Source organism: Arachis hypogaea, chromosome 11, assembly GCF_003086295.3.
Source record: "Arachis hypogaea cultivar Tifrunner chromosome 11, arahy.Tifrunner.gnm2.J5K5, whole genome shotgun sequence".
Taxonomy (NCBI): Eukaryota; Viridiplantae; Streptophyta; class Magnoliopsida; order Fabales; family Fabaceae; genus Arachis; species Arachis hypogaea.
In genome coordinates this window covers 47,941,477-48,013,565 of record NC_092046.1, presented here as the reverse complement: position 1 = coordinate 48,013,565, position 72,089 = coordinate 47,941,477, and the positions used below count along the sequence as shown (strand labels likewise).

General features: G+C 35.3%; 3 protein-coding genes across 5 annotated transcripts; all 3 read left to right on the top strand.

Moving 5' to 3' along the window:
* Positions 1-23,335: 23,335 nt before the first annotated feature.
* LOC112720814 (uncharacterized) lies at positions 23,336-27,654 on the top strand. The gene is made up of 7 exons (XM_025771906.3): positions 23,336-23,813; positions 25,289-25,395; positions 25,558-25,599; positions 25,729-25,816; positions 26,789-26,888; positions 27,140-27,240; positions 27,347-27,654. The coding sequence occupies exons 1-7, from the start codon at positions 23,683-23,685 to the stop codon at positions 27,468-27,470; spliced, it is 693 nt and encodes a 230-aa protein (XP_025627691.1). The 5' UTR covers positions 23,336-23,682; the 3' UTR covers positions 27,471-27,654.
* Positions 27,655-31,057: 3,403 nt separating this feature from the next.
* LOC112721333 (uncharacterized) lies at positions 31,058-33,568 on the top strand. The gene is made up of 4 exons (XM_025772403.1): positions 31,058-31,489; positions 31,763-32,074; positions 32,222-32,496; positions 32,632-33,568. Exons 1-4 carry the CDS (start codon positions 31,058-31,060, stop codon positions 33,566-33,568), a joined length of 1,956 nt encoding a protein of 651 aa, XP_025628188.1.
* A 22,108-nt stretch (positions 33,569-55,676) lies between these two features.
* On the top strand, positions 55,677-59,153 carry LOC140176527 (uncharacterized). 3 transcript variants are annotated; one of them, XR_011868139.1, is made up of 4 exons: positions 55,677-56,098; positions 58,400-58,517; positions 58,608-58,747; positions 58,832-59,153. XR_011868139.1 is itself a non-coding variant. In XM_072208060.1 (4 exons), the coding sequence occupies exons 2-4, from the start codon at positions 58,360-58,362 to the stop codon at positions 58,987-58,989; spliced, it is 456 nt and encodes a 151-aa protein (XP_072064161.1). In that variant the 5' UTR covers positions 55,692-56,098; positions 56,536-58,359; the 3' UTR covers positions 58,990-59,153. The 3 variants fall into 3 exon arrangements, 2 of the variants coding, with proteins under 2 accessions (XP_072064161.1, XP_072064160.1); XM_072208060.1 differs by having other exon boundaries at positions 55,692-56,098; positions 56,536-58,517; XM_072208059.1 differs by lacking the exons at positions 58,608-58,747; positions 58,832-59,153 and having other exon boundaries at positions 55,692-56,098; positions 56,536-58,517.
* Positions 59,154-72,089: the final 12,936 nt, after the last annotated feature.

Sequence of the window (72,089 nt, the reverse complement as noted above, 5' to 3'; positions counted from 1 at the left end):
TGGTGGCAGTTGACTACGTATCAAAATGGGTAGAGGCCATTGCCACACCCACCAATGATACTAAAACAGTGCTGAAGTTCCTCCAGAAATATATCTTCAGCAGGTTTGGGGTCCCTAGAGTACTAATCAGTGATGAGGGCACTCACTTTTGCAACAAACAGCTTTACTCTGCCATGGTCCGGTATGGGATTCGCCACAAGGTGGCAACTCCATATCATCCACAAACTAATGGGCAAGTTGAAGTCTCTAACAGAGAGCTAAAAAGAATCCTAGAACGGACTGTAAATACCTGTAGAAAGGATTGGGCAAGAAGCTTGGATGATGCTCTGTGGGCATACAGAACAGCATTCAAGACTCCTATAGGGATCTCTCCATACCAACTTGTATATGGTAAGGCATGTCACCTGCCCGTGGAACTGGACATAAAGCCTACTGGGCAACCAGATTCCTGAACTTTGATGCCAAATTAGTTGGAGAAAAAAGATTGCTTCAGCTAAATGAGCTAGAGGAATTCAGATTCACTGCTTTCGAAAATGCCAAGCTTTATAAAGAGAAACAAAAAAAATGGCATGACAGAAAGCTGTCATCTAGAATCTTTGAACCAGGACAGAAGGTTCTGTTGTTTAACTCTAGACTCAGGCTATTCCCCGGGAAACTGAAATCCCGGTGGAGGGGACCATATGTGATTACAAGTGTATCACCATATGGTTATGTGGAACTTCAAGATATTGATTCTGATAAGAAGTTCATTATTAATTGACAGAGAATCAAGCATTATCTTGAAGGCAATATTGAGCAAGAGTGCTCAAGACTGAAGCTAGATTAAAAGCTCAGCAAGGTACAGCTAAAGACAATAAAGAAGCGCTTGCTGGGAGGCAACCCAGCCATGGGGCATCACTTCCTCTAAGCATTTTGCCCTATTCTTGATTTTATTTGTTTATATAAAGTTCACTGATACTAAGGTAAAGAGTCAATTGTATAAGTTCACAGGGTTACAGAAGGATTCTGCACACAAAACAAAGAAAAATAGCTCACTGGCAAGAAAACACCAGTAATAGTCTGTTTTGGGCATTCAACGCCCAAAAGAAGCATCCACTGGGCGTTGAACGCCAGTAAGGATAGCCATCTGGGCGTTAAACGCCAGAAAGAAGCATCGTCTGGGCATTTAACGCCAGATTTACAGCATCCTGGGCGTTCAGAAAAACGCCCAGTGACAAAGGAGTTCCTGGCGTTCAACGCCAGAAAGAAGCAACAGCTGGGCGTTGAACGCCCAGGAGAAGCAGCAGTTGGGCGTTGAACGCCCAAAACATGCAGCGTTTGGGCGTTCAAACGCCAGGATGGTGGGGAGGAGGTAAATTCGTTTTTTCTTCATATTTTTCATTTTAATCTTAATTTTCATGTTTCAATTCATGATTTCTTGCATAAACATGTTACAAATCCTGATTTCTAAAATCCCTAATTTCTAAAAACCCTTCTTTAAAAATATTAAATGTATCTTAATCCATAAGCAATCCTTTTTTTCAATCCAATTCAACTCTTTTTCAAAATTTTCAAAACAAATCTATCTCTTTTCATTCAAAAATCTTTTCAACTAATCAATATCTTTTTCAAATCTCCATATTATCTTTTTCAAAAATCCAATTTTATCTTTTTCAAATATCTTTCATATCTTTTCAATTTTAAATTATATATTTTCTTATCATACTTATTTTTTTTAAAATCATATCTTCTATCTTATCTTTCCCCTATTTTCGAAAACCCCCCTCCCTTTTAAAAACCCATTCGCCCTCCTTCCTCTCATCCACCATCCTACACTAGCTCCCCTTCTATCCCTCTCCTTTCTTTTCTTTTGCTTGAGGACAAGCAAACCTCTAAATTTGGTGTGTTTATCCGTGATCACTAAACCATACCCACTAAGATCATGGCTCCTAAAGGAAAATAACCCACTCCAAGAGGCAAGAAAGAGAGTGTTCCAAAACCACTTTGGAATCAAGGAAAGTTCTTAACTAAAGAACATTCAGACCATTATTACAAAATAATGGGTCTAAGATCAGTGATCCCGGAAGTTAGATTCAATCTGAAAGAAGACGAATATCCGGAGATCTAGGAGCAAATTCGAATCAGGAACTGGGAGATCCTAGCTAATCCTGAAACGAAAGTGGGAAGGAATATGGTCCAGGAGTTCTATGCTAATATGTGGCAAACAGACAAGCAAAGACTATTTGGATCTGCTTTCTATGACTATCGGACCTTGGTCAGAGGAAAGATTGTTCATACCCACCCTGACAAGATCATGGAGATCTTAAAGCTACCTCAGCTGAAAGATGATCCAGACTCCTTCAATAGGAGAATGATGAGAACAGACAAGGGCCTGGATAAGATTCTAGAGGATATATGTATTCCTGGAGCCAGGTGGACCACCAGCACGAAGGGTGTCCCAAATCAACTCAAAAGAGAAGATCTCAAACCAGTCGCCAGAGGATGGCTGGACTTCATTGGGCATTCTCTGCTGCCCACTAGCAACCGTTCTGAAGTCACTATTAGAAGAGCAGTGATGATCCATTGCATCATGATGGGAAAAGAAGTGGAAGTTCATCAACTGATTTCAACTGAATTTTACAAAATTGCAAACAAAAATTCCAAAGATGCCAGGTTGGCTTATCCAAGCTTGATTTCTATACTCTGCAAGGACGCTGGAGTAAGGATGGGAATAACTGAGTATATCTCAGTTGAGCGATCAATCACCAAAGCATCAATGGAAAAACAACAAGCACAGGATGACCCCATCAAGAAGAGAACACAGGAATTTCTCCCAGAAATCCCTCAATCTGAATACTGGGAGTATCTTGAAATATCTATTACCAAGATGCAAGAAGCTATGGAACAAATAAAGAAAGAACAGAAGGAACAAAGTAGCATTCTTTGCTATTTGCTTAAAGAACAGGAGGAGCAAGGGCGTGATTTAAGGGAATTGAAGCGCCAGAAATTATCTCTTGAAGGACCAAGCACCCCGCAGATTAGAGGAACATCCAGTTCCCAGAACAAAGGTTGTTAAATTCCAATCTTAGCCTTAACTCTGTGATAACTGTTTTTATTTTAGTTTTACCTTAGGAGTCATATAGTAGTAATTAGTATCTATATTTTTGATTTTATCTCCAATTAAGCTATAATTTAATTTTATCATCATCATTAAACATGAATAAAATAGAAGAATTTCTTTAGAATAAGAGGCAATATTTTTCGAGTTTTTAATAAGATAAATTCTTATTATTTACATGTGGTGGCAATGCTTTCTGTCTTCTGAATGAATGCTTGAACAGTGCATATGTCTTTTGAATTTGATGTTTAAGACTGTTAAATATGTTGGCTCTTGAAAGAATGATGAACATGAGACATGTTATTGATAATCTGAAAAATCATAAAAATGATTCTTGAAGCAAAAAAAAGCAGTGAATACAAAAGCTTGCAGAAAAAAAAATAGAGAAAGAAAAAGAAAAAGCAAGCAGAAAAAGCCAAAGCTCTTAAAACTAAAAGGCAAGAGCAAAAAGCCAATAGCCCTTAAAACCAAAAGGCAAGGGTAATAAAAAGGACCCCAAGGCTTTGAGCATCAGTGGATAGGAGGGCCTAAAGGAATAAAATCGTGGCCTAAGCGGCTAAACCAAGCTGTCCCTAACCATGTGCTTGTGGCGTGAAGGTGTCAAGTGAAAACTTGAGACTGAGCGGTTAAAGTCAAGGTCCAAAGCAAAAAGAAGAGTGTGCTTAAGAACCCTGGACACCTCTAATTGGGGACTTTAGCAAAGCTGAGTCACAATCTGAAAAGGTTCACCCAATTATGTGTCTGTGGCATTTATGTATCCTATGGTAATACTGGAAAACAAAGTGCTTAGGGCCACGACCAAGACTCATAAAGTAGCTGTGTTCAAGAATCAACACACTGAACTAGGAGAATCAATATCACTATGTAAATTCTGAGTTCCTATAGATGCCAATCACTCTGAGCTTCAATGGATAAAGTGAGATGCCAAAACTGTTCAGAAGCAAAAAGCTACTAGTCCCACTCATCTAATTAGAATCTGAGCTTCACTCAAAAACTCTGAGATATTATTGCTTCTTAAATTATTTGTATTCTATTTTATTTATCTAGTTGCTTGAGGACAAGCAACAGTTTAAGTTTGGTGTTGTGATGAGCGGATATTTTATACGCTTTTTGGGGTTAATTTCATATAGTTTCTAGTGTGTTTTAGTTAGTTTTTAGTTTATTTTCAGTAGTTTCTAGGCAAAATTCATATTTCTGGACTTTACTATGAGTTTGTATGTTTTTCTATAATTTCAGGTATTTTCTGGCTGAAATTGAGGGAGCTGAGCAAAAATCTGATTCAGGCTGAAAAAGGACTGCTGATGCTGTTGGATTCTGACCTCCCTGCACTCGGAATGGATTCTCTAGAGCTACAGAACTCCAAATGGTGCGCTTCCAATTGCGTTGGAAAGTAGACATCCAGAGATTTTCAGCAATATATAATAGTATATACTTTGCTCAAGGATAGATGACATAAACTGGCGTTCAACGCCAGTTCCATGTTGCAGTCTGGCGTCCAGCACCAGAAACAAGTTACAAGTTGGAGTTCAACGCCAGAAAAGGGTCCAAAGCTGGCGTTGAACGCCCAAAACAGCCCTATGCATGTGATTAGCTTAAGTCTCAGCCCCAGCACACACCAAGTGGGCCCCAGAAGTGGATTTCTGCACCATCTATCACAGTTTACTCATTTTCTGTAAACCTAGTTTACTAGTCTAGTATTTAAACAACTTTTAGAGATTTATTTTGTATCTCATGACATTTTAGATCTGAACTTTGTACCTTTTGATGGCATGAGTCTTTAAACTCCATTGTTGGGGGTGAAGAGCTCTGCTGTGTCTCGATGAATTAATGCAAGTATTTCTGTTTTCCATTCAAACATGCGTGTTCCTATCTAAGATATCCATTCGCACTTCAATATGAATGTGATGAATGTGACAATCATCATCATTCCTCCACACACGCGTGCCTGACAACCACTTACATTCCACCGTAGAATGAATGAATATCTCTTAGATCTCTTAATCAGAATCTTCGTGGTGTAAGCTAGATTGATGGCAGCATTCAAGAGAATCCGGAAAGTCTAAACCTTGTCTGTGGTATTCCGAGTAGGATTCAGGGATTGAATGAATGTGACGAGCTTCAAACTCACGAGTGCTGGGCGTAGTGACAGACGCAAAAGGATAGTAAATCCTATTCCGGTACGATTGAAAACCTGCAGATGATTAGCCGTGCGGTGACAGCGCATCTGGACCCTTTTCACTGGAAGGATGGATGGTAGCCATTGACAATGGTGATCCACCAACACACAGCTTGCCATAGGAGGACGTGCGTGTGTGAATCAGAAAATAAAGGAAAGCAGAATTTCAGAAGACAAAGCATCTCCAAAACTCCAACATATTCTCCATCATTGCATACAAGTATAATTTGTGTTCTGCCTTTTTTTCCTTGCAATCAAAATTGATAAGTGAATTATTTTATTGTTTTCCTGACTAAGAGTTACAAGATAACCATAGATTGCTTCAAGCCAACAATCTCCGTGGGATCGACCCTTACTCACGTAAGGTATTACTTGGACGACCCAGTGCACTTGCTGGTTAGTGGTACGAGTTGTAAAAAGTGTGATTTACAATTCGTGCACCACCCCGCGTAGAGCCAGAGCCCGTTCAGCAGCAGCAACATCTGGGCCATCATCTTCTTCAGCTGCAGCCGGACCCACTGCACCATCTACAGCTGCCAGGTAGCCACCACCATCATCAGAGCCCCAGCTGACTTACCGACTCGTCCAGCACCTTATTGAGCGCATGGACCGGAGTGAACGTCGCAACCAGCGATGCTACCAGCGCTTGAGTCAGATGTTAGCATCGTTGGGAGCCGTCATACCCCTGATTCTGACACTTCCGACCATTCCGAGGAGGAGGCGGATCATGAGGAGGAGGCTAGGCAGGCAGAGGCACCTCCAGAGATTCAGGCTTCTACACAGCCACAGCCCCAGCCCCAGCCCCAGCCAGATGCAGGTGACGATCCTTCTCACCCAGCTTGACTGAGAGCATCAAGGACGATGCTGTGATTTAAGTGTGGGGAGGTCGCCGTCTCCGGCGAATTATATTTTGGTGAACTATTTCAGACTTTTGTTTTATTTTGCTTTATTTTGTTTTATTTTTAGTACTTGCAAATTTTTATTTTATTGTACTTTTGTTTATTTTTATTTTTTTGCATTTTGCACTTTGGGCTTGTATATATCTTAGATATTTAGCTTGAATTGTACTTTTAGTTTATTAGTTGTGATTTGGAAAAATGTAGATTATTGAGCTTAGTTTACCCTTTTGCATATGAGAATTTGGTTTGATTGAAAATAGGGAGTAAACTAAAAACTTTTAGCTTTTCATAGTCACAACATTTCATTTAGTATATATACAATAATAAATGTTGGTCAATTTGTTGAAAATTTCAAGAAATACATTTTTCTTAGAACGGAAATTTAAGATTCACATTGATTTGAGTTAAAACTTTTTGTAACTTGCATGATATATATATATATATAATTGGAATATGGTTTTTGAGCTAAGAACACACAACCTGTGAGATTTTGAGCTTAATTGCCTGGTTACATTATTTAACCATGATTTTTATTCTTCTGTGTTTTCTTCTCTATGATTGCGATCTTTGGTTTGTTCCATTCTATATGTCCATTGTTTAGTGTATATTCATGCATATATGTGATTCAGGCCATCATTTGATATTAGCTCACTTATCCCAAATAGCCTACCATTCCATTTACCTTTGTTTGCCACTTTGAGCTTTTTTAACCCCATTTGTTCTTTATATTACCACATCACTAGCCTTAAGTGAAAAAATAATTAATTACCCTATTTAAATCTTTGGTTAGCTTAAGATAGATATTGTGTGTTAACTAAGTGTGGGAAAATGTGGGAACTATGGTTGATGAGAAATTGTTGTATTTTTACTAACAAATATTGGGAATTTGGGTGCTTACTCATGTGAAATTAGAAAAAGCATATGCATTGATATATGTTAGGTGAGAACTTAGGTTAGTCAAAGATTCATATGATAGCTCACTTGGCCATACATATATCCTCACCCTTACCTTAGCCCCACTACAACCTTGAAAAGTCCTCATGATATTTGCATTTGTACACTTGATAATTATTGATTGGTTAGATGAAGAACAAAGTTTTAGAAAGCATGATTAGAGGAGATTTGAGTGGTTTAACCCCAAACACTTGAGTGATTAGAGTGCATATACAAATCCAGTGAGGGTTCAATTGCTCATTTTCATATGTCCATATTTGATCATTGATTATCTTGCAAGTTTGTTAACTCTTTTGATCAACTCAACTCAATTGTGAATGTGCTTTGACATGATTAATTTAGTCCTTGATTGTACATATATGATTTCTTGTAAATTTGACTCACTTTGACCACACACACACACACACACACACACACACACACACACACACACACACACACACACACACATATATATATAGTAATTAGAATAGCATGATGCATGTAGGTAGCTTACATCTAGATAGGTTGCATTGCATAAGTTCTACCATTTTGCCTTCACTCTTTTGGTTCTCTTGAGCTTAGCATGAGGACATGCTAATATTTAAGTGTGGGGAGATTGATAAACCCTATTTTTAGAGTTTATCTTGTGCTTAATTTAGTAGATTTTATCCATTATTCTCACACTTATTCATATAATTCGCATGTTTTATATTTTCCTTCCAAATTTTGTACTATGATTGAAAACATGCTTCTTTGGCCTTAAATTTGCTAATTTAATCCCCTCTTATTACCATTCGATGTTTTGATATGTTTGTTGAGTGTTTTCAGGGTTATAGGGCAGGAATGGCCTAGAAGATGGAAAGGAAGCATGCAAAAGTGGAAGGAACGCAAGAAAGTGATGTTTTGAGAAGCTAGCAGTGACGCGTACGCGTGGGCGACACGTACGCGTGACTGGCATAGAAGACGAACGACGCGTACGCGTGAGCCACGCGTACGCATGACTAGGATTTTTGCCAAGTGACGCGTACGCGTGAGTGATGCGTACGCATGACAGAGTGTCACGTACTGCATTACATAGAAGACGCTGGAGGCAATTTCTGGGCTCCTTTTGGCCCAGTTCTAAACCCAAAAACACTACTTAGAGGCTGCAGAGTGGGGGAATCAGGAGGACACGTCTCATTATTCACACATTAGGTTCTAGATGTAGTTTTCTAGAGAGAGAGAAAGGCTCTCTCCTCTCTCTAGGTTTTAGGGTTCTTAGCCTTAGTTCTTCTCTAATTCAAATTTTTACTTTACTTTAATTTAGCTTCTCTTCTACTCTTAATTATTCTAGCACTTTAGTTTCTCTTCTCTTGTTTATTTATTTATTTTCCAATTTAGTTTATGAACTTTTGATGTTAGATTTAATTTTCTATTTAATGTAATTTGAGATATTTCATAATTATTGTTCCTTTCTTTGTTTGTTATTATTGATGTTTGCAATTGGTTGTTTAGATTTAATATTCCTTGTTAGTTTTCTATGTTTTTATGTTGTGCCTTCCAAGTGTTTGATAAAATTCTTGGGAGGGTTTTAAGTTAGATTTTTATATTCTTAGCTTGAATTGATTAATTAGAGACTCTTGAATCATCATAAGTCTCTTGTTGGTTGGTGATTGAAACTTGCTAGTTGGCTTGAACTTCACTAACTCTAGTCTTTGATTAGGACTTGTGAATTCAAGTTGATTTTCTCACTTGACTTACCTTCAATTGTTAGAGGTTAACTAAGTGAGAGCAAAAGGCAATAACTATCATAAGTGACTATGATAATGGGGATAGGACTTCCAATTATCAATCCTTGCTAGAACTTTTCTTAATTGTTATTTTAATTCCTTGTAATTTTACTTTCTTGTTCCTTATTTCAAAACCCAAAAAGATACAATCTTATAACCAATTATAAGTACACTTTCCTGCAATTCCTTGAGAGACGACCCGGGATTTAATACTTCGGTTAATTTTATTGGGTTTACTTAAGTGACAAATAAATTAAATTTGATTGAGGTTTGATTGTCGGTTTAGAACTATACTTGCAACGTGATTATTTTTGTGAAATTCTTCACCGATGATTTCTCCTCCATCAAGAGTTCTCCATCGATGCCTTTCCTATATAAATCATCAGCCATCAACACGAAATTCATCGCTTTCTGCTTTACTTTCATGTTAACTCGAATGTTAGAATCTTTTAAATATTCAGCAATTGGCTTTCTCCAATCATCATCTTCCCATTCATCCAAAAGTAAGGCCTCTCTTTCATCAACAGGCACTAAAATCTGACGAACCCTTCCCAATTTTCCTAACATCTTTGGGAATACTCTGTATCTTGATGCAATTTGGGCTAATTCATTAGAAATTTCGTTCCAAATCCTTGGAATATAAACCAATGACACTTTTCGAAAAGATGCAAACAGTTCCCATGCCATCAGTAGATAATTTTGTAACTTCTCATTATTGCACTTGAATTCTTTTAATAACTGCTTCAAAACTAACTGAGAATCCCAAAAATTTGAATATCTATAGCCCATTTTTCAATAAAAAAGAAACTCTGATGGAACACCTTTCGGTGAAATAATTAAAATTTCCACTCCAACACCATCTTTATGTTTCTAACCATCAAAATATAAATTCCAATAATCAACTAATACATCGATTACGTTTGCCCCCTGATTTTTAAGATTATTCGAATAGTCTACTAGAAAATCTGTAATAACCTGACCTTTCACAGCTTTGGCTAGAACGTATTGCAAATCGAATTCTGTGAAGGCTAACATCCATTTTCCTAACCGTCCTCTGAGCATCGGATAAGACAACATATACTTAACTAAGTCAGTCTGGGCGACAACTTTCACAAGTTTAGCAACCATATAACACTTTAGCTTCGTGCAAGCATAATAGAAAGATAAACACAACTTTTCAATAGGTGAGTACCTTGTCTCGATATCAATTAACACTCGACTAAGATAGTAGATAGCCCGTTCATTTCCATCTTCATCATCCTGGGCCAACATACACCCAATTGTATCCATGGATGCTGTAATATAAAACTTTAAAGGCTCATGAGAATGAACACTTGCCATTACTGGGGTTTTCGACAAATAAACTTTGATTCACTCAAAAGCTTTTTGATGTTCTTTTGTCCATTTGAACTATGTTTCGTTCTTAAGATTCACCAAAGGTGTAAAGACTCGAGTTCGACCTGAAAGGTTCGATATAAACCTTCTGAGGTAATTCACCTTACCAAGAAATGATTGTACCTCTTTTTTAGACTTTGGTGGGGACAACTCTAATATTGCATTAGCCTTGTTTTTATCAATAGCAATTTGCTTTTTGTGAACCACCAATCCCAAGAAATTTCCTGCGGACACCCCAAATGCACACTTTAAAGGTTTTATTTTTAACCATTTTTTCCACATTGTATTAAACGCCTTCCTCAGATGGTCAATATGTTGGTTTGCTGAATTCAACTTAACCATTACGTCATCAATATATACTTCCATACAATTGCCAATATATTCATGAAAAATAGCATTTATGGCACGTTGATATGTAGCACCAGCATTTTTTAAGCCGAACGGCATAACCACCCACTCATATGTCCCTAATGCTCCAAGGCATCGGAAATCAGTCTTGGATACATCATCTTCTACAATAAAGATTTGATTATATCTCGAATAACTGTCCATGAAACTTAACATTTTATTGCCTGTAGTAGAATCGATTAACATATTTACTATGGGCATAAAGTACTCATCCTTTGGAGTAGCATTATTCAAATCTTAAAAATCAATGCATACTCTTAATTTTCGATTTTTATTCATCACAGGGATAATATTCGAAACCCACTCCACATATCATGCAGTTCGAATAAATTTTGCTTTAATCAAACGTTCAATCTCCTCTTTAATCTTTTGATTAATTTCAGGAGCAAATCGCCGAGGCATTTGCTTTACTGGTCGAGCACCTGCTTTTAAAGCTAATCGATGTTCTACAAGAGAACGATCAAGACCAGGCATATCATGATAATCCCAAGCAAAACAATCCTTGAATTCTTGTAAAAGGTTAAATAATTCTGTTCGAAATGGATTTGCAAGATCTTTACATATGTAAGTAATTCAAACGTCGTCAACAGATCCCAAATTAATTTCTTCTAAAGGATCTTGTGATTCAAAGCCTTTTGCAAATTCATCATCTCTTACCGAATATTTTAAAAATCTAAAGGTTCTAAATCATAGATGCAATCAAAAGATAAATCAACAGATTCATTGGAATTAAGATGCAGTTGATTATCCATCGCATTAATAGTAACCTTGTTTTCAATTCAATGTACTTCCGCTATATCAACGGCAGTTTGATTGATAACATTATTAAAATTACGAAAACAAAAAGGATTTAAACCATGACTAAATTCGTTCGACTGAATCGAATCTGTACTACCAACTGAAGAAGAAGAAACTACGTTCTTAACTGATTCGACTTTATCAGAAGAATCACTTTTATTTTCAATTAAAGAAAAACTACTTAAATACTTATTTAAAGTTACCAGGTAATTTGAGATGCCTTGTTCATCTGCCATGGAAGAATCGTCTTCAAACTACCACTTACTCCGAACAATCCCACCCAATTAGAGGAAAACCAAGTTGCGGATGGCGAAGCTTCACATTTAATCCTTCCAAAGTCAAATAACAACCCTCACAGTTGAAAGAATTAAGCACCCTATCGACCTGCAAAGGCTTCAATTTAAGACTATATACTCTGAAATCAACATGTAATTGTTCAACATAAAACTTGAATCAGCCCTAATTATTTCAGATTTTCCCTCCTCTGTCCACAAAAGAACACTTTGGTGCACAATAGATGGAACTGCCCCAACTCCATGAATCCAATCATGTCCCAACAAGGCATTATAACTGGCCTTCGAAGACACCACAACAAAAAACAGTGTTTCTATCAGACGATCCAACTTTCACCTCAAGCGTTACTAGACCTTTTGCAGGAGTTAAAACTCCACTGTAATCTGTCACAGAGATGTTGGTGGAGATTAAGTCATCAGGATATTTGCCTACCTTCATCAACATCCTTTCTGGCAAAATGCTTATTGCTGCTCCTCCATCAATCAAAACTTTATTTATCTTGATCCCACTCATGACTGCTGTAATGTGTAACGGGCGCAAATGAGACTTCTGCTTTTCAGAAGGCCTTTAAAAGTATCCAAGTTCATCCTCATATCGAATGAGCGAAAAGGCTTCTTCATCATCAACATCATAATCTTCCATTGGATTACCTTCATATTCCCCCAAATACTGAGTTGGGATTATCGAAATAGTAGTGACCATCTCGTCTTCACCTTCTTCGAAGTACTCCTCATCCAGATTAGCAACCTTGTCTTTATCATTCTTGGATGTGACAACCATAGCTTTACCCTTATCCAGCTTTACTGGAGAAGGAATACCTTTTGAACAAGTCTCCTCATCGATTGGAAACACTACTCGAGAATGCACAGAAGGGTTGCCCCCTTAGTCTTGTCATCTTGAGAATTCTTGGACATTTGGCGTCCTCTTCTTCCTCTACCCCTTTGGTACCCCCTGGCTCGGCCAAGAAAGTAAGGATATCGACCTCAAGGAGGACCCCTATGGCCCCATTATGGATTACGCTTGTAATAAGGATCCCTATTCTGAAACTCTTGACAATTGCGAATCCATTGTACACCCAGAGCTTGAGAGCGACTCATAGGCACAACAACATTCCTCTGAGGGCCACTAGAACTTTGTCCCTCTGTTCGTCAAATAGGATGTTTTTGGTGGGCTTGCTCTTCTTTAAGTGCCAATTCCTTCTTCATCCTTTCCTTCTCGAAAATGGCAGCAGCTTCAGCATAAAAAATTGCATTGCATCGAGGACACAGAGATACGTCCCGATCCTTCAGTTTTTGCTGAACTAAAAAAATCTAACATCCCATCTCCTGCCCCAAGGTAAAGAGATCGAACACCTGATTCAAAGTTTTCCAGGGCCACATCGAAGTCATAAGACATCCCAACCATATTCACGCCAAAATATGGCTCAACAAAACTGGCTTCACTATCAAAGGGGATCAGAATCGACCTTCATTTCTATCTTTCCATCATCGAATTTCAATCGCCCTTCTATGATAGTTTCTTGTATCAAATCCCTGAAACGGACACAGTTATTAGTCGAATGACTAGTTGCTTGATGAAACTTACAATAAGGTTTCCCTTTTAACTCTTTTACCGAAAGCAAAGTTCTGCCTTCAGGTAAAATTAACTGTTTATCTTTAAGCAACACATAAAAAATCTGATATGATTTCGAAATATCAAAATTATATCTCTTTCTACTTTTCTGTTTTGCATCACTCGACTTTTTACTTTTTGGAATTTTCTTAAGTAAGGAACAAACATAGGGTGGGCCTTTCCTAAGTTCAGCCAAATCAACTTCTGCCTCTAAATTGAACTCCTTATCGGAGGACTCCATTGCCACATAAGAGACTTTCTCTTTTCGAGAGAAAGATTTACTCTTTAACTTCCTTTCATCATTCTTATATTTCTCTTTCTCTTTTTTAGAATTTCAACCTGACGAACTCTTTCAGCCAAATGAGCCAAGTCAGGTATATGAACATTAAGCAACTTTCGACGCATATATAATCTGAATCCCATAATTGCTATCTTTACCACTTTGCTTTCACGAAGAGATACATAGCACCGACTCCTAGCGTTTTTGAAACGAATCATGTAATCATCGATGGTCTCACCATCTTCACGTTTCAAAGCCACTAAATCAGTAAAATTGGGCATGAAAATCATTCTCTAACTGATCCCATGTTATTATCGAATTTGGTCTAAGATTCGAAAATCAAGTGAAAGCATTTTTATTAATGATGAAGGAAAAATTTCATTTTCAAATTTTTATTATTAGCCAAATTTTCAATCTCAACCAAATATCGAGCAACGTGTTCAGTAGTAGACTCCCCAACTTCTGCAGCAAACTTTGTAACTATCTTGGGATTTTTCACCCCTCTTGGCACTTCAGCCATTTGAACATTATGAGGGAAGGCTGACACAAAATGGGGTCGATTCACAAATCCTATATTAATTCCAACCCTATTGAGGACATCTTCTACAATTCTTGTGACCTGATAACGTTCACCGACTTGATTAGCACTTAATCGAGCCAATACGTCATCAGCATTTTGGCCACGAGGAATTAACTGAGGATTTTCTCTTCCCTTAAGATCATTTTCATTTTGAAACAAATTTTCAAAATCTTCATTGGTTCCTCCTGCATTCTAACTTTCTCCTTCATCATAATCCACAATTCGTGCAATCTGTTCGACTTGCCTCGCAAGACGATCGAACTTCATTTCATGATCAGGCATCATGGGATTTAAAATTGTGGTCATTTGTGGGGTCAATAGTTTGACCAAATCATGATAACTTTCTTCTACATGTTGATGAAATGCTACCACCGAATTGGAAGCATTCGATATCAAACCCACATTAACATCTCGAGAAAACTCGGGAAGTTGTTGTGACATTTGAACAGTATTCACTCCACTTGCACTTCCAAATCGAATCGGAGGGCCAAAGCCACTTACTGGTGGCGTATAACTTGGAGGAAAACCATAAGGTGGCCAACCAATGGTTACTTGAGGTTGCGTTGGTATTGGATTACCATATGGACGAGTGTTACGTCCATTGTTCACACCCTGCACATTTATAACTGCCACACTTTCGCTTACTACCACACTTTCCGAACGTGAAGTGACGTCTGAAGTTTGTGCAACTACTGGTGCACTATCATTTTTTGATGAGCCACCGTTAGCATTCGAAATTTTATCTGCATGTGTATAACCCTTCCACTTCTTAATTGCATACACTATGACCACACTAAAATCATTTGACACACTTAATTTTAAAATTGTCCCACCGGACGTGCCAATTTGTTTTGTCGATTTTTAGCAAATCGATGGTGGTTCGATATCTAATAGTTTGGGAGCAAAATCTACTCCTCTTTGCGAGTACTTTTTTTTAAAGTGCATCAAAAACCTTTCGATCGGACATAAATTTAAGAAAATCTAAAAATAATAAACAAAGACTTTGAACATAAATCGACTGAATTTGAAATGATTTGCATTAAATTTAAACAAAGCAGTAAAATGCCTTCGATTATATCAAAGGACTTTGAATTCGAAAAATAAAAGTACCGGGAATATAAATTGGACAAGAATGTTAAATGTTGTTTGAAAGATAAATTTGTAAGAAAAATAAAATTTGCAGAAAAATGTGAATGAAAAGTAAAACAAATGGAAGGAACATTACAGAAATTCGATTCGAAACAGACTTAGAAATTCGCTGGGATGTGAGTGTGCATGAGTAATTTCTGAAGCAAAGTTCTAACCCTTATGTTTTCGAGCCTTCTCCTATTTATAGCCATCTCCAGCCAATCAAGTTAAAATGTAACTCCTACGTTGATGAAAACATGTGAAACTGTTCCTGTTTCTCTTGCTTTATAATATAACGTCCAAAAAGCAATCTTCGAACCTTAAGGTCTTCAATTTCTTTCATCGATCAACTCACCGACCAACTATAATAATCAGACTTCAACTCAATATCAAAATGCTTTTTCGATGTAAGCTTTCCTCTGAGAATACATGCTCACTGACTCTCAAATAACTCCCTTCTTCGAAATTAATTATTTTCGACTAACAATTTATTCGACTTAATTATTTTTATGAGGGATCCGAGTCGCAGCTTGTTTTGACTGTTCTCAATTGCCATATATTTTTAGAGAAAATTATATGGTACAGATCTAAATCTGTACAGATTTAAAGATTTGCTTACTTAAACCACACTTTCTAAAGCCACACTTTTCACTTAAAACCGTAGCTCTTCACAAAGAAAAGCGTCACCTAATGGAAAAAAGTAAAATAGAAGATTTAAGAGAAGAAATAATTAAGTTATCAAAATTAATAGATCAAAAATTAATGATTTTAACTAATGTTAACTGTAATGACACCGAATTCTTAAAATCAATACAAAATGATTTTTCTCAAAATCTTTATTTTACTATAAGCTTTATTGAAGGACTTCAAAAACCTGAAAAAACTTATTTTTCACACGGAATTTCTAAGAAATGTTATCATGGAAATGATTCCCCACATCTTTATCATACTTTTAACCCACAATTAAAGTCTATAGTAGATATGCTTGAAGAAATACTAGTATCCATAAAATTTCAAAGAAATAAGGAAAAAGAAAATCCAAAAGAAGAAAAATTTCAAAATATAATCAACATAACAGATTTAAAAGTAAAACCACCACTAAAATTATGAATATTGAAGAAAAATTAGAAGAAGTTACAATGCTTTTTAAACAATTAAAAATGGCTCAAGAAAATAATATTATGGAACAGGGATTTCAGATAGAAGAAGAAATAGTAAATTCTGAAAATATAGAAAATGAAGAACACATCCTAGATTATTCAAGTGACGAAGAACCAGCAATTCCAATACAAGTAAAAAATGAAGCTGGAACATCTAGGGATAATCAATCTCAATTTAAATGGGAAACAGGTTTTGATAATTATGCTTTTAAAAAAGGGTTTATAAATAAAGATTCAAAATATACAAAAATACCATCAAAATACGTTCCTAAAATCCAGGAAATGGAAGGAGAAAGAATGCTCGATTTAGACTGTAAAACGAATGAAAAAGAAATTTTCGAAAACTGGTTGAATTCCTTCTTATTAGAAGCTTTTACTAATCCAAAACTTAATGAATTATCTGGAAGAGACATTTGGAATTACATAGGGTTTCATACTAAAGGAGCTATAAGAGATTATATGACATCAATAGAAAACCAAATAATAGAAGAATTAGCAACAAAAATAACAGCTTATGATAAGATATTATATATAATGATGATTCTATATAAAGAATTTTTTGGAAAAAATATTATAGATCATAAACAAGAAGTCTATAATAAAGAATATCAAGAAGCAAAAAACCATTTAGCTAACATTCACATATATGATCTATGTAATGTGGAGTCTTATATATGTGAATATAGAATACATTATTACAAATTAAAAGAAGAAGATAAAAATCATTATCTTAGTATGTATATAACAAAACTTCCATATCCTGCTAACGAATTTATTATGGGAAGATTTATAAGAGAAATAAATAGAGGAACAATTGAAAATAATTTTGGTGGAGCAACCTCTGCAATAAGAGAGGAAATAAAAGAACGTTGTATGCAAGAAGCAACTCAAAAAAGATTTGCAAATATAATTAGAATTTCCTGTCAGGATAATGAAGAGATACCTCAAAAATATGGTCTTAATAAAAATTTTCAAAGAAAAATAAAATATCAATTTAGAAAAAGAAAATACTATCCAAACTGGAGAAAAAAGAGGTATTTTAGAAAAATAAATAACAATAAAAATAAGAAACAAAAAAGTGATTATTGCCCAAATAAAAAAGAAAATTGTAAGTGTTGGTATTGCCAAGAAGAAGGACACTATGCAAATGAATGTCCGAAAAAGAAGGATAAAAAGGATCTTACTAAACAAATAGAAATTGCTAAGTCTTGTTTCATGGAACCTTTAGAAGAATCTGATGATAACTTAGACTATATTTTTGAATATGTCTCGGAAACAGACTCAGAGACTGAGTAATAATGCTACATTTATTACTATAAAAATAACAGAAAAATTTATAAATGCTTTCATAGATTCTGGAGCAACACAATGCTTTGCTAGTTCAAATATAAAGCTTGATTGGAAAAAATTAAAGAAACCATTAAGAGTTAGAATAGCTGACAAATCAATACATAAAATTGACCAAAAAGCAGAGATGGTTGAAATTTTTATTCAAAATTATAGGTTCATTGTTCCATCTATATACATGTTAGATTCTGGAATGGATTTTATCATAGGAAATAACTTTTTAAAGCTATATCATCCATTCATTCAAGAACTAACATATATAGTTTTAAAAGCTCCACACGATTCTTCAATAAATCAAAAATCAAAACGTATAAAAATACCGACTACTACTATAGATAAGATCTTAAAATTTAAAATATTTTCTATATTAGAGACATGTTATTTAAATTTATACTTTCAAATAAATATCCCAAAAAATAATCTTGAAATAAAGATAGAAGAACTTTTGGATGAAATTTGTGCTGAAAATCCTTTAGATATTAAAAATACAAATAACGAATTAGTAAGCATTAAATTAAAAGATCCGACAAAAGAGATAAATGCTCCAAATAAAATCCCTTATTCCGCAAGAGATAGAGAAGAGTTTTCATTAGAATGTAGAGATCTTTTGGAAAAAAGAATCATAAGATTAAGTAAAAGTCCTCATGCGGCTCCAGCCTTTTATGTCGAAAACAATAATGAAATTAAAAGGGAAAAACGAAGAATGGTTATTAATTATAAGAAGATGAATGAAGCAACTATTGGTGATGCTCATAAACTTCCAAGAAAAGATTCTATTTTAGAAAAAATCAAAGGAGCAACTTGCTTTTCATCTCTTGATGCAAAATCAGGATATTGGCAACTTCGTTTAGACGAAGAAACAAAGAAATTAACTGCTTTTACTTGTCCAACAAAAGAATCAACAAGTGTGTTGCTCTATGAATGGAATGTATTGCCATTCGGATTAAAACAAGCTCCAGGTATTTATCAAATATTTATGGAAGAAAATCTAAAAGAGTTAAATGAATTTGTTTTAGTGTACATTGATGATATACTAATTTTTACAAAACAGGATAGAGAAGATCATCTTCAAAAATTATTAATAGTTTTAGAAAGATGTAAAGAAAAAGGATTAGTTCTTAGCAAAAAGAAAGCAAGAATGGCAAAACAAGAAATAGAGTTTCTTGGATTAATTCTATCCACTCAAGGAAAGCTAAAACTTCAGCCAAATGTCCTAGAAAAGGTAAATTTATTTCCTAATAAAATAGAAGATAGAAAACAATTACAAAGATTTTTAGGGTGTATAAATTATATTTCTGATCAAGGATTCTTAAAGAATATAACAGAATACACTAAAAGCTTATTTCCAAAAATAAGTACTAAAAAAGAATGGAAATGGGATGAAAAAGATAGTATGCAAATTCAAAAGATTAAAGAATTATGTGAAAAACTTCCAGAACTTTATATTCCAGAAGAAAATGACTACTTAATAGTAGAAACAGATGCTTCAGACATAACCTGGTCAGGATGTCTAAAAGCTAAGAAAGCTATAAAAAGTTTGGAGCAAGGAAAAGAATCACTAGATTCTAAAAATTCCCCAAAGGAATTACTTTGCAGGTATATTTCAGGGACTTTTAATCCAACAGAACAGAGATATACCACTCATGAAAAGGAAACTCTAACACCAATTAAATCTCTTAAGAAATGGAAAATTGATTTACTACCCAGAGAATTTGCATTAAGGACAGATTCAAGCTACCTAACAGGTTTCATACGATATAATTTAAAAGTTGATTATAATCATGGACGATTGGTAAGATGGCAATTATTTTTGTTACAATATCCAATAAAAATTGAATATATTAAGGGTGACAAAAATGTTATTGCAGATACATTAACAAGAGAATGGAGTTCGTCTACAACGCATTAGATCAAGAAATTCAGAAATACGAACAAGAACTCGAAAAATGCAAGCATTGTCAGCAAATAAGGACATAGATCCAATCCCTCAAGAAGGCCATCGAAGCAATAAAATCAACACAACAACCAAAACCATCAGAGCTCAGCCAGCTAAGCGTGGTGGACAAATCAGGTGAAGAAAAAATTCCAGAAAATAAAACAATTGCTGAAATTATCAAAAAATCCACCCAAGATAAAAAATATTATGTAATTTATAATGGCCCCATGAAAGGAGTATATGATGCCTGGGAAAAAGCAGCACCATTTACACATCAATCAAGGATAATTCATAAAGGAGGATTTTTAACACTGGAAGAAGCAAAGGAATCTTTCAGGGAATATGAAGCTCTTCATCCAGAGCAAACCCTAAAAAGAGCAGATAAAGCTCCAATTCAAACCCAGAGAACAGGGATAATAAGAAACATTCCTACAAGGGCTGAAATCAAAGAAAAGAAAAGGGTCTGTAGATCAAATCTCAGAGAAACCCTTAATATAGTCCTGAACTGGACTGAAGAAAAAAGAGCAATTTTGGGATATTATCCTATTGCCAAAGAACAGCTAACAAAGCTGGTTATATTTCCAGATGCATCCCCATCGGACACCTATCAGTTTTTCCAGTATGGATTAATTGATACAATTTTAATTTTTAATGATCTAAAAATTATTAGTGAGTTTCCTGCAGGATTCGTTGATGCAGTAAAGAGATTTAAAAATATGATTGACAACGTAAATCCAAGGGATATATCCCTAAAATTTACAAACAGTCAACCTATTTTTAATGAAGAAGAAGAATGCTTGGTTCCAGCACACCAAGTAATATTCATGTCCGTCTTCCCAGGAAATTTTCAACCAATTGATCAAGTTCAAGATTTAACAATCTACAGTCATGAAGGAAGGCTAGCCAGCACACTAGCAAGGGTCTTCGAAAGAACTCAAAAGATAACAAGGGAATCTCACACAAGAATTAATTATAAAAGCAGAAATACTTTGCTTGTGTCTAGTAAAAGGAATGAAATTGAAGAAAGAGAGATGAGACTCTTAGTGGAATTTGAATCAGCATTCTACAACTTATCTGGACTCTTAGAAAAGCTCCCTGAAGGGATAAAGAGGAATCTCTGCTATTTGATAAAAGACAGAGAAGACCACAAGTGCCAGCTATGCGTCTCAGAGTTATCTGAAGAAAGCAATAATAAAACGGAATCAACCCACATGATAAAGGAAGAAGACAACGCATCTGAAGGTCACATAATGAAAGAGGAAGACAGCACATCTGAAGCATCTCTCAACATTATTGCATAGTGACGTAAGCGCTTAGGTCATAGAGCACCAACAATGTAGCTGGTGCAAGATAATAAACAATGACGTAAGCAATGACGTCATAAGAAGGGTAAGGATAGGAATTGTCCATCAGACCCAACCATTATAAATAGGTTGCTTAGTCAATTGTAGAAGGCATCAGAAAATAGAAAGCAGGAGGCTAAGAGTACTCATATGCTAGGAGAGCAAGGAGGAAGCAGCCGAGGCGATTCTATAGTCTGAAGAAGAATTCCCTTAAGGGAAAAATAGTTCTAAACTCCCCTCTGGAGTTAGTATCTACAATCTCCCCTCTGGAGATAAAAACCCCTTATGTAAAATATACTAAATAAAGGAAGTTTTTCTTCAGAAAGGTACATCTTCATTCTAGTCTTTCAATTATGAATTATTTAGAAAGTTTAGAATTAACAGAAGAATCTGATTATTATAGATTAACTGCTTTATTAGATAATGAAAAGCAGGCTGTTCTAAAAACATAATTAAACCTCAAATCAAATGAAAATTTCAATAAACAAAATCTTTTAAAAGAAGTTTTTAATAGAAAAAATATAATATACTATAGAAAAATTCAACTTGAAGCTCCTATAAAAATAAAATCTGCCAATGGAGAACTTGAAATAGCTTTGATAAATAATGAAGAATTGAGTAAACAGATTGAGAAAATTAAGGATCAACAAAAAAGATCTAAAATTGGATGGATTCATATTAGTACTATACAAGTCTTAATCAAATCTACATATATGAAAGGAATTAATTCACCAATAAGTTTAGCAATCTGTGACAAAAGAATTACTGATGACCCAATAGATCAAATAATCGGAATTGTTCACGGAAATTTGGCAAACGTAAATGTTAAATTTAATGCCCATCTTGGATATGCTATACCTTTATCAACTGAAAATCTTGGGAGATCTATAAGTTTGGCTTATAAATTTCATAGAAAGAATCTAATGGAACAAGATGATGAACCATTTTCAATTACATATGCAATAAATTATGCTTTAACAAATAGCCATCATAGTATAATATTTAAAAATAGAGAAAGAATTTATGTCGATGAATTATTTCAGAAATTTGTAAAAACAGAAATACCAAAATATAAAGCTATTGAAAACTCAGTTCTATTATTAAAAGAACCATCAGAAAAATTGGTTTCATCAAATTTTCAAATAAGAAAATTTAAAATTAATAGCCCTTTAAGTTTATCTAAGTTAAAGATTAAAGAAGAAAATTCTGAAATAAAAGAATTAACAAAAAAGGTCGAAAAATTAAATGAAACCCTAAATACTAAATTATAACAATAAATAAAAAAGAAATATATGTAACTTATCAAGATAAGAAACAAGAGCTCTTTGAAAGAGAAAATCGTTTGAATTATTTGCAATTTTCTGAAATAAATCAAAGAGCATTTGAAGCTCTAAAAACAATCTATGAGAAGTTAAAAAGAGAAGTTGAAGAGTTAGAAAAATTAATAGAATCTCTAGAAAATAGTGATGAAGCGATGATAGAATTTGCAGAAATTCTAAAATAAATAATGAAGCATGCAAAGATTGAAAGACCAGAAAATAAAATAAAAATAAAAAGAGCGAAAAATTTAAAAAGTAAAATAAAGGAGTATAAAAGGGAATTAAATAATCTTCAGATCGAAATTGATGACCTCATAATAAAAAGGATAGAAATAAGAATAAATATAAACAAGTTGGAGTTAAACTTAAAAAATTTATAAATGCCTGGAAAACCATATTATGACTTAAAAGAATTAAAGCTGTTGAAAGAAAAAATGGAGAATGAGGTTGAAAAATTAAAAAGATATTTAGAAACAACAGAAAGTGTAGAAATAAAAGAAGTTGTTGAAGATTTGAGAAAATATATTCAAGAAAAAGACAAACAGATAAAAAATTTTATAAACAATAATCCATGCAAAAAAGACTATTATAAACTAAAACAAGATTGAAAAACTATAAAAATCAGAATTATAAAAGTAACATTTTCAATTCTATACAAATTATAAACTTATTCGAAGTAAAATATGAAGAGTAAAAATTGGTATCAGAGCCAAGTTAACGATTAAGGGTAACACTTTTTCTTTAAGTAACACTTTGAGTGACACGCTTTTCAGCCACAAAAAGACAAAAATCTGTACACCCACGTCTATACACTATAAGGCCCCTATTTTTAGCGTGGGAGGTTTTTTTTTTTTTTTTTGTATTGGTTGTGTTGCAAGTTTATTCTTTTTTGTTTTTGGTGAAGTAATGAAGTTTGATTTTACTGGTCGTAAACCATCTCAATGAGTGAAGCCCAATCAGATCAAGATCGGTAAAACCAAATTCGGTCTCATCCCAAGTCGAATATAAAAGGCCAATACATCAGAAGAGCCCATAAAACTTTCTCATTCCTCTTCCTTCCTCTTGTTTGTCCTTTTTACCCTTCCTCTTCCGTCATCGTCATCATCTTCTGGCGGTTACTGTACAAAACCAAATCCGTGCATCAGAAGCAGCGACGACCTTAAAACTCCGTCTCAGGAAGCTCGTTGATCCAAGAAAGAACCACAAATGACGACGGCAGCGCGACCTACATGGGCCCCGGCGAAGGGTGGCAACGAACAAGGCGGTACCCGAATTTTCGGTCCCTCACAGAAATACTCTTCCAGGGACATCGCTTCCCACACCACCCTCAAGCCCAGGTACGATTCCTCCCGCCGCCCCGAAAATTAATTTCTCTTGTATTCAATTCTGAATTTTGTGTGATATGTTGAGTAATCGTGTGGATTGAAAAGAGGGTCTAGGGTTTCGTTACGCGTACTCGAAATTTGGGATTGAGCATGAATTAGGTTTTCTGTGAAGATTTTAATGTGTTTGAATCTGCTTTTTAGAGTTAATGACTTCATAGTTTAGGTTGAAAGTTGAAACTCTTGTAGTTTTAGATTTGTCGCAAGTGGTATTATTGTTATGAGAAATTATAGATCCTCCTAATTGGTTATTTACTTATCTATTTTGCTTTGTTGGGTTTTTAATTCCCGGCAATCAAATGCAATTGCAAATTCCAAATTTTAAATATCAGTTCCTATTGAAATTTGTTGCTTTGATGGTGGGAAAATGTTACCTATTACCCTGACATCTCTTTTTTCTTAGATTTTCTGAGAACTTCTCCATGGTTAAGAAAAACAATGATCTCTAGTATGTAGGTTTTATTATAAAATGCTGCAAGATATTCACCCATGTATGGAGAAAAGGAAGCTTCATGCTAGATCAGCAAAAGTAAACATTTATTAGCAATTTTTGGACTTACAAAAATGATGATTTCTCATTTCTTATATGAAACAAGACTGGAGATGCAAAAGTTTAGGTCCCATTATAGTTTTAGTTCAAATTAGAGATGAAACACACAAACGATATCCAGATTAATACTTTTTAGTCAGATAAACTGCAGATATATTTGGAATGACCTAAAATACCAGCCACACCCAACCATGGGAATAATCACACTCATTCTAGCAAATATGTATCTGTTTTTCCCAACAGAAGATGCAGGACACCCGTAATAAGAAAAAGGCCAATTAGCCAAATAGGTAGGTAATAAGGAATGAACTGGGTAGGTAAACAGAGAAGTATATGTTTTGCTTATATTTGCACGATGTTATGATTTGCAATATGTTTTGTACCTTGAAGCAGTTGTAATATCATCTGGGGTGCAATATGGAATTTGGGACAATTTTGTCTGGGTAAAAAAGTTTTCACTGTGCCCTAGATTGAATAATGGAAAGTTTGGAAAGTAATCACGGTCAATTTTTTTTCTGGGTTAATGTAATGAAAAGCACTTTTGAATTCATTTATTAGAATATTAGATGTTGGTGAAGTGATTGAAGCGATAGGGTTACTAACTTTATTTACTAAAACTTCTCAATCAGTGTGGTTACAGTTAGGTGTGGGTGTCATGGCTGTTTTCATCGTCTTCTCATGTTCTCTTGTGTAAACTTTTGATGTTCTCTTTATGTTCGCTGTCTTTCTCATGTATTGCTCCTCTCCTTTGGTTAAGTTGCACCTTTGATCATTTACTGATGAAAAAATTCTCCATGTCAATGATGCATGTTAAAATGTTAGTCCCTCATTTAACTGGTGTATCTTTTCCTCCCTAATGAATGCGTTTTAAATTTGCCAGGAAAGAAGGCCAGGACACAGAGGAGGAATTGAAGAGAAGGAACCTACGTGATGAGCTAGAAGAGCGTGAGCGGAGGCATTTCTCATCGAAAAATAAATCTTATAACGGTAAAAATTTCAATAGTGATTCTCTTTAAAAACTTTTTGCTGCAATAACTCATCTCGGATAAGCTTCTATTATTATTTGTGGGTTGGGGATATGTCAACTTCTAGCTGTTCATTTGTTCTAAGCTATTATATTCTAATATTCTATCTTCTATGTTTTGGCAGATGACAGAGATCGAGGAAAGGGTAGCCATCTTTTGTTGGAAGGTATTCTCTTTACCGAATGTTAAAAATTAAATATTTTGAGCATGGGCTTTCACTGAAAAATAGAAAGAGAGAAAGCAGAACAGCATTCTACGTTCAGTATTCTCATTTGGTGGGTCTTTATTGTAACAGGTGCAAGGAGAGACATTGAAGATCGCATTGTTGCACGTAGTATTGATGCAGATGATTCTGATGTTGAAGTCAAAAGTGATAATGAGAGGTTTGCTATCTGAAATACAGTTAAATTTTAGCTACTGAGTGTTTGCATGAGTTTGCAGCATGCATCCTTTATGTGCCACTGATTTAATTAAAATCATCTTTACTGCTTCAAATCTGCAAGCATGCTAGTATTAGAAAGTAGTAACATGACAAAATATCTTTCTGCATATAGCCTTGTGGGAATAATTCTAGCTCATTATTTATGCATGTTTATCGTTTGATTTTATGGTTTGCAAAGCAATAATTGATTGATACTTTATTTACACATTCAAAGTATAAGACTTCACATAATGCTTATGTGAATACGAATGGATCAAAATATATTATTGGTGCAATGGTGCTTATATATACACACATGCTATAATATAAATGACATCCTATAACTTATAGACACTTAACTATTAGTGGATGTAAGTGTTAGCATTGCTTTCACCATTGGAAGTTACTGGATTAGCAATTAAATGTTTTCCTTTTGTCACATTTATTTCGAAACAAATCCAAATAAACTCAAACAAGTGAATAATTCTATGTTGTCATTTTAACACATTGTGCTTTTTATTTTTGTTTTCCATATTCTTGTTTAGCAGCTGATATTTTCAATCTCATAATTCCTTGTCCTCTCTTGTATTGTTGGCTGCTGCATTTTAAATTAGAGAAAAAGACAAATAGGTCTATGATTTTTTAACTCGAAGACAAATAAATCATTGACTAATTGAAAATTCAAAAAGCGTCCCTCATTCTCTAAAACGCGAGAGACGGAGGGACTTAGATGTCTCGCGTTTTAGAAGGTGAAAGATGTTTTTGTATTTTCAATTAGTCAGGATTTATGTTCGAGTTAAAAGGTCGGGGATCTATTGTCATTTTCTCTTTAAATTTTCTTTTCTGGTATTTGATGTCAAACTTCTTACTTCAACTTGTGGAATCAAACAAGTTAAATTATAGTTTAATTTAAGTGTCATTTAACTTATGTCAGTGATGATGATGACGACGACGACGACGAGGATGACACTGAAGCTTTGATGGCCGAGCTCGAACAAATAAAGAAGGAAAGGGCAGAAGAAAAGCTACGCAAGGTAAAGTTATTATCTCCTCTTTTCGTTGTACTTAGCCTGTCACGTCATGCCTCTGAAACTCTCTAGATGGGGATCTCAAACTCTTCTTTCCATTTTCTCCCATACTAGTACTATTGTCTATTCACTTTGCTGTGGGAGGGATGGTGCTCGAGCCATTCTGCTTGTGTATTACAGCTGATAGTTGCTGGGTCTGAATAGAGTTGTCATGATTCTTAGTATGCTACTTTTAATTGTATGTTGTCCTTGTGCAGGAACGCCAAGAACAAGAGGAAGAGCTTAAAGTAAAGGAGGCAGAGCTTCTGCGAGGAAACCCTTTGCTAAATAATCCTGCATCATTCAACGTGAAAAGAAGGTTTGAATCTACAGATTTATATTCCTTGAAAACCAAAACGGCAGTTATTTTTCTTTATGATTTTTTTTTTGGTTAACTGTTTTGCACGTGCATTTGGTTGTTTTAGGTGGGACGATGATGTGGTGTTTAAGAACCAAGCCCGTGGTGAAACCAAGGTGGCCAAGCGATTCATCAATGATACCATAAGGAATGATTTCCACAGGAAATTCCTGCAAAAATACATGAAGTAAGGGCTCGTGTAGAGAAGCCTGAGTTGTTTCGAGTTGAAGAAGAAACTCGCTCATTTCCAGCTTGTGTTTTGTATCTAAATGTATGATTTACTTGTGATGGATGAATTTACTGATATTTTCTAATGTATTTTTACACGGTACTAGTGCATACCTTCCGTGCTCGTTTGGCTCAAGGTTTTAAAAATCTTACCCATCTGGCTATCTCATAGTTTGATCATTGAAAATGAAAATCCGGTCTAGTTCTACAACAATTAGGTTATGTTTGAAAGGGAGATTAAGATTGAAAAAGAGACTACTTGATAGAAATTAAGTTTTTGTATTGTGTTTAGTGTAAAATGTACTGGACTGAGTTATGTTGTAGTACTAAATTATGTTGTAGTATTATGTTTGGTTAAGATAAATATAGAGACGAGTAAATTTGGAATTTGAAAAAGTAAATGAGAGTATCTGTAAAAAGAAATATTAAATTTTTAATTTCAATTCTTATAAAATTTCATTCTTCTATATGTTCTCACTTTCTTGAGATGCGGAAAGAATTGAAATTGTGTTTTGATATTAAAATTTTAGTTTCGATTTCTAATAAGTAGACATAATATTTAGATTTAGTCTCTCGGTTTCAATTCTAATTAGTTTAACTACCAAAAATGTATTTGAATAATTTTATTGTTGAGAAAAATGTATTTGAATTTTGTTATAAAAAAATATATATTTTTAAATAATTTAAAAATGCTACGAAAATGTCTAAAAAGAATATTATTTTTATTGAGTGACAAATAGCTTTTGTATTTGACAAATTACTTATACATTTGATCCAAAATTTTATAAGAATATTTAGGTAACTATTTAAAAAATAATAAAAATTTAATTTTTATATTTTTTAATTTTTTAAAAGTATTATTGATTGTTGACAAAAAAATTACAATATATATATATATATATATATATATATAGCGAAAAATTATCAAATTTTAAAAATAAAAATATCTTATTTTTTTAATCATACTTATAAAAAACTGTATCAAAATTTAATTTTTAAAATAATTTTTAAGAATACATATTTAATATTAGACATAACAATAAAAATTATTTATAACAATGCTAGGGAACCAACTCTATATAAGCCAAGAATTAGCCAACTGGTAAACCAGAGGCACCGGTAACTTTAACCGGATGTTGCTACTGATAGACACACGGATGTTTCTTTTTCTTGTAAATTGGATGGTTTTGGATATAATTTCTATGTCATTAATAAAACATAATTAATTATATGAAACCAACTAATTAATAATCAAAGTATCTGTTCCGTGATTCTCTCCTATCACTAGCGTATCTTCCCTCATATTTTGAACGTGATCAACAATAATTTAAAAAACAAATTAAATTATAAATTAATAAAATTAATTATGTTGTTCCAATTTTGGTTGATTATTAGTTAGTTCCATATACTTTCCCAATTATTTAATGTAGTTTTTGTGATTTACCCATTCCAATTTTAGAAAACAAACGAAGCCTTAAAATTACTGGCGCTTATTTTATTGTATCATACTATCATTACAATTTTTTTTTTATTATAAAATGTGGGGAAAGAAGAAAGATAAAAAAAGATACGCTTTTATCCCAACAGACTCTGGAGTGGACATCACAAATCACAAGCTTAATATGATTTACAATTTTTACTTTTGTACGTAAAAAATTAACTACTAAATTAATAATTTATATAAAATATATGTTTGAATATATATATATATATATATATATATATATATATATTAAAAATAAGGCAGTCTTTGTCTTCTATGGACAAGGAGAATTTCGGATTTTGATGATCATTGATGAAAAGTATAACTTACAAAATAATAGAATTACACTTGTATTCTTATTTTAATTTTTTTAGAATATCTTTTTCTCTTCATTGAAAATCACCATTTTCATGGCATAAGATGTTCTGCTCTTTGTGTGTTAAACACAACCTTCAACTCATTATGCTGCTGTTTAAATTTTCTACTTTATCATTTTTCAATTACTATATATTATTTTATAGAAAAAAATTTACAATTAACAATGATAAGCAACTCCCCTGCCTAAATAGGCTTATGCTTTGAGTGTGTGGTTGTTCTTCTTGTTTCATTCTCCAATTAACAATGATAAGCAACTTCCCTAAATTTATTACTCTTTAGCCAACTTTGAGAGTAAAGGAATAGTAGTTCGTACATATAACACTAAATTATTTCTGTTATCACTGTCCTACAAAACCCGTAAATTCATTGTTCTTCATTCTGGCGTCAATACATGTCTAATAATTTAAGATATTGGTCAATGAAGCTACGGTTTTGGACTTTTGGTGTTTTACCATATTGGGAGAGATGCAAAAGAGAAGATGAAAGAGAGAAGTTAGAGTGGAAAGCGAGCAAATTATGAGAACAAGAAAGATATTTTACGCGTAATTATTTTTCAAAATATAAATATAATTAATTATAAAATATAATAAAGTTATTTTAATCTCAACCATTCATTCTGTTAAAATATAATTAGAATCAATTAGAATTATTTAATATATCTGAATATTTATTATAGAATATTCCGTCTTTATTATTACGAGTCTCTTAGCACTTATAAATACCATTCTATGTTGTATCATTCAACACAACTTAAATACTCACAAACTTTTTTCCTATTACTCCCTCTTCCCTTTCTAACACATTCAACATGGTCCATTGAAGAATTCTCCTAGTTAAGGTTCTTGTCTTCTTGTTTTGTTTCATTCCAGAGATGCTGCAACGGTTTCACTCACAAGAATATAAACACCCCTCTCCTAAGTCTTTTTTCTTTTTATTCTTTTTTCAGGAATTTTCGGCCTTATCTTTTTCACTCACAAGAATACTGCGCGAACATTACCATCACAATCAAAAGTCACTAGCATGAATTTTTTTTCCATAGCAAAAGAAATATCAAATTAAATTGGACAATTTACTTTAATAAACCAACTCTCCTCCAAAATTATTCAGATTTTTCAATCTAAAAAAGGCTACGTCAAAGTCCCAAATTACATTTCTATGTAAATCGAATTGATTAAATTTGATTTAAGCAAACACGTACAAAATCGAATCTAGAGGATTCAATTTACATGCAAATTGAATTCACGTGTAAATCGAAGCTAATAGTTTCGAATTAGATTACCCTACTAAATCGAAGTAAAGAGATTCAATTTTCAATTGCTAGGTAAATCAAATCCACTCAATTCGATTTATGATGATACGTAGCCTTTTAGGTAAAACGAAGTCATTAGGGTTGATTTAATATATATGGCACCATATGATTAAATCGAAGACACTTAATTGGATTTATAGAGTACTCATGTTTATAAATATGAGCTCAACGTGAATTTTTTACCATAGTGAGATTCACAATGGCTAGTGATGAGAGTTTTGTAACTCTTGTGTACTATAGAGGGTCCATTAAAAAAAATGCAATCAAGAATTAAGTTTATTGATAAGGACCCCCTAAGTGTTTTTCTCAAACCTTCCACGAATTTTACTGAGTTTAAGAATATTATATTCTAGAAACTAGGTCTGCATGGCGTGAAACGCATGGCAAAGTTATTCTATAGAATCCCGATTTCCGTCTTACGCAATGATGTGAAGTATGATTCATTCGTTATTAGCAGTGATGAAGATTTGGGGGTTCTGTTCCATTGTCGTCGTCAGTTTCCCGAGGTGAGGACTCCAGAGGTGTTGGCAAAGCTTGTGGATGTGGTATCTAGTTCTGGAGGCTCAAATCGGAATCCACAATCCACAGGACATGCAGCCTGCTCTAGTTCCATGCCTGTTGGTGCCTCGTCAGTTGTGCCAGAGATTGCACCTGAGGCTGTTTTAGCTGCTTCTCCTTCCTTTGCATTTAATTTGAACTGCAGTGGTAATCCAGGGGTTGGTGAGACTAGACCGTTGGGGAAGGTTGCAATTGCGACGCCTGATTCTCCTGCAAAGGTCCCGGTCTTTGGTGAGGTTGGAGTACAGGATGGGGTAGAGGATACACTGCATGATGATGATGATAATGATGATGATGATGATGATGATGATGATGTGGAGCCCGCCACGATAACTGATGACACACCACGGACGACTCCAGTTGTGGGTGGGGGAGCATCTATTTCAGGTACTAATCAGTATCCCCCCCACTTCTCAGCTCTAGACTTGGATGGCATGGCACCTCAGGGAGATCCGGGAGTACCTGTTGGCTTCAGGGTTAGAAAGACACAGAATACATGAGTTGTATCTGAATTTCAAGTTGGTCAGCAGTTTCAGGATAAAGAAGAAGTCGCGTTAAGCATGAAGACTTATAGCATTCGTTGTGGGGTTGAGTACAAGGTATTGGAATCCGATCATCGCAAGTACTATGGTAAGTGCAAGGAGTTCGACAGCGGGTGCCCATGGCTCATTCGGGTTAGCCTCCGCCAGCGCAGAGGTATTTGGGAGGTAAAACGATACAATGGTCCTCACACTTGTCTAGCCACATCGATATCTAGTGATCACAGGAAGCTCAATTATCATGTCATATCGGCCTTCATACTGCCCATGATTAGAGCTGATGCTACCGTCTCGATCAAGGTACTGTAGAATGCCACGAAGGCACACTTCGGTTTTAGACCGACTTACAGGAGGGTTTGGATGGCTAAACAGAGATCTGTGGCTCAGATTTACAGAGATTGAGAAGATTCATACAATGACTTACCACGATGGGTATTGGGTGTGCAGATCACGATGCCAGGTACTATAGCGGTATTGAAGACGAGTCCTATGCGGGTTGGTGGGCAGGTGGATGACTCTGCAGGTTATTTTCATCGGCTTTTTTGGACATTCCCACTGTGTATTGAGGCATTTTATCATTGCAAGCCGTTGGTCAGTGTGGACGGTACTCATCTATATGGCAAATACGGTGGTACATTGTTGGTCGCGATTGCGCAGCACGGCAACTCCAACATCATTCCTATTGCATTTGCACTTGTGGAGGGTGAGAATGCAGAGTTGTGGTCATTCTTTCTATCTCACATGCGGCAACATGTGACACCTTAGCCGGGTATACTCATCATATCAGATAGGCACAACGGGATAAAGGCTGCATTGGAAGCTCCTGATGGTGGCTAGCTTCCACCTACTATATATAGGGCTTTTTCCATCCGTCACGTGGTGGCAAATTTCACGCTGAATTTCAAGGGCAAGGATGCACAGAGGTTATTAATAAATGCTGCTTATGCCAAGACTGAGGCCGAGTTTCACTACTGGTTTGACATTCTCCATGCCAAAGATCTTACTATGTGCGACTGGGCTAATCGAATTGACTATGCACATTGGACTCATCATTGGGACGAAGGTCGGAGATTCGGGCACATGACTACGAATATATCTGAGTGTGTGAACTCGATACTAAAGGGTGTGAGGAACCTTCCAATCTGTGCGTTGGTGAAGGCCACTTATGGGAGATTGGCCGAGCTATTCGTTCAGAAAAGAAGAGAGGCCAAGGCACAGTTAGGAACCGAACAGCAGTTTAGTCAGCATTTGATTAAGGAGATCAAGGCAAATCTGAAGACCTCATGGTGTTTCACCATGACTGTGTACGACAGGGACAACTCAGAGTTTACTGTGGCTGAGACCACTCCGACAGGGAGTTTTTCACTAGGCACATACAGAGTATCCCTCACCGACCAGACATGTGATTGCGACTATTTCCAGGCACTTCATTATCCATGTCGTCATGCCTTAGCTTGTTGTGCATATGCACGCCTGACCTGGTCCACCTATGTCCACGAGGTATATCGCCTTAGCTCCGTGTTTGATGTTTATCGCATGGTATTCACACCTCCAATTCCGGAGGGGTTTTGGCCACCGTATGATGGTCCAACCGTCATACCTAATCCGGCCAAGAGACATGCGTCTGAGGGGCGCCCCAGGACCACCAAGATCCGGACTACCATGGATGAGGCTGACCCAAACAGGGCCAAGAGATGTAAGCTTTGCAGACATCCCGGCCACACACGTAGGAGGTGTCCCCAGAGAGGAGTGACCATCAGTTCTGCATCTGCCAGTAATGTGTGTAGGGTTTAGGGCATTTATTGTACCATGTTGTCTTTCAGTTCATCTTTAGTCACTGTTGTATGGTTTATTTTATCGTTATTGTCGTGTGTGTTGTGTTTTCACAATGTTAATGTTATTTTACGATGGATGATTTATGTTAATTTTGGTTTATTTGAGCATTTTGTTTCACCGTATATGGACTCGTATTTTACTAAAGAAATATTGTATAATGTGAAGTAAAGAACATCAAGTAAAGAACAACAAACTGAAATACATAACTACTTGGCATACATAACTAAAACTGAAATACATAACTACTCGGAATACATAACTAAAACTAAAATACACAACATGGAATACATAAAACATGGAATACATAAACCACGGATTACACAACCAAGTATGTACATCTCATTGGACTCCATAAATAAAAATCAAACACACAACATGATGCTAAATTGTCACTGTTCAAAGCTCAGAGTAAATTCTATCCGGTGAAGCAGCGTCGAGGACACCTGACCCGCCGGACTCTCTGCGCTAGAGGGACCTCGTCCTCCTCACCATCACCGTCCCGTCACCGTCTCCGGCCTGGGGCACCTCCTCCGGTGTGCCAACCTGTGTTGTGGATAGACTGAGCTGTGATGTACTAGGTGCTGCAAATGTAGAGGGGGTGTCCCACCCAATGCAAATGTGTCGACCACAGGTCTGAAAGGAGGCTCATTTAGGTCCACATCAACCTGAGTCTAGGATCCAACTACCGGAGACCTATGTCTAGCCAACTCATCCTTCTGCATGATCATGCTGATCTCATCAAGGAAGTGTGACCTACCAAACTCCGCGTCAAGGCCCTCACTGCACATCAACTCCGACAGCATCTAACCTGGGCAAATGTACGTCTGATGCTTAGCCAGACTATCATCACACGTAGAAACCCGGACAAAATAGTCTTCAAATCCGTGACCAGGAGCACCGCTGCCTGCCTCAGGTCTCCCACCCACTCCACCGCAACCATATACATGGCTCCCCTCCCCTGCATCACATCCAGCCGGCTGGCCCTCACCTCCTCTAGGTTGACTACGACCACTACCGCCGTTAAACCCACCACTACCGCCACCTCCACTGTGGTGTCCCTTTGAACACCCTAAACCTCCACCACATCCGCTCCCACCATCGTACCCTCCATTACCGTCACCACCTCCTCCACCTCCTTGATGATTGTCGTCATCTCTGTCATCCCCGTCACCACCACCGTCGTCCTCACCACTACTGTCTTCTTACCCGCCTCTAACTCCCCGTCGGGCTCGACCTCGACCACAACCTACAGCTCCTCGCAAGCCATGCCCCTCCCACCACGCCACCCATGACCCCTCCCCTCCATCACATCGATGGCCTCCTCCAATCAAATCTACTCACGCTGGCTTGATCGTGTCCCTACACGCTGCCTCTGCGCAACCCAACGGTTGTCTGGGACATCAGGAACCTGGTCCATCTCAGGGACTCGTTCAGGACCTCGCTGTATTGCCTGGGCTGGAATTGCAGCTGCCCTGGGATCACCTAGGAGGAGCTCAGGCGATAAGAAACTCCTGTCGTACTGATACCACTAATCCAGTTACTCATGAGAAGGTCCTGGATCCGCAACCATGTCAAACTACAGCACATGCTACGCCCCATTGGCCCAATGAAGGTGCCATCTCTGTAGTGTATCAGGAAACTATCGATCTTCGCATCTCGCATCCTTCGACATTAGAAAATCTATGTCCAGGGCAGCACGAGGTCTACCATGAACCCTACCAAACTGTGGCAGCACCCGATCTACTAGATGTCACTCAATGACAGCGAAATAGATCAACGCTGTTGCAGCCCTCCACAATGCCATATGTCGTGGCTCCAATATCTCGGGATCGGTGAACCACCTGAACGACATCCGGCAAGCTATATAGCATCCACAGGAACTGTGGATACAAGTAGTTATCGTTAGTCACCATAAATAGTAAAAGATGCAAATATTAATTTAGATATAAACAGATTGAAACCATAAGATACTCATATCTCCGCGGTGGAGTAAATCTCTCCTAAGCCTCTAATGCACGACACAAGGCCCTTTGTCACTCAACGTGGGCTGATAACCTGACCATCTGAACACCACAAGATTTAATTAACAATAAAGTAAACCACTATATTATTGAAAAGATGATGCATATTTAAAGGGAGAGTACCTCGATGCCAATGGCCAATGGAAGACATCAAATCCATCTGGCCAGAAACCAAGGAACCTCCAAAAGATCCACGACTGGAGGAGCTTCAGTGGACCGGCTAACTTGACGACATGCACCTGAATAACCATGACAGTGCAGCAAACCCCCAGCTATACTGTCCCATGTCCTCTAGTCTGACGACATATGGTAGCCAATGGATGTGGAGGCGGTTACCTGACTTATCCCAGAACAGTTGTATGGATAGGAGCATCATGATATATGCACGAGCATACCTCCTAACCATCTCATAGTCTGCCCTTGCGACAGCTCACTAAATGTCTCTTGAAACCATGTATACTTCACTGTGAACTTGTCGATGTAGTTCGCAGGAGGCAAAACACCCAACAGCTCCTTAAACCATACCCACTCTGGTGGCCCCCTCGATATGGTCGCGCAAAGTCCGTAAGACATCCGCTGACATACTGACCATCAATCGGGAGCCCTAGCTAGTATGCTACATCCTAGAGCGTGATCGTGCATTCTCCGAACGGCATGTGAAAAGTGTGCATCGATTTAGCAAGTTTCACTCTAAATCGATGCCATTGAATTCGATTTAGATGAAGGACAGTTTGCATGTAAATCGAATCTATGGGTTTCAATTTATGAAACCATCAAATCGAAACCATTGACTTCGGTTTACTTTCATATGAATCGAACTATATTTGTTCGATTTAGTGACGGTATTTAATTCGAAGCTGTTAGCTCTGGTTTGCATGTAAATTGAATTCTATAGATTCGATTTAATACGTGTTTGCTTAAATCAAATTTAATCAATTCGATTTATATAAAAATACAAATTAAAATTTTGACGTAGCCTTTTTTAAATTGGAGAATCTACATAATTTTGGTTTGGAGTTGATTTATTAAAATAAATTGTCCAATTAAATTATTTAATCCAGGCCAAATTGTTAAACAACGAATTTGGAAGAAGAATGTTCACCTTGTAATTGTTAATAAAGTTCATTGTCTTTCTCGATGAATATAAATATAATTATTGTCATACATGGTCGAAAAGAGAAAAGCTTAAAGTCAAATAGAATTTATTACTTTTAAATAATATTTTTAATAATTAATCTAATATTTTTAGATTAATAATTTAATAATATATTTTTAGTTCATACTTTTAAATATTATTAATTAAAAATAATAAATTGTATTAATCTTCTAGTATTCTTTTGAATGGAAATAAGACTAAATTAAGAAAAACGAAAACTCCTTTTCTTTTCTCTAGTAGGTTTTTATAAAATATTAAGATAAAAAGATCTGACTTGTTTAGATGCTATTATATGTCTCTTTTATATAAGGGAATATACTAAAATTTGTATACAAAACTTTTGGTTAAAAAATATAGTTAAAATGTAATCATAAAAAAATATTATAATAATATACTACTACACAAATATTTTTATTATTTTTTGTAGCCATTTCTTTAAATTGTTAATTATTAGGGTCAAGTATCAATTTGGTACTTGAAGATTCAGACACTTATAAAAAAAAATTTTAAAAGATATTATTGATAAAACATCTTTTAAATTATTTAAAAATGTAAAAAAAATAATTAATAATTAATATATTTTTTGTAATGACAAAAAATTTTTATATTTAGAAAACGACTTATTCATTTAATCTGAATTTTTGTGACATTTGAATAAATATTTAGAAGGTGTACAAAAAATTTTGAAGCAAAATTTGATTTTTAGATTTTTTTATTTTTCAAAAAATATGGTAATTCACAATAATTTTTTTTAAAAAAAATTCACCTGACATAAAATTACCAAATTTTAAATAATATGAAAATATCTAATTCTTTTAATAATGATTGCAAAAATTTACATCAAAATTTGATCTGTAAAGTCTTTTTTTTAGAATATATATTTAATATTTAGTTCTTTTTATCACTCTTTTAAATTTTTCGAGGGCTTATTTGTCGTTATCATCTTTCATAATTCTTTTTATCAGCGATATAAATTTTCGGATACTATTTTAATAGTTGATGCATGAGTATTTTTAGTTGTCTTTTTTATTATTTCTTGAAATAGAGTTAGTAATTTTCTTGTTATAATTGAGATGTTGCTTTAATCAATGCTTCTTTGTGTTGTTTTAAATGCTTTAATTATAAGAAATTGTGAAAGAAAGTAAGCAAGAACGATCAAGGATGAAGAGAGGCAAGCAAGAGACACACTAAAAACAAGAATAGAGATAGACACAAACAGAGAAGCTCTTGGACAACACAAGGAGCCCTGCGTTCAACGCGCTACTAGCTGCGTCTAATGTAACTTCTATCCAAGCACATCTACGTCTAACGCAGCTCCCTCCAAATCTAACGCAGCTGCCTCCAAGTCCAACGCAGCAGCATCCAAGTACAACGTAGCCACACCATGCATTGAACGCAGCCCTCTATGCGTCCAACACACCCGTCAAGAGTACCTCCAGTGGTTGTCCATCATGTATGTGTTCAATGTAGCTCCACTGTGTGTCCAACACAGCTGAGACAGAGGCTTCAAGGATTCTAAATTTGGCCCTGCGTTCAATGCACTCCCCTTGTGTTCAATTAGGGTTGGCTCTTAAGAATGATGTGGTTTCAAATCAGAAACTGTGTTTAAACTTTTATAATAATTAATTGATCAAGAAATTGACGGTTAATTAAGTTAAGAAAAATTGAATTACTAAAAAATTGGAGTTTGATTATTTAATGTTTGCCATGAATACATCTTTGTATGATCAAAGTAGATAGTAAAACGTGTTAATTCCGAAATTTAAATATCTCTAAAACCTTAATATTCTCACCATTATTATTTTTACTCACTTTGCTATTTACTTGTCCTTTGTTTAATTTACACATTTGAATTTCTCACTTCTCTATTTTTTTATTTGTCTTATTAGAATAATCAATTAATCATTGTTGTTTAGCACTTTAGCCTTTTAATCCTCATGTAAACGATAATCCACTCCCATAGTATTACTTGATATGATTTGATACACTTGTCAAATTAAAAATTCTTCTATCAGTAGGTTACTATTAGAGTATCACATGTAAAAAATTAGTTATCAAGAATCTGTTATGAAAAGTCTTGTATACAAGTGTAGGATATATATTTTGCAATCTCAATGTAAAGAAACAATATATACATTTTCAATAATCATTCAAAATAATCATATCAGTTTTCATTTTCCTCTCTTCTTTCTGCTCTCTCTGGTCAAGCTTATATTCCTTCATGGTATCAAGAGCACACAAGATCCATGGCTCAACTTGAAAATATTCAAACCAATGATGATGATGCTGCTAAATCAACACCAGCAGCTTCTACTTCATCAAATTCCAAGGATAAACTATTCAACATTCCACTAGCGGAGAAATTGAGTGAAACCAACTTCTTGACCTGGAGACATCTTGCAACCCTTTCAATCTGCGGGCAAGAACTTGAAGATCACCTGGATCAAGGTAAAATTCCTCCACGCTATGATAATCCTGCAGATGAAGCCAATAAAAAAGAATCCAAGAAATACAAAACATGGAGAATTGATGATTACAATGTCACCTCTTGGCTATTTGCTTCAATGGACAACTCGTTCAAACATAGAGTAATCGGGTGTCACTTTGCTCATGAGATATGGAGCAAAATTCATACATTTTTTGCTTCCCAAACTAAAGCTCGTGCTCGACAATTGCAACTGCAACTACGATCAGTCAAGAAACAAGCCTCAACATCAGATTATCTTCTTCAAATCAAAAAGCTCTCAGACTCATTGGCTGCGATCGACTCACCACTCTCTGATGAAGAATACACCAATATCATCCTTGATGGCCTCAGCGAAGAATATCATCCGTTTATCACAATGATCACTGCCAAAGATCCTCCATACTATATCCCAAATCTTGAGGCATTATTGATGGCACAAGAAAAAATAATTGATAGATTCAAGAAACCTGAATCATCTATGGTTCACGTTCATCTGTCACAAACTACTACTACTCAAGAATCAACCTCTCACCAACAACGGACTTCTCCAACAAATTCATATTCTAATCCAGCTCGCGGAACATACAATAACTTTGGAAGAGCTCCTTTTGGAAGAAGAGGTCGTGGTGGCAGGAATTCTCGTGGTGGCAGAGGTTCTTGGGGAACCAACAATCGCTCCCAATGCCAAATCTGTGGCAAAATGGGACATGTAGCTAGTTATTGCTACTTTCGCTTTGATTAAAATTACTCTCATGCTCAAAAATATACTCCCAATTCTTCCATGCACACAGCATTACCACCACCACATTCTTTCCACAATCCTAAAGCTATGTTAGCCACACCATCTGCTATTACTGATCAATCATGGTATGCTGACCCAGGAGCCACCCATCACTGCACCTCAGATCCAGAGAATCTTCACCAATCGTATGAATATCAAGGCCAAGAACAGGTCTACACAGGTAATGGGTTAGGTATGAGAATTAATCGAGTAGGAAATTCATGCTTACAATGCTGCTCTTCTTTTAAACGATATAAATTGTATGATCTTTTACTTGTTCCTTCAATAACTCAGAACCTTCTAAGTGTATCACGATTTGCACGAGATAACAATGTTTACTTCTCTTTTTGGCCTGATTATTGCTTGGTAAAATCTCAGGCTACCAAGGAAGTCCATCTCAAAGGCAAGGGTGAGAGAGGAATGTATAAATTTGAGAAAGTTTCCATACCTAGAGCTGTACAATCCTCTTATAAGTCACCTTCAGTCTTGTTTGCAAAGTGTGTTTCATTGGATGTTTACCATAAACATTTTGGACATTTGATAAATCCCATTTGTAGGGTTTATCTTATACCTCATTTAAGGAATTTTATCACCTTTTACCCACATTTATTCAATGAAATAGCATGGTTTTGTAAATTCTCCTTTAATTGTGCTTAAGAGTGAACACGTGCTTTTTAGGACTTAGAATAGCTAAATTTAATTCACCTTGATTCCATTAGATGCCTTGATATGTTTATTAAGTGATTTCAGGTTTAGGAGGCAAATATTGGATCAAGAGAATGAAGGAAAAGCATGTAAAAATGGAGAACTCATGAAGAAATGAAGGAATCACAAAAGCTATCAAGCCGACCTCTTCGCACTTAAACGACCATAACTGGAGCTACAGAGGTCCAAATGATGCGGTTCTAGTTGCGTTTGGAAGCTAACATCTGGGGCTTTGAAATGATATAATATTTGTCATAGTTGCATTCGTGCATAGGGGCGCGCACACGCATGGTGCGCGGACACGCCGATGGTGGCACATGCTTCACTTAATGCAACCTGTGGCCAGCGATTTTAGAAGCCTTGTGGGCCCAATCTAACTCATTTCTGATGCTATTTAAGCCAAGGATTGAAGAGAAATCAACAAACTTTACATATTTTCATACATTAGTTTAGTTTAGTTTAATTTTTGGAGGGAAAGTTAGTTTTAGAGAGAGAAGCTCTCACCTCTCTCTAGGATTAGGAATTAGGATTAGGATTAGTTCTTAGATCTAGGTTTTGATTCATGTTCTCTACTTTTTCTTCTTTTCAATTCTTTGTTGTTGCATTTATGATTCCTCTATTCTTTTATCGTAATTTCCTTTATGTTGCTTCTATACTTTGTTGTAGATCTACTCTTGCTCCTTCTCTTTTCTTTCAATTCAAGTTGAGGTAGTTCATAATAATTGTGTTTTTTTTTTATTGTTGTTGTTAATTTCTTGTAATAATTGTTGTTAGATTTATTCTTGTTGTAGATTTCATATGATTCATTTTATGTCTCTTATGTGTTTGATAAAATGCTTCTTTTAGCTTTAGTGTAGATTTTGTTCCTCTTGGCCTAGGTGGAGTAATTAGCGACGCTTGAGTTATCTAATTCCTTTGTTGATTGATAATTAGAAGTTGCTAATTGATTTGGATACCACTAAAGCTAGGCTTTCCCTTGGGAGTTGGCTAGGACTTGTGGAATCAAGTTGATTCGTCCACTTGACTTTCCTCCATGGTTAAAGGTTAACGAAGTGGTAGCAATGGACAATTCTCATCACAATTGAGGAGGATAACTAGGATAGGACTTCCAATTCTCATATCTTGCCAAGAGCTTTTCATAGTTGTTAGTTTATTTTCATTGCATTTTACATTACTTGTCTCCTACCTCAAAAACCCCCAAAGATACTTCATAACCAATAACAAGGACACTTTGTTGCAATTCCTAGGGAGAACGACCCGAGGTTTAATACTTCGATTTATAGATTTTAGGGGTTTGTTACTTGTGACAAAAAAAATTTTGTATGAAAGGATTGATGTTGGTTTAGAAGCTATATTACAACGAGAATTTATTGTGAATTCTAAACCGTCAAAAGTCCATTCATCAAAATGCCGCCGTTGCCGGGAAATTGCAATGGTGTTGTGTTATTGGGTATATATGTGAATATTGTGAATATGTTTATTTTTGTTAGCTCTTGCTAGTTTTAGGATTTGGTTTTCTTTGTTTCTTATTTGATATTTTTTTTCCTTTTCTCTTGTTATCATGAATTCTCACTTTGGCTATAAGTTTGGTTCTAATTATGTTGTAGGAAATGAGGACTATAATGAGAATGTGTATCAAGGATGGGATAACCAAAGGTGGGAGGAGCCATATGCATATGATCAATCTTCATGGCAACAACCTCCACCAATGCACTATGAAGAAGAGCCATGCTATGATGCATACCAATCCAATGGCTATGGTGAATCTCCTTGTGACTTTCAAGAACCACCACCATATGCCTATGAATCATATCCCAACATGAACCTCAACCATACTCACAAGCCTATTTTCACCAAACACCTCCTTGTGACCCTAATCTATATCCACCATACCAACCACCTTGTGAACCATATGATCCATACATGGAACTACTATTCCAAGATTACTACCCCCAAGAACCACCTCAATATACACCACCACTTTACCAAGCAGAACCACCTTCCTATTATGAACCCTTTCTCCAAGACAATGAATCCCCCTATCCACCCCAATCCTCAAAGGATGAAACCCTTAGCCTTATACTTCAAGGGCAAGGATAAATGCAAAGGGAGACAATAGAATTTGTGGTTACCTTGACCAAGGTAGTAAGCGTTTTAGTCTCCCAATATTTGAGCACTCAAAGCACTCCCATGGTCACATGTGGAGAATTAGTTAAAGATCATAGCATGAAGGAGAGATTTGAAACCCCAGTGGGTGATGAGAGATGCCACTTTGTATTAGAGCAATTAGAGGAGCCTATGATCATTGAAGAAGAGGAAGAAGTGGTTGAAGACTTAGGAGATGCGGAACCTCCTTGGGAACCTAGAGTTGAAAAAAACCTCTCCAAGAAGAGTGAATTTGATGTTGAGGAGGAATGTGCACAACCTCCAAAACAATTTTTGAGTGAAGACTTGGAAGGAATGAAGCATGAATTGAGTTCCCTTGGTGATGAAGATCATGCATCCAACTTTCTTGGTGGTGAATCCTTTGAATTTGAAGAACCTTCTCCCAATGAGATGGAAAGCAATGTGGAGGTAGATTTCTCTCAACCTCCCATTTATGATTTGAGTAATGGAGAAGAGTTGGATAAAATTGATGAACAAAGGGCTGAAATTAAAGAAGTTTGTGAAGAGGTGGAGGTAACCAAGGAAGAACACAAAGGAGTAAAGCTAGCTAGCACATTGGAGATACCTCTCCCCAAGCCACCACCATCCATTCTTTCATTCAAGTGGGTAAATTTCTTATACTTAAGCTTTATTATTCCCCTTGAATATGGTTTGCTTGAGACGGATGATCAACTTAGATATATTTGTGGCTTTAAGAGCAAAAAGGAGATGGTTAGTGGTTGGAAATATCATTCTAAGCTCATGATGGTTGCATGTTCAAAGTTGAATAGTAATGGTTGGTGTAGAACCCAATTGCAAGGGTCTAGGAAGTTGTTTGGGGGCCTCTTTGAGAATTCTAAGGTCATGCCACCCAATTGGAATCATGATGATCAATTTGAAGATGGGTGTCAAAACAAAGTGTGGGATCCCAGATCCCACAAGGAAAATCAAATTTGGGAGCCCATGGTTTGTGAAGAACTCCATCCAAGCTTGAAGACATTAAAATTGAAGAATGGAGCTTATTGGAGATCCAAGCATTGGTGGATATTCAAGGATAGTTTCAAGCACAAGCCACCTTGAGAGGAGCTCCCCATAAGTCCAACTTAAGGACAATAAACAAAAGTGGTAGGTGTGAGACACCCCACCATGATAAAATCCTTCTTTTTTCTCTCTTGCACATATTGGTTAAAATAGTTTAATTTCATGTTTTGATTGATTTGTTGAGTTTGTTTGGTAGTTTAGTATGTTAAATAAGGTTTTATGGTGTTTTGGTATCTGTTTGGAGGTTTAGAATGCTTGGATTGGTGCAAAAACATAGAAAAAATTTTTGAAAAATAGAGCACCATCCACGCGTACACGCACTGCGCGCGTACGTGTGCATCAAGCATTTTCGCCAATCCGCGTGCACGCGCCATGTACGCGTACTCGTGGATTGAGAAATTTCACCCCAAGCCAAAAACCCGAGAGTTGTGCGAACGTTGCGCGCGCATTGTGCCTTTCGCACAAACCAACTCGCGCGTACGCGCCCATGACGCGTACGCGTCACTCTCGAAATAAGCCATCGACGCGGATGCGCCATGTACGCGTACGTGTCGCTTCCATTGCACCACCATCCGCGCGCGCGCGCCATGCACGCATACGCGCGGATGTTTTTCCTTCCTTCAACACATCTCTTTTCTTCTCCTCTTTTCATTTCTTTCCTTCCCCTTTCTTCTTCCCTTCTTCTACCCTTCATCCAACACTCCCAAACACCATTGATAACCATTTATTTTCGTTAAATAAGTAGTTAGTTAGTTAGTCGATTAGTTAGTCTTAGTTAGTTTTCATTTCATTTTCTTTTTTTCATTGTAAATGTTGGATTGTTATTCTTGTTTACCATTAATTGCTGCTCAGTGCTAAAAGGGGATGTTATCTCAACATCATTATGTTTATAAACTTTGTTGGATTCTATTGTCGAGGTTATATTTTGCTACTTGGTTTTGAGTTTTTCATGCTTACCTTTTAAGAATACCAAGTGATAAGAATTGCCTTCGAGCTTGTAACTCTTCTTGAATTGCATGATTTGGCCACCATGTGATTTGAACCCTATCCTTTGATTAGGCAATATCTTGACATTGGATGATATGCATTTACCTTAATGCATTGTGTTTCATGATTATATGCACACATATGTTATGGCTTGAATGCTTTCATGCTTCTTTAATACTTGTTTTACCTTACAAGTTTACTTAAAGCATCTCAAGCACACTAGGATAAGTGAAATACATGCTTCTTTTGTGACATCGCTTTTTATGCTAATGTGTGTTCTAAACCGCGTGCAATTCAGAATTCACACACTTATTTGTCATTAATGTCACACTAATTCACTCACTCAATTCTAGTGATTTACCTCACTCCAACAATTTCTGCTTCCTTGCTTTTGTTTTTTCTCATCTTATAATGTTATATTTTTGTTTTTCATGATTAAGGCACCACAATAAAAAAAAATGGAAGCGGAAAAAAGAACATGCAGCAACCGGTTGATCTACCAGCTGAAGGTAGCAATCCGGAAAGTCGCCATCTTTGAGTGCACCGAGGACGGTGCAAACTTTTAAGTGTGGGGAGATCGTCCGACCGGTAGGCGATTTTGGGGGACAAGTTTCTAATCTCAACACTTTTGCATTCCATTCTAGGTTTTTTTTTTTTTGGGATTTTTGTTGCATTTTCTTAATTTTGCATATATATACATAATAAGCTTAGTCAAAATAATGAGATTTTTCAAGATTTCTATCTATAAGGCACCTCAATTGATTTGAGTGAAAACTCTTCATAGAACTTGTTTGAATTATATATATTGTGGATCGTGTTTTTGAGCTAAGAACACAAGCAAGTGAGATTTGAGCCTAATGGTGTGGTTACATTATATAGCCACTTATTTTTCCTTCTTGTGTGCATTATTCTCTTTCTATGATTGTAATATTTGATTTGTTTAATTCTTTATGTCCATTATTTTGTGTATTCATGCATTTATATGATTGAGGTCATCATTTCATTAGCTCACTTACCCAAATAGCCTTACCTTTTATCTCCCATTGTTAGCTACTTTATTTGAGCCTATGATTAACCCACTTGTTCTTAATTTAGCACATTACAAGCCTTAAAGTGGAAAACAATAAATGTCCTTTATTTCGATCTTTGATTAGCTTAGGCTAGTGTGTGTATCATTCAAGTGTGGGAACCTTGGGACATTGGGTGAATAAAAGGGTAGTTTTGTATTTTTGTTGTAAATATTGGGAATTTGGTATATGCTCATGTGTTAATTAAAATGTAAAACCTTATGCATTGATGTTTTTGCATATATTGCAAAGCAAAAGAAAAAAAATGAGAAAGACAAAAGAAAAGAAAAAAAATAGAAAGAAAAGAAACAAAGAAAAAGAAAGAAATAAAAGGGGGACAAAATGCCCCAAAGCAAAGCTCAATAAAGATCAATGCATAAGTGTTGTGAAATGAAAAGAAAATGCATGAGTATGTTAAAAAAAGTGAAAAATGGGTAGTTAGGTTAGTTTTGAATTGTATAGGATGTCATAGGTTAGGTGGGAAGGTTAAGCTTATCAAAGATTCAAATTTCAAGCTCACTTGACCATATATGCATCCTACCTTAACCCTAGCCCCATTACGACCAATGAAAAGACCTCATGATACTTGTATGCATGCATGAAATAAATGTTGATCGTTAGAAGAAAAACAAATCTTAGAAAGCATGAAATAAGGAGAATTGAGAGAATCAACCCTAAACACTTGAGCGAATAGAGTGCAAACACATCCGGTGAGGGTTTGATGCTCAATTACATGTTTTCACCTATGATCATCATTCTTCATGCAAGTTTGTAAAAATATTTAATAGCTCAATTCAATTGTGGTTTGGCATGGTTGTTAATACCCTTAGCCCTTGTGCATATATGTATTCTTGGGAATTGATTTATTTTGACCAAGCAATTGCATTCATTTAGATAGTTGCATATAGGTAGTTTGCATTTAGATTAGTTCATATTGAATAAATGTTGATACCCTTTGCTTTCTCTTGGTTTAAGCATGAGGACATGCTTGGTTTAAGTGTGGGGAGGTTGATAAACCCCATTTGTAGGGTTTATCTTATGCCTCATTTAAGGGATTTTATCACCTTTTACCCACATTTATTCAATGAAATAGCATGGTTTTGTAAATTTTCCTTTAATTGTGCTTAAGAGTGAACACGTGCTTTTTAGGACTTAAAATAGCTAAATTTAATTCACCTTGATTCCATTAGATGCCTTGATATGTTTGTTAAGTGATTTCAGGTTTAGGAGGCAAATATTGGATCAAGGGAATGAAGGAAAAGCATGTAAAAATGGAGAACTCATGAAGAAATGAAGGAATCGCAAAAGCTGTCAAGCCGACCTCTTCGCACTTAAACGACCATAACTTGAGCTACAGAGGTCCAAATGATGCGGTTTTAGTTGCGTTGGGAAGCTAACATCCGGGGTTTTGAAATGATATAATATTTGTCATAGTTGCATTCGTGCATAGGGGCGTGCACGCGCACAGTGCGCGGACACGCCGATGGTGGCACATGCTTCACTTAATGCAACCCGTGGCCAGCGATTTTAGAAGCCTTGTGGGCCCAATCTAACTCATTTCTGATGCTATTTAAGCCAAGGATTGAAGGGAAATCAACAGACTTTACATATTTTCATACATTAGTTTAGTTTAGTTTAATTTTTGGAGGGAAAGTTAGTTTTAGAGAGAGAAGCTCTCACCTCTCTCTAGGATTAGGAATTAGGATTAGGATTAGTTCTTAGATCTAGGTTTTGATTCATGTTCTCTACTTTTTCTTCTTTTCAATTCTTTGTTGTTGCATTTATGATTCCTCTATTCTTTTATCGTAATTTTCTTTATGTTGCTTCTATACTTTGTTGTAGATCTACTCTTGCTCCTTCTCTTTTCTTTCAATTCAAGTTGAGGTAGTTCATAATAATTGTGTTTTTTTTATTGTTGTTGTTAATTTCTTGCAATAATTGTTGTTAGATTTTATTCTTGTTGTAGATTTCATATGATTCATTTTATGTCTCTTATGTGTTTGATAAAATGCTTCTTTTAGCTCTAGTGTAGATTTTGTTCCTCTTGGCCTAGGTGGAGTAATTAGCAACGCTTGAGTTATCCAATTCCTTTGTTGATTGATAATTAGAAGTTGCTAATTGATTTGGATACCACTAAAGCTAGTCTTTCCCTTGGGAGTTGGCTAGGACTTGTGAAATCAAGTTGATTCATCCACTTGACTTTCCTCCATGGTTAGAGGTTAACGAAGTGGTAGCAATGGACAATTCTCATCACAATTGAGGAGGATAACTAGGATAAGACTTCCAATTCTCATATCTTGCCAAGAGCTTTTCATAGTTGTTAGTTTATTTTCATTGCATTTTACATTACTTGTCTCCTACCTCAAAAACCCCCAAAGATACTTCATAACCAATAACAATGACACTTTGTTGCAATTCCTAGGGAGAACGACCCGAGGTTTAATACTTCGGTTTATATATTTTAGGGGTTTATTACTTGTGACAAACAAATTTTTGTATGAAAGGATTGATGTTGGTTTAGAAGCTATATTACAACGAGAATTTATTGTGAATTCTAAACCGTCAAAAGTCTATTCATCAACATCCCACCATCCCTATTGTACAAAGAATTGTAAATGAGTGCAATTTGCCAGTGAATAAAATTTCTACTTCAGATTCTGTATGCTCCTCTTATTGCATGGCCAAATCGCATAAACTTCCATATACTCCATCTATGCATGCTTATTATACTCCTCTATCTCTAATTGTGTCGGATGTATGGGGACCAGCTCCCATCACTTCTTTGCATGGTTTTCGGTATTATGTATCATTTATTGATGTCTTTTCTCGCCATACTAGTATTTTTCTTCTCACAAATAAGTCACAAGTTTTTTCAGTGTTTAAGCAATATAAATATTGGATGGAAAATCAATTGAGTTATACCATTAAGGCTTTCCAAACTGACAATGGTACTGAGTATATGTCACGAGCCTTTCAAGAATATTTAGCTTATGAAGGAATTGTTCATAGAACTACCTGCCCACATACTCCACAACAGAATGGGATTGCTGAAAGAAAGCATCGCCATGTTGTGGAGACTGGGCTTGCTCTCCTAGCAACAGCTTCTCTCCCTTTTCATTTTTGGGATGAAGCCTTTTCTACAGCTGTATACTTAATAAATCGAATGCCTTCCCAGGTTACAGGTAACTACTCTCCTTATGAAATTTTGTACCTTCAAGAACCTGACTATGCCTTCTTTCGTGTTTTTGGGTGCCTTTGCTTTCCTTATCTTAGGCCTTACAACCACAACAAGCTTGAACCCAGATCACAGCCCTGCATCTTCCTCGGTTACAGCACAACTCAAAAAGGTTATAAATGCATGAACCAAAAATAGCCGCATCTTTGTGTCTCGGGATGTTGTCTTTGATGAAACACAATTTCCTTACACTTTCCTCTTCTATAAATCTACACAAAACTCTCCCACTCCATAAATCTCAGAACTGTTGCCACAAATTTCTACATTATCCCCTACTACTCTCACACCTGCTCAGCTCATCCCTTCTCTACCTCCCAATCACCCTTCATCTCAACCACTGTCTTCAGTAGCTAACATGCAACCTTCGCCTTCCCACAATAACAATTCTACAAATGAAACAACATCAGATATCCATGCACCCCTACCCCCTTCCTCTATTTCTCATACAAACCCAACAAATACACACAATATGCTTACCAGATCCAAAACTGGACACCTTAAACCAAAAACACTTCAAGCTCAGACATTGCCTGCATCACATATACTTCCAAAGAGTGTGAAAGCAGCTCTTCAATCTCCACACTGGAAAGAAGCCATGTTGACAGAATATCGAGCTTTGGTCCATCATCAAACTTGGACATTAGTGGAAGCCCCACCAAATGAGAAAATCATCTCTTGCAAATGGATATTTGCTGTCAAACGAAATTCAAAGGGTGATATTATTCGCCATAAAGCCAGATTAGTGGCAAGAGGCTTTAACCAAACTGTTGGAGTGGATTTTGATCAGGTATTCTCACCCGTGGTTAAACCTGTGACTATTTGTTTGATTCTAACCTTAGCCCTTTCTAAAGGTTGGACACTCAAACAATTGGCATGCTATATGAAACTGTTTATATGAGTCAACCCCCAGGTTTTTCCCACTCAAATCCTCATTTAGTATGTAAACTTAATAAAGCAATCTATGGACTACGCCAAGCACCTCGTGCATGGTATATGACCATTATTGCTACATTAAGAAACTTTGGTTTTCAGTGCACAAAGTCTGATCCCTCTCTCTTCACTAAATTTTCTAACAAATCTATTATTTATGTTTTAATTTATGTAGATGATATGTTAGTAACAGGAAATGATAATTCTGAAATAATGAAAGTACTACAACAATTACATTCTACGTTTCTTCTTAAACATCTTGGTGATATCAATTTTTTTTCTAGGAATTGAGGCCCTTCATTTTCCTGGTAACATGATCACCTTAAACCAATCTAAGTATATTCTTGAGCTTCTATCTAAATCGGGGATGCAAGATTCCAAGCCCATGAGCACCCCTATGATTAGCAATTCTAAATTAACAGCAAACACTGGTACTCCCTTTGAAGACCCCACTCTCTTTCGATCTATACTTGGGGTCTACAATATGTGACTGTGACTCGCCCTGACATTGCCTTTTCGGTAAACAAGCTCAGCCAGTTTATGGCTAATCCCATGCTAGAACATTGGAATGCAGTCAAGCGAGTACTTCGTTACCTGGTAGGTACGCTTCACACATGCTTAGAATTTTATCCTTCAACTGACTTAAGATTAACTGCTTTTGTAGATTCTGATTGGGCTGCGGATATGGATGATCGCAAATCTATTTCTGGTTACTGTGTTTATTATGGTTTGAATCTTATCTCTTGGAAGTGCAGCAAACAACCTACTGTCAGCCGCAGCTCTACAGAGGCGGAATTCCGCGCACTAGCAGCTGTGTTTGCAGAGTTGATCTGGATTCAGAATCTACTAATCAAAATTCAGCAATTGTGTCGTACATCACCTACTGTGTTCTGTGATAACATATCCGTTGTGCTGTTGGCGTATAATCCAATCCTCCATGATCGCACTAAGCACTTTGAACTCAATCTTTACTTTGTTAGAGATAGAGTCATCAAGGGTCAAGTAGCAGTCACTCACATCCCTTCTAGTGAGCAAATAGCAGATATCTTCACTAAACCTCTCTCCAATTACTTATTTGAGAAGTTTCGAAGCAAACTCAGGTTGTCCATTAAGCCTCCCTGAGTTTGTGGGGGGATATTAGAGTGTCACATGTAAAAAATTAGTTATCAAGAATCTGTTATGAAAAGTCTTGTATACAAGTGTAGGATATATATTTGGCAATCTTGGTGTAAAAAAACAATATATACATTTTCAATAATCATTCAAAACAATCATATCAGTTTTCATTTTCCTCTCTTCTTTCTGCTCTCTCTGGTCAAGCTTATATTCCTTCAGTTACTCTAATTATTAAAACTAAACCCAAATATATTAAAATTTAGCTGTGAAAGCATTTAACAAGTAATAAATATAATATCTGTTTAATCAACTAATAGAAAAATATAATCAATAATAAAAAAACAGAATAAACGACAAATAGGTCTTTAACTTTTTATTTTAAAAATAAATAAGTCATTGACTAATTAAAAACATAAAAATATCCCTCATTTTTAAAAATACGAGACATCTAAGTCCATCTAAAGGATCAATTTGTCTCATATTTTAGATGACTAAAAATATTTTTATATTTTCAATTAATAAAAAATTTATGTGTCTTCGAATTAAAAAATTAAGAACTTATTTATTTTTTCTCTAAAATTAATCTTTCTACACTTCCTTTTAATTATGTCCTAGATACACACGTCACAACAACACTAATTATTTTCATAATTCATATATTATTATAAGATAAAGTCTACTGTATAAATCTATGATGCACGGACACTGACACGGACACGGGACACAACACGATATGGGACACGCCGACACGCGAATTTTAAAATCTTACATGACACCGGGACACACATATATATAAAATATAAAGTATTTTTTAGATAAATTGTAATAATATTTTGATATTTTATTGATATTAAAATATAAAATAAAATTTTTAATTATTTTTAATGTCTTATTTTAATTATATCAAGTATTTAAAATATTTTTTGTTTTAATAAATAATAATATATACTATATCTAAATTTATTTTAAGAATATATGTTAAGAATAAGACTGGACACGCGGACACGTGATGGTATTTAGGTGTGTCCAGCCGTGTCCGGAGAAGAATTTTTTATTTTTTATTAAGACACAGTTGGACACAGCAGACACGCGTGTCGGACAAGTGTCGATGAGTGTCGTGTCCGAAATGTGTCTGACACATGGACACGATAACTCAGCGAAGTGTCCGTGCTTCATAGGTATAAATTAATAAAAATATTTACACGTGTAAATTTCATATGTGTGTCTTAAATAAGTTGACATGTATTTTTACTGTATCTAAATCATTCGATTGAAGCGGTAGTCACCGTAAAGATAGCAAAATTTTGTCTCCTTAAATTTTAAATAATTTTGTAATATAATGTTGATTATTGATAGTTGTCTCTTGGTTCTCATATTGACGAAGAAGATTGAAAAATACTTACTCTTTAGATTCAAGCACATTTTTCCCCTTAATTTACCTTCCTCTTCACTTTTATAAATTAAATATTTTATCTTTTTCTAATAACATATTTTTATCCTAAGTGTTTTATTTGTGTTATTTTAGTTCTTTAATAAAAAATATTTTTTTTTCAAAAATACCATTTTCTCCATAATATTCATCCCAAAATTTCTTGTATTTTGCATCTTTAAGATATTTTATTCCAACGTGTAAATATCAGATTATCAATTTTTCGTGTTAGAGTGCTATGTCTATCTAATTACATAATCTCATTTTAATATAACTAATTTATTTCATAATTAACGCATGAATATAATCAAAAAGTAAATATGATCAAATACCTATATCTACATATGTTATTGAACTAAAAACTTGACTCCTCGAAAAAGCGCAATTGATCGATGTATTTTTTCTTCTACTTTTAGAAATGATAAAAAAATTATTTGTATATATAAAAAAATTAGTTATTACCTAATAATGCCTATTTTCATATATTGTTTCATCCAATTGTTAGTATATATTTTAATATGTATAAAATATATATAATTAGTAGTTAATTTCTAGCATAATTTAAAAAAATAATTACAATTACAAAATGATTGAAATAACATAAGAAAAAGACAAAATAAGTAATTTGAAAAAATAATGAAAAGAAAAATCAAGAAAGAAAAGCATATTTTATATTCTATATTTTAATATGTATAAAATATATGTAATTAACTTAAATAAGTTTTTTTGAAAAAAGAACTTAAAGCATAAGGACTTTTATTAATAGCAACTTATAAATAAGTTATTTTGTGTTTGGATTTTTAGTTATAAAAGTACTTATTTTAAAGTTGTAGCGTTTGGATAAATAACTCAAAAATAATTTTTTTTTACAGAAGAGAATGAATATTAAAATAACTATGATAACAAATATTTTCCAATATTGAATGTTGATTTTACATAACCTAATCACTGATATATATTGTGTATGATATGGTAGGTGAAAAAAAAATAAATATAAAATATGTGTGTCAATGTATATTTTGTTGCTGTTTTTTATTTTTTTTTTACTCCTATTAGAACTCCCTTCTCCTTTATTGAGGTCAAGAACTTGCTATAATTAACTATGAAAATAATAGCAAGTTATAAAATCACATGTGAAAAAAATAAAATTAAAACTAAAATTTCATACCACAGTTAAATACAAATTTAATAATAAAAAATAGAGTGATAAAATGATAAAAAAATATTTAGAAGGAATATATACAGTAAGTTGTTCAGATGCAATATTGCTGAAAATGGTGGTGGAGGATCAATACTTCCATCAGATGAATCATTACGTGAAAAAGGGGACGTTTGGAACATTGTGTGAGAATGATGGTGAAATGACGGTAGAAGGCCAGTGCTTCTAGCAGACATTGAGTGAAAATGGTGGTGATGAAGGGTCAGTATTTTTTCACAGAGTCAAGAAGGAAAGTAGATTTTTTTGTTTTGAAATTAAATTTTTTTTAAGGAAGTGATAGAATGACTTATCGAGAAGTAGAGAAGTCATATATTTCTACTTTTTTGAAAAGCTGTAAATTAACTTTTCGAGAAGCTAAAAACTTTTTCTAAAATGGTGCTAAACACGTAAATTATGACTTCTCATAATCCAAAAGTCAAAAAAAGTAGCTTCTGCTACTTCCCAAACGGGCTCTTAGTAGTTAATTTTTAATATATATCTAACATAATCTAAAAAAAAGAAAAAATAATTATAATTATAAAATGGTTAAAATAACATGAAAAAAAAAAGATAAAATATGTAATTTAAAAAAATGAAGTGAAAAATAAAACGTGCTTGGACCTAAAGAGTAAGTATCTTGCAATCTCCTTCGTCAATATGAGAATCAAGAGACAACGACGAATAATCAAGATTACATTACAAAATTATTTAGAATCTAATAAGGAGACAAAATTCTGTCACTTTTATAGTGGTTACTACTTCAATTGAATGATTCAGACACAATAAAAATGTATGTGTTACTTATTCAAGACACACACATAAAATATATACATGTGGATATTTTTGTTAATTAATCTATACGGTAGACTTTGTCTTATTACAGAGATGAGGTAGCACTTGTATGCAATACAACCGATCAACATGCCAAATCTATGTGATCAAAATTGGTCAGGACTGATTAGTTCGATCAAAAAATTGATGAATAATTATCTATCTGATTAAGTTTGAAATTGGAATTATTTTTGTATTTAAACTAATTAACAATGCTCAAATTTATTAAAATTTGACCGATTGATATAAACTGTGAAAAATCTAAACGGTTTACGATATATTAAAATTTTAAAAAATAGTTAATTTCATATAAACAAAATACTTATTATGTGTTATGCAGATATTTAACAATTGAGATTTACAAAACAAAATGTTTGATAATTGCAAACATCTGACATGGTTCAAAATTTAGATTCTGAAAGAAAAACCTACTTCTTTTGCAAGTACTAATTTTATGTGCATCAAAATTTTTACTTTATCAATGAAAAAAAAATTTACAGAATCATAAATAGTACAAATAAAAATAAAATAATTTGATTATAAATAAAAATTAAACTATACTTCATAAAAATTTAGAATATTTACAAATAAAGAACCGACAGAAATTCAGAATATAAGCTACAAATTATAAAAAAAAGGAATTTGATAAAATACTAGAAAAGAAATTATTTTTTTGTATAAAATAAAGAGTATAGAATTGAAAAGAACATAAAAAAGATGTGGAAGGAACAATGTTCTGAAAACCGGTTCGAACCGGCCGGTCGAACCGGTCGAACCGTAAACCGAACACTAAAGCGATTCGGTCAACAAAGAAAACTGCAGAAATTAATAACCGGCATTGAACCGACGAACCGGCCGGTTACCGGTCGGTCGAACCGAACCGGGACCCGGCCGGTTTTTTAAGCTGGCAGCAAAACGTCGTCGTTTTGCAATAGGGGAACCCTAATTCCCTTTTCTGTTTTCTCCTTCGTCAGTTTTCGACTTTTCGTGCTTCCCTTCACCTTCACTGCACGACTGCAGCGTCCAGCCTCCAGCGTCCCAGTCCCACACTCCCACTCCCATAGCACAACACCGACGAGGCCACGAGGCCACGACCCACCACGATCCACCGGCCACCACTGTGAGAGACAGAACGCCTGAAGCACTCAACGCACCAACCTCCATCGCGCCCTCAGCAGCGTCGCCCTCAGCAGCGTCGGGCCCTCAGCAGCGTCGCCCTCAGCAGCGTCGCGCCCTCAGCAGCGTCGCGCCCTCAGCAGAGTCGCGCCCTCAGCAGCGTCAGCACGGTCAGCCCTCAGCCACTTCGCCGTCAGCTTCTGCCTCTGAGAGAAAGCAATAGAGAAGCAGCAGCGTTGAAGAACTGAAGTCCTCATTTCCAGGTAATTTTTATTTTTTAATTTAGTTATGAACATAATTTTGTGATGAAATCTGATACTCTGTGAACTCTGTGAACAAAGAATTTTGATGAAACGCTGAGTCTCTGAAACTGTTATGACTTATGAGTGAACTGACTGAACTATGATGAAGTCATGAAACTGTGATGAAATATGAATTGATTTTGTGAATTCTGATTTTGTAAAATCTGATAGTGTGAACTCTGATTTTGTGACATGATTTTGTGATTTTGTCATTGTGAACTCTGGTTTTGTATACTCTAATTTTGAGAGATGATTTTGTGAATTGAATTCTGAATTTTTTGAACCTGAGATGTTGCTTCATGCTTGTATACTCTGATTTTGGAATTTGGATGTTGTTTGTTCATTTGCTGTTAACTTGAGAGTTGAGATTATTGGGTTGGATTGCTGGTAATATTTAGGTATGGAAGAAAGTATCAACCAAGACCTACCTAGGAATAATAATGCTGAAAATAATTCTGCTTCGAATGAACGTTCTCTTCCTCCCGCGAGTAGCGAAAATCAGTCACAAACTTCTAGTGTTAGGGGGAAAACTGATCCTGCTTGGAGATACGTTGCTTTACAGAATATAAATGGAAAGCCGCATTACCAATGCTTATTTTGTTTGAGTACTTTTGGGGGCGGGGGAATTAATAGAATGAAAAAGCATTTGGCGAAGATAGGTGGAGACATAAAGAAGTGTTCTAAGGTCCCGTATGATGTAGAAAAACAAATGGAAGGTTTGTTGAAAGAGATTCAGAAAAGTAAAACTAGTAAAAGGAAAGTAAGTTTCAACGAAGAGGGTACCGATGAGTGTGAGGATGCAATTGATGAAGCAATAGCGCAAGAGGAACAACAAACTCCGAGTCAGTTACCAACTAAGGAGGTTGTTGGAGGCGATCCAAAAAAGAAAGCAAAAATCATTATTCCTCCTATGTTTGCACCAAGAACAACTCCGGGAAGTCAACCAAGTCTGAAAAGCGTGTTTCAAAACAAAGAGGCGCTTCATGAAGTTGATAAGCGAGTGGCTAGATGGCTTTTGGATTGTAGGATTCCTTTCAATGCGGTTATGTCACCTTTTTTTCAAGATATGTTGGATGGTGTAGCTGGCTTTGGGCCTGGTTATAAAGGTCCTTCTTACGACTCTTTGAGGGTTAATTTATTAGCCGATCTCAAAAGGGAGTGTCAAATGGTTGTTGATAGCTATAGGTCTGCTTGGAAAGAAACTGGATGTACTCTCATGGCTGATGGTTGGACAGATCAAAGGCAAAGAACATTGATTAATTTTTTGGTTTATTGTTCGAAAGGGTTGTGCTTTGTGAAATCTGTAGATGCCTCAAGTATGGTTAAAAATGCTTCTAGCTTGTGTGACTTGTTTTCAGAGGTGATTGAATGGATTGGACCTGATAATGTTGTTCATGTAGTGACCGATAATGCTGCGAATTATGTTGCTGCTGGTAGGCTTATTAATAAGAAATTTGAAAATATTCACTGGTCACCTTGTGCTGCTCATTGCTTGAATCTTATTCTAAAAGATATAAGCAGCATGCCACATATTTCTAGCCTTGCAACACGTGCTTCGAAGATTACCGTGTTTGTATATAATCATACGGTGTTCTTGTCCTGGCTAAGATAAAAAGAGGATTGGAGGGAGATTGTTCGTCCAGGTGCAACTCGTTTTGCCACTGTCTTCCTCACATTGATGAGTATCTTTGAGCGCAAATCGGAATTACAACAATTGGTTGTTGATACACACTTTACCGGACACAAATTAGGAAGGAGTGCTAATGGGAGAGCTGTGAGTGCAATTATCCTAGACAATAAATTTTGGGATGATTGTTTTACTGTATGCCAAATTGTGAGTCCGTTGATTAAATTGCTGAGGTTGGTAGATGCCGATGATAAACCATCATTGGGAATTGTTTATGAAGGTATGTTGAGGTCAGAAAATGGAATCAAAGAAATGTTCAAGCATAGGAAGAGTGCATATCAACCTTACACAGAGATTATCAACTCAAGATGGGACAAACATTTGAAAAAAAATCTTCACGCAGCAGCCTATTTCTTGAATCCTGATTGCTTTTTTTCTGAAAATTATAGAGAATCACCTGATGTCATGCGAGCTTTACTTGATCTTGTTACATTGCATTGCAAGGTTAATAATTTAGATTCAGTTGAGGCAATGAAAGAAATACACATATATAGAAATACACATATTTGGTAGTTCTGCTCCATGTTTACAAAAAATGGCAGTTCGCATTCTTAGCCAAGCATCTGCTTCTTCAGGGTGTGAAAGGAATTGGAGTCTTTTTGATCAAATTCATACAGCAAGAAGGAATAGATTGGAGCATGATAGGCTAAGTGATATTGTGTATGTTACATATAATTTGCGTCTTAAATCCAGGTAATTTATATTTCATCCTTTCATTTCATATCATTAGATTTTGTATAGCTAATATACTAGGCTTATCATATATTGTATTTAATTTGTTAGGAATGAAAGAAAAAAAAGAAAGCAAAAGTCCCAATATGATCCAATCGATATTGAAACTATTGATAAGGTTGATTTTTGGGTGACGGAAGAGGTTGTTGAAAAAGAGCCTGATCTTCCAAGTAATATTGAAGACTTGCTTGGTGAGTATTATAGTTTATTGAACATACAATAAATTACAATAGCTTTGATCTTTAATTTATTGATAATGTGTTATATTTTCTTAGATGAGATTGATGCTGATTTAGATCAAGGTGGTGGTGGTGGTAGTACTAGTACATTTTATGCTGCACCACTTGCTTTTTCTGGTCCAAGTAGTGGAAATGAAGGTGATGAAATCAATGACGCAAATCTGCAACAAATTATGGAGGATTTTGATGGTTGATGACAAATTTGGCTCATTTTGATGCTGCTATGTTATGTTTGGTTGTTTGTTTGTTGACTTTTGAACTTTGAATTTGTATTTGAATGAGATTATAACATTTGGTTTATGTAGTACTTTTAATTTGAATGATATTTTCAAGTTTAGATTAGACTATAATTATATTTTCATGTGCTTATTTATATTTTATTTATTATTTTATTATAAAACGGTTTTTACGGTTCAACCACGGTCGGACCGGTTGAACCTATGAACCAGTGAACCAGTACCTAGAGCGGTTCGATGACCGGTTCGGTTTTCAGAACCTTGGGAAGGAAGCCTACATATAGAACTGGCTTAGATAAGTCACAGAAAGTCGCTAGGATGTGTGAGAGAATAAGTGTTTCTGAGTAAAAATTTTGAATCCCTTATATCTCGTTTGTCACAATATTTACAAACCTCTTCAACCAATCAAAATTTTTCATGTATTGACCCTAGTGTACCTTGACAGTAACTGTTCCCACCAGTCACGGGTCTGGTAACCGCTCTGCAAACTTCATCCTCGACCCCCTTCAATCAACCATTTCCTTGTCGATGCTCATCTTATCAAATTTTCTTAATAGATATGCCTGACATCGACATAACTAATGTCGACCAACAAATTGCCCCCTAGTAACATTATCACTTTCGAGTTTCTTTTTGAGTAAGTGTGATTGATCCTTTCATACAGATAAAATAAATTTATACTCCTCACGCATCCCTTAGGTGAATAACCATCACTATCATGATTACCCACGTCGAATCAATCTTTTTGTGCACTCTCTCTCTCTTTCACATTTCATCTTCGAAGGCACGCTTATAAAAACTCCAACTTCTTCTTTCAACTTTTCATTTTCAAACTTCATCTTCTCTAATAACAATATGTACTCTCTGTGCTAATCATCTTTGCCATTGTTGCCACCAACATCCATTGCTGCCATTGTTGCTTTTTGATTTCAAGCTTTCAAGCTTTCATCCTTCATACTTTTTTACATTCTCCTGGTTTGTCTTTAGCATTTACTTACTAAGTTTATCCATGCTTTTCCTTTTTTTTCCCTTTTATTTTATTTACTGTTACTCCTGCAACAACGATTACTAGCCACAATGTACTCCAAAGTAGAAAATGATTTCAAATCTTTGATTTCCTTCTATTAATCAATGAAAAAATTTGAAATTATTTAGTGACAGAGAAGCAAACACAGAAATTCATCTTTTCATTTTCCATTTTTCATGACCAAGTATAATTATTTGTCCTTCTCAATAAATTTTGGCTTTAGAATTTTTCTTTGTTGATTTATCTTCATATATGCATTATTGAAGAGAAAGTTGAAGAGAAAGTTGGAGAGTTTGCTGATAAGACTAACTTAAAAATCCTATCAGAGGAATTTGACATGATTATTGAGGACCTAGTCAACACCATCAATGATGAGAAAATTTTATTCCCTTTCTATATCGAGAATGAACTGCATTGTCTTTTAAGTCCTCTAAATTCTCCCGAACAAGCTTGAAGTGTCTTCTATTATTTCCCTTGCAACAAGGGGCAAGATATTTTGATAAAAAATGACCTGTACATTAATCTTTTTGTCGACCATGCTTGCCCCTTTCACAATAATCCAATGACTATGTTCAAGAAAGTGAGTTTCCTCACTTGGATCAAAAGAATGGAACCAAATAAAAAAGATTCCTAGCATTATCGAGGAATCTATGACCTGATGAGACTCCCTCAGTTTTACCCGTCGACAAATCACTGGGTGGTAGGAGCGATGCTATGCTTCTGGAGCAAGACTACTAACAATCTTCATTTACCATGTAGCATGGTCGGCCCTACTCTTTTTGACGTAGGTACCATCACTTTTTTTCTTTAAAATGGAGACACAATTACTTCTAACATGTGCTTTGAGAAGGAGTTCAACCAAGGGTAAAAATCCAACCACTTGTTGATGCATGATCTTCTGTATAACTTATCCAACTAGCATCTGTGAATTCTTCTAAAATAGAAGGTTCACCACTATATATCAAAGTATAATTTATTGTTCCTTTCAAATATTTTAATATTCTTCGGACAGCATGCCAATGGTTTTTACTTGGATTGCTTGTATACCGACTTAAGTGACCTACATCATATGCTATATCTGGTCTAGTACAGGTCATAGCATACATTAAGCATCCAATTAGTTTTGCATACTCAATTTGTGAAGCAGACGAACCTGTATTGGGTACTAATTTGATACTTGGATCGAAAGGAGTACTTACTGAATATCCTTCAAACTCATCAAACTTCTTTAATATTTTTCTATATAATGAGATTGAGATAATCCTAAATTATGACCATCTTTAACAATTTTAATTCCTAAAATTATATCTGCAACTCCCATATCTTTCATATCAAAATTACAAGACAAAAATTATTTAGTTTTTTCTACCTCTTCTAAATCAGTACCAAAAATAAGCATATCATCAACATATAAACAAATCATAACACCTTTACCATTTTTAACTCTACTATACACACAATTATCATATTCATTTATTTTATATCCATTAGCAACAATAGTTTCATTAAATAATTTATGCCATTGCTTAGGGGCTTGTTCAGTCCATATAAAGTCTTAATTAATTTGCACACTTTATTTTCTTGACTAGCAACTATAAATATTTTTGGTTGCTTCATATACACCTTTTCGTCTAATTCACCATTTAAGAAAGTTATTTTAACATCCATTTGATGAATGACAAAATTAAAAATTAAAGCAAGTGCTATAAACACTCTAATTGTAGAAATTCTTGCTACTGGTGCATATGTATTGATAAACCACTATTTTATGGTTTATCTTGTACTTATTTGAGTGGTTTTTATCAAGTCCTTACCCACTTATTCATACTATTTGCATGGTTTTACATTTGCCTTCCTAATTATGTGCTTTGATTGAAAACATGCTTCTTTGGCCTTAAGTTCCCTATGTTTAATCCTCTCTTATTACCATTAGATGCCTTGATATATGTGTTAAGTGATTTCAGAGATTACAGGGCAGAAATGACTTAGAGGATGGAAAAGAAGCATGCAAAAGTGGAAGGAATACAAGAAGTTGAAGAAACTGCAAAGCTGTCAGCCTGAGCCTCTCACACTAAAACGATCATAACTTGAGCTACAGAGGTCCAAACGATACGGTTCTAGTTGCGTTGGAAAGCTAACGTCTGGGGCTTCGATTTGATATATAATATGCCATAGTTGCCTTGACGCTAGGTGACGCGAACGCGTCCTCCACGCGGACGCGTCGCAGTGGCGAAAATCAGCGTGACAGATTTCTTTTCCAGCGATTTCTGGGCTGTTTTCGACCCAGTTTGCGGCCCAGAAAACACAGATTAGAGGCTATAAAGTTGGGAAAAGCATCCATTCATAAACAAGCTTTCATAATTCACAATCTTAGGATTATATGTTGTTTTTAGAGAGAGAGGTTCTCTCCTCTCTCTTAGGATTCTTTTCACTTTATGATTATTTCATCTTTTGCGATCACATGTTCAATGTTCCTTTTATTTATTTTTCTAATTTAATTTATGAACTTCCATGTTAGATTTGATTTCTTTTATTAATGCAATTTGAGGTATTTCAGATTTATGATTTTTGTTTAGCTTTTTATATTCTTGGTTTTAATTGATGAATTGATAAATTGGAGACACTTGAGTTATCAAACTCCTTGTTGATTGAAAATTGGAATTCTTCAAGAATTAATTCGAGATTCAATAACTCTAGCCTTTCCCCAAGGAAAGACTAGAACTTGAGGATTCAAAAATTAATTCATCCGCTTAACTTACCTTCATAGTTAGAGGTTAACAAAGTGGGAGAAAAATCCAATTCTCATCACAATTGATAAGGATAACTAGGATAGGACTTTCAATCCTCATAATTTGCCAAGAGTTTATTTTATAGTTATTTATTTATTTTATTCTTCTTATCATTTAGCATACTGCTCCCTTACTTTCAAAACCCCCAATTTACAAGACTCATAACCAATAATAAGAACATACCTCCCTGCAATTCCTTGAGAAGACGACCCGAGGTTTAAATACTTCGGTTATCAATTTTAAAGGGGTTTGTTACTTGTGACAACCAAAACGTTTGTAAGAAAGGTTGATTGCTTGGTTTAGTAACTATACTTGCAACGAGAGTTTACTATAACTTCTAAACCATCAATCTTCAGTTCTTCAAAATGGCGCCGTTGCCGGGGAATTGCAAACGTGTGCCTTATTATTGGTTATTGTAAATATTTACTTTTTGTTTGTTTATTTGTTTTTATTTTTGTTTTTATTTTTTGCTTTTTTCATAAATTTAGAGGTTATTGGTTTTTATTTAGTTATTAAAAATTTTTCGAAATTTTTTTTTTCTTAGTGTTCATCTTGATCTTCAAGTTGTTCTTCGTGTTCATCTTGACCTTCAGGTTGTTCTCAGTTGTTTTCTTCGTTTTGATCTAAAAATTTTAAGTTTGGTGTCATTTTATTGTTTTTCTCTTTCCTCATTTAATTCAAAAATATATTTTCTCTTTATTTTTATTGAATTTTCGAATTTTCCATAAAAAAAATTTTGATTTTAAAATTTTTATCTTATCTTATCTTAGTTTTAAATTTCAAAATTCAAATATTTTTCAAAAATCATATCTTTTTCAAAATCTTATCTTATCTTATTTCAAAAATCAAATTTCAAATTTCAATATTTAATTTCCAAAATTCAAAATTCAAAATTTAAAAATTCAAATTTCAAATTTCAAAATTTTAATTTTCAAAATTCAAATTTTAAAATTTAAAACTCAAAATTCAAAATTTAATTTTTCAATTTCAAAAATTTTAATTTCAATAATCTTTTAATTTAAATTTATTTTTATTTTCGTTTTTAATTTTTATTAGCTTCCATGAGTTCTCACCCCTCTCGCTTTGAGTTTGGTTCTAAATATGTTGAAATGAGTGGAAGCTATAACAGGAATATGCATCAAGGTCTAAGCGATCAAAGATGGATGAAGCCAAGAGGATCTGATCAACCCTTTAGGCAACAACACCCTCCAAGATATCATGGGCAAGGACCACTCTACAATGCATACCAAGCTGATAGATATGGTGGACCCCCTTGTAATTACCAACAAGCCCCACCCTGTGCTTATGAACCACATCCCCAACATACCTTTGAACCACCAAACTCACAAGCCCCTTTACACCATTTACCTCCATATGACCCTAACCCACATCCACCATACCAACCACCCTATGAACTGAATGAGCCATACATAGATCCATCCCAACCTCCATTGGATAACAATACACTCATCTCTAATATCATTGGTCTCACCTCTACACTCCAAAATCTTATATCCCGCATGAACCAACCCTCTACCTCCAATATTCAACCCTCAAGCTCTAGTGCACTTCCTTTTCAACCACATAATGATATTTTCATCCCATCACCACCCTCCATGGAAGAGCACCCACATCTATCAATCCAAGAGCAAGATGATCCCAATTATGCTATTGATATGGAACAGGAAAGAAGGAATCATCTTCGCGAATCCATACTTCATAAAGAGCTAGAGAAGGCCCTACGGGTAAAGGTAGGAGAGACCCTTAAAGATGAAAGAGTAGTTGAAAGGAGTTGTCATGGAAAGAAAATCATCGAGGATGAGTACAATTTATACTTAAACAACTGGACAAAGCAGCAATTATTAAAAAGGAAGAAGTGGTTGCAGACTTAAGAGATGCTAAACCTCCATGGGAAATTCAAGACATAGAGCCTCCTTCCAAGACGGCTGCAATTGATGTTGAGGAGGGTGTACAACCTCCAAGACATGTCATGGTTAAGGAATTGGAAGAGGTCAATCAAGAGATGGAGATTCAAGAAGAAGAAGCACAACCTCCCATGCCCTTGGTAAGTAATGAAGAAGAGATTGAATTGGAAGAAAGCTACCAAGAGGAAGAGGTTGATATTGAAGAAGTTTGCAAAAAGGTGGAAGTTGTCCAAAAGCACAAGGAAGTGGAGCTTGAAATCACTTTGCCAAAGTTATTGGAGACCCCTCCCCCTAAGTTGCCATCATCCTTCACAACATTCAAGTGGGTAAAATTCATATCCCTTAGCTTTCTAATTCCACTTGAATATGGGCTACTGGGGACGGATGATCACTTAGAGCTCTTTGTGGCATTAAGAGTAAGAGGAAGATGGTCAATGGTAAGAAATGTCCTGCAAGGTTCATTATGGTTGGAAGCTTTAAGTTTAAACGCAAAGGTTGGTGTAAAGCTCAACTGAATGGGTCTAGGAAGTTGGTTGGCCGCCTTAGTGAGAATTCAGATTGCTTGCCACCCGGATGAAATCATGATGATCAACAAGAAGACGGGTGCAATAGCAAGGTTTGGGATCCTGGAATCTGTTCTGACATCCAACACCCCGGGAGCCTAAGAATCTGTTTGAAGCTGCTCAAAGGCTTTACGTGCCTAGTTTGGGATCCCGGAGGCCATTGGAATTACAAACATTGGTGGAGATTCCTGGATGAGTTCAAGCACAAGCCACCATAACAAGGACTCTCCAAATGTCTAACTTAAGGACAATAACTAAAAGTGCTAGGTGGGAGACAACCCACCATGGTATGATCGTTCCTTTTTCATCTTTATTTAGTTTTATTTGTTTTCGAATTTTATTTTATTTTATTGTATTGAACCTGGAGTTTTGCATAACATTCATATTAGCATTGCATTCTGCTTTATTTCATGCATAAAAAAAAAAAACACGCACGCGACGCGGCAGCGTCGCTGATGCGTTCGCGTCACCAGTGCGTTTTGGAAGAAAAGAATCGAACAGAGAGTCACGCGAGAGCGTGCTGGAGGCATGCCTTAGGCACAATATGCCCACGCGATCGCGTCGCCGACGCGGCCGCGTCATTTGCAAAATAGCTTCCCCACGCGTCCGCGTCACCCACACGACTGCGTGGCCTTGTAAATCGACGTAACAAGGGTGTATGGCCGAAAGTTGAGCTGGAATTTGGCTGGATCCGTGCTAGAGGCACCAGCCCTACCACGCGAACGCGTCACCCACGCGTCCGCATCATATTGAAAATAAGGCCACCCGCGTGATCGCGTCAACCACGTGACCGCGTCACCCAAAAATTTGGCGAAAAGAGTTTCGAACAGAGAGTTGTGCGAACGCGAGGCTGCACTCGCGCCAATCGCACAAATCAGGCCACGCGATCGCGTAACCCACGCGTCCGCGTCACCTGACCTTATCGCGCACCACGCGACCGCGTCACCCACGCGTCCGCGTCGCCTGCGCCGCACAACTTATCCAGATCAGCGCCAAATATCATATCTTTTCTTCCCCCAAATCCTAATTTTTCTTTTTCATTCTTATTTCTTTCTTCTTTTCTTCTTCCTTCTTTACCTTCATTTTATTTTACTTAATTTATTTGCATATTTCATTCATTGCATCTTAATTTTGTGCATAATTTTTGTTTTCTTTTCTAAATTCATTATTTTTCCTTTGGTGTTAAAATTTTCTTATTTAACTGTTGCATCTTCTCTTGAATTATTTTGGGTGCTTAGTGACTTGTGTTATTCTGGTTAGGTAATATTATTTAAATCAATGCCAATCTTTTATACCTGTATTAATTTTGCATTGACATGAATTTACATTACCTCTCCTTACCCACACTCTCCCTCATTGTTGCAAAAATTTTACACCACTGGTATGCCATGGCTTCTATTGTTTTCTCACGTACATGTTAAAGCTTCCATGTAAATGAGACCCTTTTCATTTGGCATTAACCCACCCATACTTCATTTATTTTTTTATCTCTATTTCTGGGTTACTTTTCTTCCCTTTTTCTTTCAGGATGGCCACCCGAAAGGGAACCGGAAGATGTTTACATGGGGAAACAAGACAAGTCCATCTGCACAATCTTTGGAGAAAAGCGGCAATTGGAACAACCCGTCCACCTGCACATCTCAGCATGCACTGAGGACGGTGCAATCTTTAAGTGTGGGGAGGTCGATACCGATCTCCATGGGTTAGTTATTTTCTTCTCAACACCAATATTTTATTTAGTACATTTTTACATTTGCATGTTTCACTGCATGATTGTTTGATTTTATGCATTTTAGCCAATGCTTGGTTAAAATAATAAGTTTCTTTTTAAGATCCTATTTTTGAAAATTTTCACTAATTTAAAATCAAAATTTTTTGTGTAAAACTTGTTTGAAGTTGTATTTGGAACATGGTTTTTGAGCCAAAGAACACAACCTGTGAGATTTTGAGCTTATTTACATGGTTACATTATTTAACCATAAATTTTTATTCTTGTGTATTTTCTTCTCTATAATTGTAATCTTTGCTTTGTTCCATTCTATATGTCCATTATTTAGTGTATTTACATGCTTGCATATGATTGAGACCATTATTTGTTATTAGCTCACTTATCCCAAATAAGCCTACCTTTTACATCACCCTTGTTAGCCAATTTGAACTTTTTAACTCCCTTCTATTTCATAACCACATTACTAGCCTTAAGCAGAAAAACAAAATAAAAATCCCAAGCTGAATCTTTGGTTAGCTTAAGATAGGGATTGTGTAACAATCAAGTGTGGGGAAACTGTGGGAACATGGTTAATAAGGGAATGTGTTATGTTTTTACTTTGATAAAATATTAGAAATTTGGGTACCTACTCATGTGAGACTAGAAAAATCAAAAATCCATGTGCATTGATAAGTTATGTTTATTTTTCTATTTAAAATAATAATAATAATAATAATAATAATAATAATAATAATAATAATAATAATAATAATAATAATAATAATAATAATAATAAAAAGAGAAAAAAATATTCAATAAATATTTAAATAAATAAAGGGGACAAAATTACCCCAATATTAAGTTAATGAAAGATCAATGCACATGTGAAAAATTAAAAAAAAGAAAAGTTGATACATGAGTATGTGATGCAAAAGTGGGAATTTTGGGTAGCTAGGCATGAATTAGAATTATATAGAGTATATGTATGTTAGGTGAAAGTTTAGGTTAATTAAAGATTCAATTTATAGCTCACTTAGCCATATATATATCCTCACCCTTACCTTAGCCCCATTACAACCTTGAAAAGACCTCATGATGTTTGCATTGGTACATTAAATTTTTGTTGATTGGTTAGATGAAGAACAAAGTTTAGAAAGCATGACAAGAAAAGAGTAGAGTGATTAACCCTATACACTTGAGAATTAGAGTGATATACACTACCAGTGAGGGTTCAGTGCTTAATTCTATGTTCTTTGCTTTCATGAGCTATCTTCTTACAAGTTTACTTGCTTTTTATTGTATGATTTGAATTAGTGAAATCTGATTTATGTTTGTCTTGAAGAGCTTATTTACTTTTAACCAAGTAGGTAGAAACATTTTGCATGTAGTTGCATTCATATAGATAGGTTGCATTTCATATTAATCTACCATTCCTCTTCATCTTTATAGCTTCTCTTGAGCTTAGCATGAGGACATGCTAATGTTTAAGTGTGGGGAGGTTGATAAACCACTATTTTATGGTTTATCTTATGCTCATTTGAGTAGTTTTTATCAAGTCCTTACCCACTTATTCATACTATTTGCATGGTTTTACATTTGCCTTCCTAATTATGTGCTTTGATTGAAAACATGCTACTTTGGCCTTAAGTTCCCTATGTTTAATCCTCTCTTATTACCATTAGATGCCTTGATATGTGTGTTAAGTGATTTCAGAGATTACAGGGCATGAATGGCTTAGAGGATGGAAAGGAAGCATGTAAAAGTGGAAGGAATACAAGAAGTTGAAGAAACTGCAAAGCTGTCAGCCTGACCCTCTCACACTAAAACGATCATAACTTGAGCTACAGAGGTCCAAACAATGCGGTTTCAGTTGCGTTGGAAAGCTAACGTCTGGGGCTTCGATTTGATATATAATATGTCATAGTTGCCTTGATGCTAGGCGATGCAAACGCGTGCTCCACGCGGACGCGTCGCAGTGGCAAAAATCAGCGTGGCAGATTTCTTCTCCAGCGATTTCTGGGCTGTTTTCGACCGAGTTTGCGGCCCAGAAAACACAGATTAGAGGCTATAAAGTGGGGGAATGCATCCATTCATAAACAAGCTTTCATAATTCACAATCTTAGGATTAGATGTAGTTTTTAGAGAGAGAGGTTCTCTCCTTTCTCTTAGGATTCTTTTCACTTTATGATTATTTCATCTTTTGCGATCACAGGTTCAATGTTCCTTTTATTTATTTTTCTAATTTAATTTATGAACTTTCATGTTAAATTTGATTTCTTTTGTTAATGCAATTTGAGGTATTTCAGATTTATGATTTTTGTTTAGCTTTTTATATTCTTGGTTTTAATTGATGAATTGATAAATTGGAGACACTTGAGTTATCAAACTTCTTGTTGATTGAAAATTGGAATTCTTCAAGAATTAATTCGAGATCCAATAACTCTAACCTTTCCCCAAGGAAAGACTAGAACTTGAGGATTCAAAAATTAATTCATCCGCTTAACTTACCTTCATAGTTAGAGGTTAACAAAGTGGGAGAAAAATCCAATTCTCATCACAATTGATAAGGATAACTAGGATAGGACTTCCAATCCTCATAATTTGCCAAGAGTTTATTTTATAGTTATTTATTTATTTTATTCTTCTTATCATTTAACATACTGCTCCCTTACTTTCAAAACCCCCAATTTACAAGACTCATAACCAATAATAAGAACATACCTCCCTGCAATTCCTTGAGAAGACGACCCAATGTTTTAATACTTCGGTTATCAATTTTAAAGGGGTTTGTTACTTGTGACAACCAAAACATTTGTAAGAAAGGTTGATTGCTTGGTTTAGTAACTATACTTGCAACGAGAATTTTGTAACACCCTAACTACCAAAGCTCACGCTTCCGGCTGCGCGACTCTGATAACTCGGACATTACGACGACTTTTATATTATTTAATATTAAAATATGAGCCTGTTTAAAACTTTAAACCGCAATACCGCGGCCAAAAATACTTTCATCCGATAACATACATCCATAGATACCATACAACTTACAAAACTCATAAAGAGTATATATATATATATATATATATATATATATATATATATATATATATGATATTACAAGCATTACCCAATACAATTCCTATCCCTCTTACAGAATGTATCAAGATAAAGGCGAGGGTACAATGAATAATAATCTAAAGCAATACAGAGCATCTCAACAACAACTAAATAAACTCTTCGTAACTTCTGCGCCATATCCTGAAAGGGGAAAAATGTAGGGGGGTGAGAACATCATCCTCGAAAGGGTTCTCAGTAGAGGGTTTTTAGGAATTACTGTAATAGGATACGTGAAGATAAACCGTACTAGTTATTAATAACCGTCTTATGCCTCTTTTAAAAAACAACGGTTTACAATAAAAGTAAAGTCGGAAATCTTTTCTGAAAGAGGAACCGTTCAATTCTCAAAAACTCAAAAGCCTTTCAAAAAGGTTTATCTATGCTGAACCAAAATAGCCTTTCATATTTTTCCAAACCAGAAACACAAAACCGAAACCAACCATCAGTCCATCTCATTTCAACCACGCCCTAGGCCCAAACAATCCAACCAACAACCAATCACCGTAATCCAACAGAGTCTCAGTCGCAAACACAAGTAGGAAGGTTCAAGCACAAACAAACAGTTACAGCAAGTAGAACAATTAGCAGTTAATCACATAGGCAAACCAAGTACAATATGCACACCCAAACAATGTCACATAGATGCATATGATGCATGCCTATCCCTAGTGGCTGATGATATCATCTGTCGGTTATATAGCCAACCCGACACGTCCTGGTAGCTAACCATGGACAGAAACACCCATCGCGGAGCAAGTAGGTTTGAGCTACAACCCCATTGCTACTATCCGCTCATCCCAGAGCCAGTGGAATAACCACTACTGCGGCTACTACCTAGGCGGGTGTTTAAAAGCTCAACCTGGAGCGAGTGGATTCACCACTACTACCGCTACTACCCAGGTGTCACAGTCTCTGACCTGGAGCAAGTGGGACGAACCACAACCCTTGCTACTACCCAGGTATCTCAAGCATATATTCATTCAGTCCCAACCATCGATCAACATCCATCTTAGCCATCCGGCTTAAATTCATAATTCATAGTCAGCCATACGGCCCATAACTCATTCGGCAATCAGCCATAAATCAATATCATACACAGCCATTCCGGCTCATGGTTCAATCCAGAACCAGCCAATATTCATAATCATACACAGCCATTCCGGCCCATAACAAAACAGCACTTCAACCATTCAACATCATCAAATTCATAAAACTGGCATTTAAGCCACAAATCACTTTTCTCAAGCTATTTCACTTTGAAATCAAATTTCAACTCTTTTCAGCCTTGGCTTTAAAGATCTCATTTCTCAAATCATCTCAGGCTCATAAGCCGAATTTACTCAAGGTAAATTCCCCTTTTAAAACAATGCCACTCTCGGCATCCTCTTTCCAAAACTTCCATAACCATGGAAAGTTAAAGATTCATTTTGAAACATTCAAAATCATCCATCCAACAATGGGATTTCATAACAAAGTTTCTCGGCAAAGTCCCAAGTCTTTAGGGGAGAATAACATAACTCATTTTGCCAAATTCATTAAAAATCATTAAAACCTTGGCTTTCCGATTTGAGTAGTAAAATTAGAATCTAAGCCACACCAAGTCACGTAATCATTTACTTCTTTCAAGCCGTTTCCTTTACTTAGGCAAAACCAACTTCAACTCCCATGATAAATTCTAGAACGTTTCAACTGTTCAAAATTGTTTTAGTCTTGCAAGAATTCAGAGTTCAAAGAGTACTTAAAATATTTCTCAAAACATTTCAAAATGAACTTGTCAATAGACATTCAGGTTCTTTCAACGTCATTGAAACTCCTCTAATTGAAACCCTCAAGTCAAATTCAAAGGCATTGCCCTTGTCACATTTAAAACAGCTTTAAAACATAAGTTTCACCTAAATAACTTTCTCCTGAAAGAGATACAATGCTTTT

Coding starts and splice junctions, on each gene's coding strand:
- LOC112720814 (XM_025771906.3), top strand. CDS start 23,683: ATGACGACGGCAGCGCGACCTACATGGGCCCCGGCGAAGGGTGGCAAC. Junction 25,817..26,788: donor GTCAAAAGTGATAATGAGAG/GTTTGCTATCTG, acceptor AACTTATGTCAG/TGATGATGATGACGACGACG. Junction 27,241..27,346: donor TCATTCAACGTGAAAAGAAG/GTTTGAATCTAC, acceptor TGGTTGTTTTAG/GTGGGACGATGATGTGGTGT.
- LOC112721333 (XM_025772403.1), top strand. CDS start 31,058: ATGGCAAAGTTATTCTATAGAATCCCGATTTCCGTCTTACGCAATGAT. Junction 31,490..31,762: donor AGGTTGGAGTACAGGATGGG/GTAGAGGATACA, acceptor CAAGTTGGTCAG/CAGTTTCAGGATAAAGAAGA. Junction 32,075..32,221: donor ATGCTACCGTCTCGATCAAG/GTACTGTAGAAT, acceptor TTGGGTGTGCAG/ATCACGATGCCAGGTACTAT.
- LOC140176527 (XM_072208059.1), top strand. CDS start 56,538: ATGGAAGAAAGTATCAACCAAGACCTACCTAGGAATAATAATGCTGAA.